The 70,000-nt window shown below is 41.6% G+C and overlaps 5 protein-coding genes across 9 annotated transcripts in view; 3 read left to right on the top strand and 2 right to left on the bottom strand.

The window, feature by feature from the left end:
• Window positions 1-11,302: 11,302 nt before the first annotated feature.
• Window positions 11,303-49,756, bottom strand: anapc2 (anaphase promoting complex subunit 2). 2 transcript variants are annotated; one of them, XR_009826521.1, is made up of 15 exons: window positions 49,504-49,756; window positions 49,135-49,381; window positions 48,751-49,066; window positions 48,550-48,682; window positions 45,826-45,991; window positions 45,645-45,764; window positions 44,043-44,160; window positions 43,785-43,966; window positions 43,573-43,714; window positions 43,436-43,511; window positions 33,794-33,994; window positions 33,597-33,729; window positions 33,288-33,529; window positions 32,922-33,218; window positions 11,303-11,742 (listed from the first exon to the last, which is right to left on the bottom strand). XR_009826521.1 is itself a non-coding variant. In XM_062050372.1 (14 exons), exons 1-14 carry the CDS (start codon window positions 49,576-49,578, stop codon window positions 33,009-33,011), a joined length of 2,361 nt encoding a protein of 786 aa, XP_061906356.1. In that variant the 5' UTR covers window positions 49,579-49,756; the 3' UTR covers window positions 31,155-33,008. The 2 variants fall into 2 exon arrangements, 1 of the variants encoding a protein (XP_061906356.1); XM_062050372.1 differs by lacking the exon at window positions 11,303-11,742 and having other exon boundaries at window positions 31,155-33,218.
• On the top strand, window positions 28,315-32,926 carry si:dkey-16l2.16 (ras-related protein Rab-35). Its single transcript, XM_062050374.1, has 7 exons — window positions 28,315-28,470; window positions 29,735-30,058; window positions 30,132-30,182; window positions 31,430-31,553; window positions 32,185-32,309; window positions 32,379-32,503; window positions 32,571-32,926. Exons 2-7 carry the CDS (start codon window positions 29,935-29,937, stop codon window positions 32,718-32,720), a joined length of 699 nt encoding a protein of 232 aa, XP_061906358.1. The 5' UTR covers window positions 28,315-28,470; window positions 29,735-29,934; the 3' UTR covers window positions 32,721-32,926.
• A 6,098-nt stretch (window positions 49,757-55,854) lies between the features above and the next one.
• Window positions 55,855-60,316, top strand: rnf25 (ring finger protein 25). 2 transcript variants are annotated; one of them, XM_062049450.1, is made up of 10 exons: window positions 55,855-55,963; window positions 56,216-56,284; window positions 56,362-56,458; window positions 56,529-56,596; window positions 56,668-56,737; window positions 56,812-56,883; window positions 59,213-59,353; window positions 59,430-59,519; window positions 59,580-59,717; window positions 59,778-60,315. In XM_062049450.1, exons 1-10 carry the CDS (start codon window positions 55,947-55,949, stop codon window positions 60,255-60,257), a joined length of 1,242 nt encoding a protein of 413 aa, XP_061905434.1. In that variant the 5' UTR covers window positions 55,855-55,946; the 3' UTR covers window positions 60,258-60,315. The 2 variants fall into 2 exon arrangements, with proteins under 2 accessions (XP_061905434.1, XP_061905433.1); XM_062049449.1 differs by lacking the exon at window positions 55,855-55,963 and having other exon boundaries at window positions 55,989-56,284; window positions 59,778-60,316.
• A 118-nt stretch (window positions 60,317-60,434) lies between these two features.
• Window positions 60,435-68,195, top strand: kat8 (K(lysine) acetyltransferase 8). Of its 2 annotated transcripts, XM_062050370.1 has the most exons (11): window positions 60,436-60,797; window positions 62,006-62,080; window positions 62,148-62,326; window positions 62,408-62,461; window positions 62,528-62,692; window positions 66,975-67,064; window positions 67,142-67,282; window positions 67,368-67,461; window positions 67,577-67,727; window positions 67,791-67,945; window positions 68,032-68,195. In XM_062050370.1, exons 1-11 carry the CDS (start codon window positions 60,551-60,553, stop codon window positions 68,094-68,096), a joined length of 1,416 nt encoding a protein of 471 aa, XP_061906354.1. In that variant the 5' UTR covers window positions 60,436-60,550; the 3' UTR covers window positions 68,097-68,195. The 2 variants fall into 2 exon arrangements, with proteins under 2 accessions (XP_061906355.1, XP_061906354.1); XM_062050371.1 differs by lacking the exon at window positions 68,032-68,195 and having other exon boundaries at window positions 60,435-60,797; window positions 67,795-67,939.
• The window catches only part of LOC133652044 (xylosyltransferase 1-like), a 34,355-nt gene continuing 32,543 nt past the window's right edge, over window positions 68,189-70,000 (bottom strand). For both annotated transcript variants that reach the window (XM_062050369.1, XM_062050368.1), the window contains exon 11: window positions 68,189-70,000. This exon is cut by the window's right edge and continues 483 nt beyond it. The gene's annotated coding sequence lies outside the window, so the exon portion shown is untranslated.

The following is a 70,000-nucleotide window of genomic DNA, read 5'->3' as shown; positions in this document are numbered from 1 at the left end:
ATATATATATATATATATATATATATATATATATATATATATATGTATGTACACACACAAATAGATAGCCCGGCCCCTGGCTAAATTCTTTTAACCCAATGCGGCCCTCAAGTCAAAAAGTTTCTGGGCCCCTGGCGTCAATGATTAAATGAGGAGTTTGTGTGTTCTACACACATAATGAGTTAAACTTTCTTGAAGGGACAAGACTTAATTGTGTGTTTCATGGACGCATCAACACTCTGATCAAGTACTTATTTAAAACCAACATGGCATATTTTTTAATACAGGAAGCCAGCGTTTTTTCAAATGACCTTGTATATAACGAACGTGAAATTTTTTTTATACGGGAAATGAGCAAATTTTAAACTACTTTATTTATAACAAACATGGTATTTTTATTACAGGAAGCTAGTGTTTGTGTTTTTTGTCACATGCTTTGTTTTACTGCTGCGAATGAAAGAAACGGTTAGACACGCTGTCTTGCCACTTGATGTTGCAGATCCTCCGCAGACAACGTTGGTGAAACTGCTCCAGCAGTTTGATGTGTCGGCGGTAGGTGGTCCATGTCTCACAAAAACGGAGTAGTGCGCTTTGTAAACGGCTTGGTGGAGAAACGGATGCCTTGGACTCACCAGAGTCTCTTTGTCATTCCGCCAAAGGCCGCACTTGCCTTTACGATGCGCTGCATTATCTCAGCGTCCAGGGATCCGCTGCTCGTAAAAATGCTACCCAGGTAGCAGAACTTTTCAACAGTCTTGATCTCTGTATTGTTAATGGTGAGATGTGGAGGTTGTGATGCATTGGCAGCCTGTAATGGTGAGGGCTGAACCATGGCTTCAGTCTTTCCAAGACTGATTGTCAGTCTGAATCGCTTGCAGGCACCTGCAAAACGATCCGTCAAGAACTGCATGTCTTCGTGGGAGTGTGCAACCAATGCACAGTCATCCGCGAAGAGAAGTTCTCGTAGTGTGGCCTCAAACCCTTTGGTTTTGGCCTGAAGTCTTTGCAGGTTGAAGAGACTCCCATCAGTGCAGAACTGAAGATACACACCTCTGTTACAGTCACTGAAGGCATCAAGCAACATCGCCAAAAACAGGAGAGAGAACAAGGTCGGGGAAAGCACCCAGCCCTGGTTCACTCCATTGCTCATCTGGAAGGGATCTAAGGCTTCACCCTTTTCTTGGACTCTGGCTTGCATGCCGTCATTGAAAGACGCAATCAGTGCTGTCAACTCCTGTGGATAGCCAAATTTCTGCAAAATCTTCCATAGACCGGTCCGGTTCATAAGATCAAAGGCCTTGGTGAGGTCTACAAATACCACATGTAGCTCCTGATTCTGCTCAAGGCATTTTCTCTTAGCTGGCGGACAGCAAAGACCATGTCACTGGTGCCCCTGCCTGCACGAAAACCGCACTGTGATTCAGGGACGATGATCTCAGCGATAAGTGTGATGAGTCTGTTGAGGATGACCCTGGCAAGAATCTTCCCAGCAATGCACAGGAGTGATATCCCACGATGGTTGTCACAGGATGTCTTGTCTCCTTTCCCCTTGTATATGTGCACTATGGATGCATCCTTGAAGTTTTGTGGGACTCCTCCAAATTCCCAGATGGACATGCACAGGGACTTCAGCTTTTCAAGGAGTATGCCACCTCCATGCTTAAGGATGTCAGCAGGAATTCCATCGGCACCAGATGCCTTTCCAGGACTTGTCTACTTTAAAGCCTCGGCAACCACGACACAAATAGGAGTGGCTGCCATCAATTCTTTCACTGGTAGTTGAGGCAGCAATGCAATTGCCTTTTCAGAAAAGGTTGACTCTCTGTATAGGACACTATGGAAATGTACTGCCCAGTGAGCAAGTATGTCTGCCTTCTCTGTTAGCAAGGTGGACTGGTCAGAAGATTTTACTGGGGTTTACCCAGATGCCTCACGGTACGAAGGCCATCATGAAGTGTCTTCATGTCATGGTTCTCGGCTGCTGCTTGTAGTTCCTCAGCCTTCTTTTCCCACCAGTCGTTCTTCATCTTCCGCAGTTTCTACTGGAGAAGTTGCCTTGCCTGATGGTAGTCCTGTTTCTTTTTGCTACTGATTTTGTCATCAAGGTGATCCTTACGGGCCTTGATTAGCCTCTGAATGTCATCTTAATTTTCATCAAACCAATCACGTTGTTTCCTCCCCACGAACCTAAGGATACCAGCTGCAGCGCTGTAGACGGCCTCTCGGAAGGACTTCCATTCCTCTTCCAAGCTACACTGCTCCCGTTGTTTGTTAGACAGGGATTTCTGGAGGCTCTGCTGCAATGCTTCTATGTTGGGGGTTAGCCGAGCGATATTGAGTTTCCTGTGGTGCTTGATCCCTTTTCCTTCTCCAGGCTAACTGTATGTTCATCTTGCTCCGGAGCAGGTGATGATCGGACCAGCGGTCTGCTGCTCTCATGCAGCGTGTGAAGTGAACATCACACCGATCTCTCTGGCGCACTATAGCATAGTCTAGCATGTGCCACTGCCTTGATCGAAGATGAAGCCACGTGTTCTTGTACTTGTCCGCTTAATGGAAAATCGTGTTAGTGATGGAAAGTTCATACTGAGCACAAAGTGATAGGAGCTTCAGTTTGTTAGATTTGCACTTGCCAGTCCAATGGCCCTAAGATTTTCCGCCAGGAGGTGTTGTCAGTTCCAACTCGTGCATTAAAATCTCCAAGGACGATAAGCTTGTCCTTGCTGTATCTTCTAAGAAAACACGGTTCAGGTCCTCATAGAACGTTTCTCTGATGTCGTCAGGGTTTGTTATGGTGTGAGCATAGGCGCTGATGACAGTGGCAAAGCAGTCCTTTGTGAGCCTGAGACGCAGGGTCATCAGTCGATCATTGATCCCTGCATGAGGTAGTCTGTCAAGCTGTTTTACAAGCTTGGTGCTAATAGCAAATCCAACGCCAGAGGTTCTCTTCAGGCTTCCTGATGCAGTAGAAGATGTAACCTCCACCAACTTCCTCAAGCAACGTTTCACTCACGGCTGCTGTGCCAATCTGGTCCTGGCCTAGCAACCTGGCAATAAGCGCAGTACGTCACTCTGGTCTATCTCCTCTATCTTGCAGAGTCCGAACATTCCATGGTCCAAGGGTTAGGGGCTTAATTTTGTTATTTCGACCGCTTGGTCGGACGTAGGTTTTTTTAGACATCTTTTTATCTCCCCTTCTCCGTATGGGGAAGTGCTATCAAGGGCTGCTCTGTCGCTGTGGGAGGATATGGGCACTGTAGCTACCCCTGTGTACAGTGGACGACCATCACCCCACAGCCACCTGCGTGCAGACCAGTGACGTGCGGTGAGGTTCATGGCTGGTGAGGCACTGACTTCATCACAGTCAGATTTACAAACATATGAACCCTAAAGAGTATCTTATTCACCATTTGATTGGCAGCAGTTAACGGGTTATGTATAAAAGCTCATACCAGCATTCTTCCCTGCTTGGCACTCAGCATCAAGGGTTGGAATTGGGGGTTAAATCACCAAAAATTATTCCCGGGCGTCGGCGCCGCTGCTGCCCACTGCTCCCCTCACCTCCCAGGGGGTGATCAAGGGATGGGTCAAATACAGAGGACAAATTTCACCACACCTAGTGTGTGTGTGACAATCATTGGTACTTTAACTTAACTTTAACTTTTCACATACAAACTGTAACACACAAAAAAGCACATTTAATAAAAAAAACGTTATTATGGTCTTACCTTTACTTATAAATTAAGTCCATGCGCCGCTGTTCTGCTGGATTAATGCACTCCCGTCGTAGAATGCACCCCCTGACGGGAGTGTTATATCAACTGACTTCATGCAGGGGGCGGGGCCATCGTGGTCCCTCAAGGTCAACATGTGGTGACATGTGACCTTAATGTCTCTAATGTCACACCTTAAGGACCCATCCACTCCAGGACCACTTTCAGTCATTTATTTAAATTTGTTCTTTCATTCATTCACTTGTTCAGTGCTCATTTATTTATTGACGTATTTGATTTATTAATTTACATATTCATTCATTCCCATCTGCATTCATGTATTCATTCATTTACTGTACACTTTGTTTAAACAAACACACACAATCATTTATTTACATATTAATCATTTATTCTATATATACTCATGTATTCATTCACACTCATTTATGCATTCACTTATTTATTACTCAGTTATTCATTTACTTATTAATTGATGTATTCATTCATATACATATGAGCTAATAGCAGCAATCAATTGTACCTCTAAATCACTTTAAAAATGCATTCAAAAACCGTCAACAATACTTAATTTACGTAACGTCCATCCATCCATTTTCTACCGCTTATTCCCTTCGGGGTCGCGGGGGGCGCTGGAGCCTATCTCAGCTACAATCGGGCGGAAGGCGGGGTACACCCTGGACAAGTCGCCACCTCATCGCAGGGCCAACACAGATAGACAGACAACATTCACACACTAGGGCCAACGTAACCTGTATAATAACCAAACTGTAGCAACATTGTTATTTTAAAGGCCTACTGAAACCCACTACTACCGACCACGCAGTCTGATAGTTTATATATCAATGATGAAATCTTAACATTATAACACATGCCAATACGGCCGGGTTAACTTATAAAGTGACATTTTAAATTTGCCGCTAAACTTCCGGTTCGAAACGCCTCTGAGGATGACGTATGCGTGTGACGTAGCCCGGCGAACACGGGTATGCCTTCCACATTGAAGCCGATACGAAAAAGCTCTGTTTTCATTTCATAATTCCACAGTATTCTGGACATCTGTGTTCGTGAATCTGTTTCAATCATGTTCATTGCATTATGGAGAAGGAAGCCAAGCAAGCAAAGAAGAAAGTTGTCGGTGCGAAATGGACGTATTTTTCGAACGTAGTCAGCCACAACAGTACACAGCCGGCGCTTCTTTGTTTACATTCCCGAAAGATGCAGTCAAGATGGAAGAACTCGGATAACAGAGACTCTAACCAGGAGGACTTTTGATTTGGATACACAGACGCCTGTAGAGAACTGGGACAACACAGACTCTTACCAGGATTACTTTGATTTGGATGACAAAGACGCAGACGTGCTACTGTGAGTATGCAGCTTTGGCTTTTTTTTGCGTATGTACGTAACTTTTTTAAAATATATAAGCTTTATGAACCTTGGGTTAGGTGAACGGTCTTTTGGGCTGAGTGATTGTGTGTGTTGATCATGTGTTTGAATTGTATTGGCGTGTTCTATGGAGCTAGGAGCTAGCAGAGGAGCTAGGAGCTAGCATAACACGTATCGTACCGTAAGTGCGCGTCACGTACGTAACTTTTAAAAAATATATAAGCTTTATGAACCTTGGGTTAGGTGAACGGTCTTTTGGGCTGAGTGATTGTGTGTGTTGATCAGGTGTTTGAATTGTATTGGCGTGTTCTATGGAGCTAGGAGCTAGCAGAGGAGCTAGGAGCTAGCATAACAAACACGCAGGTGTTATTATGCAGGATTAATTTGTGGCATATTAAATATAAGCCTGGTTGTGTTGTGGCTAATAGAGTATATATATGTCTTGTGTTTATTTACTGTTGTAGTCATTCCCAGCTGAATATCAGGTACCGTGAGTATGCAGCCTTGGCTGCTAAACATTCGATAACTTGACCGTATGTGCGCGTCACGTACGTAACTTTTTAAAAATATATAAGCTTTATGAACCTTGGGTTAGGTAAACGGTCTTTTGGGCTGAGTGATTGTGTGTGTTGATCAGGTGTTTGAATTGTATTGGCGTGTTCTATGGAGCTAGGAGCTAGCAGAGGAGCTAGGAGCTAGCATAACAAACACGCAGGTGTTTTTATGCAGGATTAATTTGTGGCATATTAAATATAAGCCTGGTTGTGTTGTGGCTAATAGAGTATATATATGTCTTGTGTTTATTTACTGTTGTAGTCATTCCCAGCTGAATATCAGGTCACCCCCGGCTCTCACAGCATCTTCCCTATCTGAATAGCTTCAACTCCCCACTAGTCCTTCACTTGCACTTTACTCATCCACAAATCTTTCATCCTCGCTCAAATTAATGGGGAAATTGTCGCTTTCTCGGTCCGAATCTCTCTCACTTCATGCGGCCATCATTGTAAACAATAGGGAACTTTGCGTATATGTTCAACTGACTACGTCACGCTACTTCCGGTAGGTGCAAGCCTTTTTTTTTATCAGATACCAAAAGTTGCAATCTTTATCGTCGTTGTTCTATACTAAATCCTTTCAGCAAAAATATGGCAATATCGCGAAATGATCAAGTATGACACATAGAATAGATCTGCTATCCCCGTTTAAATAAAAAAAATTCATTTCAGTAGGCCTTTAAGAGCGAACACTGAGGAACTCTCTTTTCTAAATTTTTCAAATACTGAGAAAAAGTGGAGACATTAAAGAAAGACACATAATAAATGAGGGGAGAAAAAATGTTTTTACAACAAGATTTTTTTTTCCTGGTCTCAAACTCAGACACCCCTTTACCTTTTTTTCCTATCTTTAGAATGGAACGTTGCCCTTCTAGCGACTCGTCAGTCTTCCTGTTCTGTCTACTGTGGTGCCTTCCACAAAATATTGTACAAGCTAAGTAAGAGATTTAGTGAGAATGTGGATAAAAGTGTGGCAGATAAACTGCTTGTACAAACAGCAAACAGCTTGGATTTTGTACCGGCTATTCAGATGTTATTGGTTTTGTTATTTTCAGAGAACAGGAAAGTCATACAGCTTTCCAACCATGACTGATTGAAGTTATTATCCAAGTTTTATTTCATAGTATTGTCCTTTGAGAATATATCCAGTAATACAAACTGACAGCGGAACCATGCACTTTACAATTTGCCGCAGCTAATTAATGGATTTTTACGGGTTTTCAAGCCTCACATGCCACATATAAACGACAATTTAAACCTCTGAAATTGCAAAACAGGTCACGGTGAACCAATGAAATAGTTCACATTATATTAAACTCAGACAATCATTCAGTTATTCATTTAGCGAGTTATGGACTCACCCTTGTCATAGAGAAAAAACAATGAAATGCACAAGATAAAGCCAATCTATATAAACTCAAGCTCCATTCCATTCATTCACTCCACGCCAAAACGAGCAGTCATAAGAGCAATTTCTTTCCCCAAGCTGTCTCTGATTAATGCTAAACAGTCACACAATGTCCCACTTGGGCTGTGAAATAACTTTGTCTCTGTCAATGTACTAACTCATGTTCACCTCGTCATCCTTTCGCCCTTTTCACCACTGTACTATCATCTTATTAGCCTTGCACATATTACTTACTGAAGTACTTACTTTGCATTTGAGTTCCTTGTTAATATTTCATGTTGATATTGTACCAAGAAGACAAAGTCTACTAAGTTGTGATGTGTAATACCACTGAATTTTTTCCCGATCTGATACAGAGTACATTTCAAGCTGGTATTTTTGGAAATACTATATATGTAAATGAGCGATTATCACAGTTATATATATATATATATATATATATATATATATATATATATATATATATATATATATATATATATATATATATATATATATATATATATATATATATATAACATTTTTTTAAAATAACAACAACAAAATATATACGGTATATATACTGTATATATTTTGTTGTTGTTATTTTTTCATTTTTAAAATCTTATTATTATAATACTTTTTTTTAATTTTCTTGTTGTTTTTAATGTTTTTTAATCACTTTTAAGGTGAAATTTTTATTATTATTGATACTGTTGTTGATATTATTATTTTTTTTTACTCTTTTGGATTTTTGATATCATGTTTTTGGAGCATTGCTGGGTTGTGATTGGTTTGGAATTGGAATTATATTATTATGTATTATTATATGTTATTTTGTTGGACGGATTTACTTGCTGTGTTATTTTTGTAAATAAAATAGTAGAAAACATTTTACATTTTTTGGAATAGAATCGATAAAAAAGAATCACAAATCATTTAAAAATCTATTTTTTCGACGCATCTACCTAATGTGTCTGCTAAAATTTCAAAAGTTGTCTATTTCAAATAATAAAATGTCTCATAGCATAAATAATATAAGATAGAGTTATTTATATATCTCAAACGCTGAAGTATATTGAGGTAGTGGTGTGAATAACAATATAGTCAACAGAAATAACAGGATAAAATCATACAAAGCACACGAAAATGGTGTTTCAAACCATAAAAAAATTAAATGAGTAAAATAATGAAGCAAATAGGATCAACACGTATTTGAGAACAACTTTGTCATTTTTTTGGTCCCATTTAAGTTTTTATGAAAGTGAATTACTCCTTCTTTTTATGGTGATTTTAATCTGCAACCTGTATTAATAATGTCGAAGCAGTGCGTATATTGTACATATTACATATTGTTATGAAGGTCTCTGTTACTACATTATATATGTACTTGCAGTATGTATATTGTACTTATTACATATTGATATGAAGGTGTCTGTCACTACATTATATATATATATATATATATATCCATATATATATATATATATATATATATATATATATATATATACATATATATATATATATATATATATATATATATATATATATATATATATATATATATATATATATATATATATATATATATATATATATATATATATGTCTGTTACTACATTATGTATAAACTTGCAGTGTGAATATAAAAAATATTACATGTTGTTATGAAGGTGTTTGTTACTTATTCATTTGTTCAGTCATTCACCTATTAATTTGTTTATTCATCCACTGTTCATTTCTTATTTACTTATTATTTGATTTATTCATTTATTTATTAATTTACTGTACACTTTGATCAGACACACACACACACACACACACACACACACACACACACACACACACACACACACACACACACACACACACACACACACACACACACACACACACACACACACACACACACACACACACCCACACACACAGGATCATTAATTTACACATTAATCATGTATTCACGCTCGGCCGTGTGATGGGGGACGAGCCAGCTTCCAATTAAACAAAATCAATCGCCTGGCCAGCAAGGTCGTAAAAGCAACAGCGCGTTTTAATGATACCGGGCATATGTTATCGGGGCATACGCCAAAAATGGCTGATAATGGGTTGGGGGGAAAGTTTTGACCGTATGCTTTCCCGATCGTGTCAAAAATATCCTCCCAAAAGGAACATAGTTTAGAGCAGGACCAGAACATATGGACATGGTCGGCCGGAGATTGTTTGCATCTATTGCAGGTATTGCTAACAGTGGGGTAGATTTTGGATAGTTTTGAGTTAGTGTAATGAATTTTATGGATTACTTTGCATTGGATGAGACTATGGCGGGCACATATTGAGGAGGAGTGAACCAGTTTCAGGGCAGAGTCCCAGTGTTGGTCGGATATGTTGGTATTAAGATCGCTCTCCCACGAGGCTCTTATCACTGATAGAGAGTTTGGAGCAACTGAACTTAAAGAGGTATATAACACAGAGATACATTTTTTATGATTAGGGCTCAAAGATAACAATGTATCTATAAGAGTTTCCGGAGGACGATTCGGAAAGTGTGGTAACTGTTTCTTTACGAAGTCCCTCGCCTGAAAAAAACGAAAAAGGTGGGAGTTCGGCAAATCGTATTTGGAAGAGAGTTCAGTGAAGGATGAGAACACTCCGTCTGCATAGAGGTCTTTCACAGTGGTGATGCCATGATCGTGCCAAGTCATGAATGCGGGGTCAGTACGGGAAGGTTTAAATAATTGGTTTTTAAGTAGCGGGGTCAATATAGATGGGCAGGATGCCACATCTTTTGATGGAAATAAAAGTTTTCAGCCTACAGAGGGCTCAGTATATAGACACCCCAAAAATCAAAGTGAAAAAAGGATGTGGCAGGCTCGTCCATTTTGCCTAAATTCAATTTCTGCAACTCAAAATTCTTTTCAATATCTTGTGTGGCCCCCACGTGCTTGTATGCATGCTTGACAACGTCGCGGCATGCTCCTAATGAGACCACGGATGGTGTCTTGTGGGATGTCCTACCAGATCTGTCTAAGGGCATCAGTGAGCTCCTGTAAAGTCTGAGGAGCAACCTGGCGGCGTCTGATGGACCGAAACATTATGTCCCAGAGGTGTTCTATCGGATTTAGATCAGGTGATGGTGAGGGCCATTCAATTGTGTCAATTCCTTCATCCTCCAGATACTGTCTGCATACTCTTGCCACATGAGGCCGGGCATTGTCGTTGACCAGGAGGAACCCAGGACCTACTGCACCAGCGTAGGGTCTGATTATGGGTGCAAGGATTTCATCCCGATACCTAATGGCAGTCAGACTGCCGTTCTCTAGCCTGTAGAGGTCTGTACGTCCCTCCATGGAAATGCCTCCCCAGACCATCACTGACCCACCACCGAACGGGTCATGCTGAATGATGTTGCAGGCAGCATAGCGCTCTCCTTGGCTTCTCCAGACCCTTTCACGTCTATCACAGGTGCTCAGGGTAAACCTGCTCTCATCTGTGAAAAGCACAGGGCGCCAGTGGCGGACTTGCCAATTCTGGTGTTCTATGGCAAATGCCAATCGAGCTCCACGGTTCTGAGCAGTGATCACAGGGCACACTACAAGACGTCATGCCCTGAGGCCACCCTCGTGAAGTCTGTTTCTGACTGTTTGGGCAGAGACATTCACACCAGTAGCCTGCTGGAGGTCATTTTTTAGGGCTCGGGCAGTGCTCAACCTGTTCCTCCTTGCACAAAGCAGCAGATATTGTTCCTGCTGATGGGATGAGGACCGTCTACGGCCCTGTCCAGCTCTCCTAGAGTAACTGCCTGTCTCCTGGAATCTCTTCCATGCTCTGGAGATTGTACTGGGAGACACATCAAATCTTCTTGCAACAGCACGCATGGATGTGCCATCCTGGAGGAGTAGGACAATCAGCGCAACTTCAGGAGGGTTAAGAAATCGCCTCATGCTCCCAGTCGTGATAATGACTCTAGCTAAAGCCAACACTTGTGGAAAAACAGTTAAAAAAGATCAAGAGGGAGGAACTTGAAATGGCCTCCACCTGCAAAACCAGTCCTGTTTTGGGTGCCATCTCGTTGTTGCCCCTCTAGTGCACCTGTTGTTAATTCCATCAACACCAATGCAGCTGAAACTGATTAACAACCCCCTCTGCCACGTACCTGACCAAAACCTTATCAGAAAAGTGCAATTAAATTCATGCCATACCCTGATAAAAAACTGTTCCTTTAATTTTTTTGAGCACTGTATTATTATGATTTACATTAATTCATTCATTCATTCATTTACTGCACATATTATACAAACACACACACATTCATCATACTTCTCCATCATACATCTATGTGTGTGTGTGTGTGCGTGTGTGTGTGTGAGGGTGGTGGGCGTGGTCTGTGCCGGTGAGTGAGTCAGGTAATGGGGGTGCGGCGAGGAAGGGGGCGGGGCAAGTGTACATCTATTTGTACTCTGGCGAGGCTGAGGAGTTGGTACTTGGCGATGGATGTGCACGGCCTCACGTGCACGCTGCTGGTGACGCTGGTGGCAGGTGAGCGAGGAAGTGAAGTCCATGTTGTTTCCAGCTGGGTGGAGGTGAAAGGTCACGTTTCAGCTTACAGAGGGGTGAGGGGTTTTCTTCTGCAGGGTTTTCTTATGATTGAACAAGTTACATTGTACATCCAACATGTCTGAAAAGGAGTAGGAAGAAGAAGATCTAAATTAATTTGACCGTGTCTTTTTACAAGCCCTAGCAAAAATGATGAGTCAGCAGACTTAGAGGATGTTCATGCAGGTGTTTTAATTGTGTCGAAAAACATCAGATAACAATATCAGTCAATTCTGAGGAGCAAATGATTAAAAAAGAACAAACAAAGACAGCAGGAGTACTTTGTTGCACCACCTCTGGCTTTTCTAAGAGTGTGCAGTGTGTGAGGCATGGACTTAATCAGTGACAACAAGTACTCTGTTTCATTAGTCTTGGATGGAACTTGATTGTCGTTGCACTTAATCCGAGTCGACTTAATAAAAAAAAAGCGACGAAAAGTAAGACATGTTTTTTTTTTAAAGTTTCAACACTTAAAATGATTCAACCATAGATATAAAGTTTGTATACATTACATGTTTTTTTGAAATGTTGTATGATATTTAAAAAAAACAAAAACTATTTTTACGACGGGAAAAACAAAAACATTATAATGCAAATTAGAATACTTTGGATGGGGTAATTACAGCGTTTAATAGGTCAATAATTTATAATAACACTGATTTTGATACCTTATCATTTTTGGAACAATGCCAGTTTTTTTTCCAAAAACTCGCACTATCTATCCCTCCTTAGCCGAAAAACAGATGTGCTCAAAAAAGTTTTAAAAATATTATCGTATTTAAAACTACTATTTTTTTTAACTGCTTTCTGCACGTTATTAAAAAAGTCCAAGTACCAAATTTTTTTTCTAAATTAAACCCATTTTAATCTGTTGCAATGCATGATGGAAAAAATGCAAAACACTCTCCACACTTATATTTGTCATATGTTATCATTTTTTAACAGCTTCAGACCTATTCTTCCCCGTCGAGCCGAACATTTTGGTCCTTGAAACGGCTTGAAAACTCTGGGCTTTGGAAAATAACAATAAATAAATTATTTTTTTAGTGTAGAACTGTCTACGTGTGAATGCACACAATCATTTAGCGTCTACACGTAGCACATTTGCAAGGTATGTGCTAACTGTCAAGGCGATAGACGCAATCACAGACTACAGTTTTGGGCTGCTAGATGCCTTCAGGGCTTAGTTGGAGGCAGATGTCATGAAAAAGAACATTCCATTGCTCCTATGGAAAAGCTCTTGCAACACGGCATTTTTGTTGTTGTATATTCGGTTTATTTCAGAACACCATGTTCTCCCACAATCAATCAATCAATCAATCAATGTTTATTTATATAGCCCTAAATCACAAGTGTCTCAAAGGGCTGTACAAGCCACAACGACATCCTCGGTACAGAGCCCACATACGGGCAAGGAAAAACTCACCCCAGTGGGACGTCGGTGAATGACTATGAGAAACCTTGGAGAGGACCGCATATGTGGGTAACCCCCCCCTCTAGGGGAGACCGAAAGCAACGGATGTCAAGTGGGTCTGACATAACATTGTGAAAGTCCAGTCCACAGTGGATCCAACACATCAGCGGGAGTCCAGTCCACAGCGGGGCCAACAGGAAACCATCCCGAGCGGAGACGGGTCAGCAGCGCAGAGATGTCCCCAACCGATGCACAGGCTAGTGGTCCACCCGGGGTCCCGGCTCTGGACAGCCAGCACTTCATCCATGGCCACCGGACCTATGCGACTCCCCCTCGCAAGGGACAGGGGAGAAGAGGAGAGAAGAAAAGAAACGGCAGATCAACTGGTCTAAAAAAGGGGGGGTCTATTTAAAGGCTAGATTATACAAATGAGTTTTAAGATGGGACTTAAATGCTTCTACAATGCACTTTGGGTGTGCTAAAAGTAGGCGTGGTTGTCAAGATCGCATTGAAGGAGCTTCTGGCACATTGTGCACCATCTTGGATCAGGGGTGTCAAACTCGTTTGAGCTCAGAGGCCGCATGGAGGAAAATCATGGCGTGATAACTTAAAAATAAAGACAACTTCAACATGGTTTTCTTTGGCTCACTTTGGCCGAAAGTAGAACAAGCACATTCCGAAAATGTACACATTATAAATAATCCTCCTGGCAAAACACTTTAAGTTAGTTGAAAATTTAGGAAAGAAATGGTGCCGTTTCAAAAACACCACGAAGAACACAATGAACTTAGACTTTGTCTCAGTGTACTTACAAAGCCATTCAACTTTAAGCACTTCCTGTTTAGCATTTCGCCATTAAAGACGTGTTTGGTAAAGCAACCGCCGCATTGGTGACATCCGCCACTGCCGCAACACATACATTTATCATCCTTAAAATATTGCACTTATATTACAAACACAACAATTATCAAAATGACACTATAGCCGAAGTCAAGGTAACATAACTTAACCAATGTCAACATAGTACAAACCCTGTTTCCATATGAGTTGGGAAATTGTGTTAGATGTAAATATAAACGGAATACAATGATTTGCAAATCATTTTCAACCCATATTCAGTTGAATATGCTACAAAGACAACATATTTGATGTTCAAACTGATAAACTTTTTTTTTTTTGCAAATAATCATTAACTTTAGAATTTGATGCCAGCAACACGTGACAAAGAAGTTGGGAAAGGTGGCAATAAATACGGATAAAGTTGAGGAATGCTCATCAAACACTTATTTGGAACATTCCACAGGTGAACAGGCAAATTGGGAACAGGTGGGTGCCATGATTGGGTATAAAAGTAGATTCCATGAAATGCTCAGTCATTCACAAACAAGGATGGGGCGAGGGTCACCACTTTGTCAACAAATGCGTGAGCAAATTGTTGAACAGTTTAAGAAAAACCTTTCTCAACCAGCTATTGCAAGGAATTTAGGGATTTCACCATCTACGGTCCGTAATATCATCAAAGGGTTCAGAGAATCTGGAGAAATCACTGCACGTAAGCAGCTAAGCCCGTGACCTTCGATCCCTCAGGCTGTACTGCATCAACAAGCGACATCAGTGTGTAAAGGATATCACCACATGGGCTCAGGAACACTTCAGAAACCCACTGTCAGTAACTACAGTTGGTCGCTACATCTGTAAGTGCAAGTTAAAACTCTCCTATGCAAGGCGAAAACCGTTTATCAACAACACCCAGAAACGCTGTCGGCTTCGCTGGGCCTGAGCTCATCTAAGATGGACTGATACAAAGTGGAAAAGTGTTCTGTGGTCTGACGAGTCCACATTTCAAATTGTTTTTGGAAACTGTGGACGTCGTGTCCTCCGGACCAAAGAGGAAAAGAACCATCTGGATTGTTATAGGCGCAAAGTTGAAAAGCCAGCATCTGTGATGGTATGGGGGTGTGTTAGTGCCCAAGACATGGCTAACTTACACATCTGTGAAGGCGCCATTAATGCTGAAAGGTACATACAGGTTGTGGAGCAACATATGTTGCCAACCAAGCAACGTTACCATGGACGCCCCTGCTTATTTCAGCAAGAAAATGCCAAGCCATGTGTTACATCAACGTGGCTTCATAGTAAAAGAGTGCGGGTACTAGACTGGCCTGCCTGTAGTCCAGACCTGTCTCCCATTGAAAATATGTGGCGCATTATGAAGCCTAAAATACCACAACGGAGACCCCCGGACTGTTGAACAACTTAAGCTGTACATCAAGCAAGAATGGGAAAGAATTCCACCTGAGCTTAAAGCTTAAAAAATGTGTCTCCTCAGTTCCCAAACGTTTACTGAGTGTTGTTAAAAGGAAAGGCCATGTAACACAGTGGTGAACATGCCCTTTCCCAACTACTTTGGCACGTGTTGCAGCCATGAAATCCTAAGTTAATTATTATTTGCAAAAAAAAAAAAAGTTTATGAGTTTGAACATCAAATATCTTGTCTTTGTAGTGCATTCAATTGAATATGGGTTGAAAAGGATTTGCAAATCATTGTATTCTGTTTATATTTACATCTAACACAATTTCCCAACTCATATGGAAACGGGGTTTGTACATATACACATACAGACTTTGAGTTCCAAGAAATAGCGATTGTCGAAGGACCGTAATTGACGCTGTGGCGTATTTGCTTACATGTTACGTAGATTGCGTAAGTTGTTTACGTAAGTGAGTTGAAAGATAAAGCTAATGTAGATCCACGCTGATGTCCGTGTCTCCTCTACTTAAGAACCATGAAAATAAAATAAAAATGTCAAATACTTTACACTATATAAATTCAATTCATATTTTATATTACTTTCATATATTTTCATCTAAAACAACACTCATTTTAAAGATGAGGCCGCTTTTATTTTGTAAAGTAGTAGTAATTAATTAGTAAGACTTCCTTGTTCATTTACAGAAAATGGTCAACGTCCTTTGTTGTCACTTTATTGAACTGCGCATGTAAGTGACGTCGGGCCCACATTGGGGCCACATTGGGGCCACATTGGGGCCTGTGCACGTTCCTACTGGAGTTTGATAAAAATCACATTTTACTTCATCTAAACCAGGGCTCCATCTAGTGGTACGTTAAAGAATCACTTGATTAAAGTACAGGGTTTTATTTTCCTATATTCAAACACAATGTTACTGTTAAAACTGTGTGTAATGTTACAGTGGCCAAAAATATTAAATGTACTTGTTAAATAAAACCTCTGCCTTGTTTTTAATGAATACTTAGGCCTACTACGCTACTGTACTATATTGTATGCAGTGTTGGGTTAGTTACTGAAAACCAGTAACTAGTTACAGTTACTAGTTACTTTATTTCAAAAGTAACTCAGTTACTAACTCAGTTACTTACACCAAAAAGTAATGCGTTACTGTGAAAAGTAACTATTTAGTTACTTCTTTTGTTCTTCTTTTTTTTAAGGCTCCCAATAATGCCCTTTTAGCCTTCATGTCAGTACTGTTATTGCACTGGAGAATAATACAATCTGTTGATCAACTTGACATGCATTTGCATCACTGAACTCTGCTAAGCAATGTGCTCTACACACAACACACAAAGACAAAGATATGTTACAAAGGCCAATTTGTTTCTGGCCAGAACAAATCGACAAAACTATTTTAAATAGCTGCAACATAACATACATAAGTAACAAACAGCATAATAACAACACAGCTGTAAAGCAAGAAAGGCACACACTACATACACAAAGCCTAACCATGCATTTTTTCCTCAAGGAATTCTGACACAAAATCATGTCTGAAGCCCAGAACACTCTACACATTTCCCCAGTTTTAGTATAGAGATAAGGAAAGATTGGCCTGGCCCACTAGAATCAGAATCAGCTTTATTGTCATTACGCAGGGTAACTAGGATCCCTCTTTATGTTTGTGAACTTTATAGTCTATACATTTAGAGTGATGTGATAATCAAACAGAGTATACAATTGAGTATACTCTGTCATCCATGTCTTTATGGACCTTGCTTTGTACACTGGTGCACAGTCATGTTGGAAGAGGACGGGGCCCGCTCCAAACTGTTCCCACAAGGTTGGGAGCATGGAATTGTCCAAAATGTTTTGGTATCCTGGAGCATTTAAAGTTCCTTTCACTGGAACTAAGGGGCCAAGCCCAACTCCTGAAAAACAACCCCACACCATAATTTCTCCACCAAATTTCACACTCGGCACAATGCAGTCCGAAATGTACCGTTCTCCTGGCAACCTCCAAGCCCAGACTCGTCCATCAGATTGCCAGATGGAAAAGCGTGATTCATCACTCCAAAGAATGCGTCTCCACTGCTCTAGAGTCCAGTGGCGACGTGCTTTACACCACTGCATCCCATGCTTTGCATTGGACTTGGTGATGTATGGCTTAAGGTCACATGAAGTTTGGAGCTCTGTAGAAACTGACTGTGCAGAAAGTCAGCGACCTCTTTGCACTATGTGCTTCAGCATCCGCTGACCCCTCTCTGTCAGTTTATGTGGCCTACCACTTCGTGGCTGAGTTGCTGTTGTTACTAAAACTCTTCCATTTTCTTATAGTAAAGCCGACAGTTGACTTTGGAATATTTAGGAGCGAGGAAATTTCATGACTGGATTTGTTGCACAGGTGGCATTCTATGACAGTTCCACGCTGGAAATCACTGAGAGCGGCCCATTCTTTCACAAATGTTTGTAGAAACAGTCTCCATGCCTAAGTGCTTGATTTTATACACCTGTGGCCGGGCCAAATGATTAGGACACCTGATTCTGATCATTTGGATGGGTGGCCAAATACGTTTGGCAATATAGTGTAAATACATATACATTTATGTAATATGTACAGTATATATATTTCTTAAGTCAGGGCGAAAAACACATGGCGTGTTTGTATATGTATATTTGTATGTATATATATATATATATATATATAATATATATATATATATAGATATATATATATATATATATGTATATATATACATATATACAGTATATACACATATATGTACAGATACATTAGAAAAAGTGAAGCGTTGTGAATACTTTCTGGATGCACTGTATATCATATATATATATATATATATATATATATATATATATATATATATATATATATATATATATATATATATATATATATATGATATACAGAATACTTTCTGGATGCACTGTAAATCATATATATATATATATATATATATATATATATATATATATATATATATATATATATATATATATATATATATATATATATGATATACAGTGCATCCAGAAAGTATTCACAGCTCTTCACTTTTTCCACATTTTGTTACGTTAGTCTTATTTAAAAATTTAATAAATTAATTTTCGTCCTCAAAATTCTACATACAATAGCCCGCAAAGACAATGTGATTTTTCTTTTTTTTTTCTTTTCGCTAATGTTTAAAAAAATACAAAAACATTTTAATCACATGTACATAAGTATTCACAGCCTTGGCTCAATACTTTGTTAATGCACCTTCGGCAGCAATTAAAGAATCTTTTTGAATACGACGCCACAAGCTTGGCACACTTCTCTTTGGGCAGTTTCGCCCGTTCCCCTTTGACAAAAAAAGCACAGACCTACCTACTTCCTGTTTCTTGTCTACAGCGCTAAGCCTTCTGGGTAATGTAGTTGAATAACAAGAGCGTTGAATATTAATAATAAAATAATAATATAGGACTTATTTTTGAACTTTATATGACTGAGACCATTTTGGGTCACAATTTGTCCCTGTCTGGGGTGAGTTTTCCTTGCCCGTATGTGGGCTCTGTACCGAGGATGTCGTTGTGGCTTGTACAGCCCTTTGAGACACTTGTGATTTAGGGCTATATAAATAAACATTGATTGATTGATTGATTAAAGTGCTAAGCCTTCTGGGTAATGTCATATATAAACATGTACTTCTTAGTTGACATGTAAGACGAGTAAGACAATTAAGAACATTTTATTTGCAATGCTGACCTAGCAAAGAGGCAGCATTTACATGTTAGAGATGTTGAAGTGTGATGATAATCTTTCATCGGCTCTCATTTAGCAACAAAATAGATCACTCCCAACCAGAAAATCTTAATGTGTCCTCTTCAGGTCCAACACGGCGTCTCAGTGGACCGTCATTCTGGGTGGCTTGAGGCAGAACGGCTCCAACAGCTTCCAGGCGGTTCTGAAGGTGGACAGCATCGCCAGTAGCATGCAGGCCGGTCACAATGTGGCAGTCCTGCACCTGGCGGAGCGGCCCAGACTGTCCGACTACATCCGGCCCGTCTGCCTGGACGACGGTCGGACGTTCTCTGCGGGCTCTTCGCGTTGGCTCACAGAGGAGGCGGTACGTCGCACGCCGCCGCTACTTATTCCCCGTTTGACTTCTCACCGTCTCGGCACCGTCTCGCTTTTTAGAGCAGCAGGTTCTGCAGGAGGTCCAGACCACGGTGCTGGACTGCCAGAACGGGTCGTCAGCTGACAACGTTTGTACGGAACCCGTGGCACTGGACCATATGACCTTTACATCTCGTCTGTCCTCCATCTTTGTTTCGTTTGTCCAACGTTTGGTTCCGTGTGCTCAGGGGGACGTCGGCGGTCCTCTGATGTGTAAGCTGGACGGCTTCTGGTACCAGGCTGCGGTGCTGGAGCCGGCAGACCAAATGGAGGTCTTCGATAAACTGAGCAGTTTTAACGACTTCCTGATGCAGGAGATCGGGCACTTCCTGTCGCCCGCCTCCAGCAGCAGCAGCGCCACCCCGCTGGCCCCGCCCCTACGGTTCCTAAGTGTCCTCGTGGTCGGCGTGGGCCTCCATCTTGTCCTGCTGGCATCGTGAAGCAGTTTTTGTCTTGACAGGAAGAAGAATCTGCATCTTTCCAGTTGATCATCTCAGCCTTAACGAGGACCTCATGTTTGCTATCAGTCCAGGGTGAAACTTGGAAATTTAAAGACAGAGAGTATTTTCTTCCAAGATGGCTGTCATATATGTTGTATATATATGTATGTGCTGCTGTTGCTTTAAGAACGTTGCAACAGCTGCCGTAAAGGAGGTGCGTTGCTAGCCTGGTTGCTATGTTTTCCGGTTAGTCGTAAAAGTGTTCGTCATGTGTTTGTACCCTGCTCAAATCTCTCAGTAAAGTTATTCATTGGATTATACCTTTCGTTTGAACTTTATTACATGGTGTCAGAAGTGACGGACAGTCACGTCGCTGCAAGAAACTGGCCAAGTTTAATCGTCCGGATAGTTTTGCGTTTGACCGACCAAATGAATGGGGAGATTGGAAACAACGTTTCCAACGGTATCACATAGCAACAAAACTGGCAAAGGAGGACGGCGAAGTACAGGTCAGTTGCCTGATATATGCTATGGGTCCAGAGGCTGAAAACATTTTCAAGTCGTTCAAGTTGTCAGAGGATGATCAGAAAAAGTTTGACGTTGTGTTAGGAAAATGTGACGAGTACTTTTATCCCAAATGGAACGTGATCCACGAGCGTGCATGTTTCTACAAGAGAGGACAGTGGCCCGGTGAGAAAGTCGAAATGTTTATCAGAGCTCTTTATGATTTATCCGAACACTGTGACTTTGGAGCAGCGAGGGACGACCACATTCGTGACCGCATAGTTGTGGGTATCTTGGACAAGGACCTGTCACGCAAACTGCAGCTGGAGGCTGGTTTGACGCTAACCCAAACTATACAGACTGTTCGCCAGCCCGAAGAGGTGAATGCACAAGTGCACCAGCAACAAGGAGAGGCGTGCACGGCAGTGCAGGCGATCGCCCACGAACGTGGGAAATTTGCATACAGAGGAAAACAACAGTGGAGCAATAAAAGGGAAAGTGGAGAGCAAGAAGCACCAAAAATGCCTAAATGTGGCAAATGTGGAAAAATACAGCACAAAGACCATGAAAGGTTCCCAGCCCTGAAATCGACATGCCACAAATGCAAAAAGGTGGGTCACTGGGAAATTAAATGTCATACAAAGGCGGTCAGAGAAGTGACAGAGACAGAGTCTGTCTCATAGACTCCATACTTTCTAGGCGCAGTCACCAATATAAACATAAATAATGACAAGTGATTGGAGTGACACCAGTTAAATTTAAAATTGATACTGGGCAGATCAGAATATCATGGAAGAAGAGACATTCAACATGTTATGCCCTAAGCAGCAACTGGTGCAGTCAAATATCCCACCAATGAGCAGTCCTGGGGGTCAGCTACATGACACTGCTACACAGCAACCTTTCCCTGTCATTACTACTGACACTGTTTCACCAACACTCAATGCCCGTCCACCACCTGCAAAAGATGGACTGTACACACGCTCGGGCAGACTGATAAAACCTGAGGACTGAATTTGAGAGACTCACCAAAAAAAAGAAGAAGAAGAATGTGAAACAGATACGTAAAATTTTGTGCTTTGATGCTGCTGTTGCATTGTTGTTCTGAGCAGATTGAATATTGCTTGATTATTGTATAGATTGATTACAGATGCGAGGTGATCTTGTTTTTGAAGACTTGAAAAGAAAAGCTGTTAATGCATATACAACATGATTTTGTTTTGTTTACAAGGAAAGAAAAACAAAATCCTGGTTGCTATTTTTTCCGGTTAGTCGTAAAAGTGTTCGTCATGTGCTTGTACCCTGCTCAAATCTCTCAGTAAAGTTATTCATTGGAATATAACTTTCGTTTGAACTTCATTACAATGGCGCCGCCCGCTGTAGTGGCAGCTGGTAGCAGGAGCTCCTGTTTTCATGTGTTTTTTGCTCTTTGGTTGGGGACCCTTCGGGACTGCGCACTTGCTTTTTGGTGCTTTTTTTGTGCCATGTTTGCACCGGAGAGCAGCCACTGGCTCTCTGCCATGCCCGAGTCCGCGCGGAGAGACCGGAGGAGATGGGGCTAGCGTGGCGCGTCGGGATGGACGAGCTTCACGGAGCTGAGTGAGCATGTGTCGGACACTTCGGTCTCGCCGGACAAATTCTTGATCATCCGCGCAGGCCGGACATTGGCCGAGGGCTAGTGGGCAGCCTAGGACAGAGTCTCTTGGTTGCTTTGTTGGGTCTGTTCCTATCTCTGGCCGTGCTGTCCCGCCAACTCAGCAGACAAAGGCGTGGAGCACTTCAGAGGCCACTGCGTTGTATGTTGGTGTTGAAATGGTGCTTTTATTTGATTTAGTTGTTTATATCTGCATGGTGCAGTTGATGTGTGCAATATGTTTTTTATTACCGTAATTTCCGGACTATAAGCCGCACCTGACTATAAGCCGCACCAGCTAAATTTAGGGGAACATACAGATTGCTCCATATATAAGCCGCACCCGACTATAAGCCGCAGGGTTTTGATGTGTAATTACCGTAGTATATAGGGGTTCCTGCTACCACGGAGGGGATTGTCGGGACAGAGATGACTGTTTGGGAACGCAAAGCGTCCCATTTATTAACAATAAATCTTTCAATCATTCAATCAAACTTTCACATCTTTGACATGGCGAACAGCATTCGTGCAGAGTACAAATAATACAACGGTGCAAAGTAATACAAAGTGCTCACCTGTACGTTATCAAAATAACCAGCCTACCGGTATATGAAAAGTCAGTCTTTAATCATTGTGTCATCGTCTTCCTCCTGCGTACTAAAACCACCGAAATCCTCTTCGTCGGTGTCGGAGAAGAACAGGCCGTAAATAAGCCGCACCCTTGTATAAGCCGCAGGGACCAGAACGAGGGGAAAAAGTAGCGGCTTATAGTCCGGAAATTACGGTACTCATTTTTTGGTTTTTGGTTGTGTTGAATGTTGTATGTAGAAATGGCCCCACTTTCATGGTGCAATCGTATGTGCGCAATATTTATTTATTGCTCTTCTTTTTTAAATTGTACTTTAGAAGCTGTATGTAGAAATGGCGCCTCTTTCAGGTGCAATCGAACAATCCTTTGTACGCTTTGTACTTTTTGTACTTTTACATTTACTTTTCATCTAGTTGTGCCCTTCTAAACATGCAGTTTAGAAGAGTTTTGTTCGTCCTACTGACGGTGGGGTGAAGAGCTCAGACGGACAACAGCAGTGGAGAGGCTCCTTTATTTACACCAGGGAACAGTTGTTAGCGATACCAGTTGTTAGTATCCAGCTAACGGACCCGGCGCTAACTAACCAGATCTCGGAGGAGCTAAAAAGGACTAATGGAGGTTCTCGTGGCTGTCGAGGGAAAGGGAGACGTTCGAGACAGAAGAGGGCTGAAGCGAGGAGGGTGAGAAGGAGATATAAACCATATCTTTCTTCCGTCTTCATGGGTAACGTGCGATCTCTGGCAAATAAAATGGATGAGTTGTCAGTGCTTGCCGGTAGTCAGAAAGAATATCGTGAGTGTAGCCTAATGTTTTTTACTGAGACGTGGCTGCCCGACGATGTTCCTGATAGTAACGTCTCTATAGACGAGTTTCAAACTGTGCGCTCTGACCGAGACCGAACCAGCGGCAAGCGGAAAGAAGGGGGGCTTGCTTTGTTTATTAACAAGAAATGGTGTCACCCCGGTCATATCACAATAAAAGAGCGACACTGTGACCCGAATATAGGGATGTTAGCTGTAGGACCCCGACTTAAACAAGTTGAAAAACTTATTCGGGTGTTACCATTTAGTGGTCAATTGTACGGAATATGTACTTCACTGTGCAACCTACTAATAAAAGTCTCAATCAATCAAAAAAAGGACTCAGCCCATATTATTTGCCCAGAGAGATTCCGCATGTTATCATGATGGCAGTATACATCCCACCCTCTGCTAACGCCGCAACTGCGAGTGACGTCATCCACAGCTCGATAGCCAGGCTCCAAACCAAGCACCCGAAAGCTCTCATCCTCATCTCGGTATTTTAACCATGTTACAATGGACAAATCACTACCCAACTTCACCCAGTATGTCAGCTGCCACACCAGAGGAAATAAGATCCTGGACCTGCTGTAAGCGAACATCAAGGATGCGTATAGCCCCATACCACTACCAGGGCTGGGCCGGTCAGACCACAACCTTGTTTACCTCAACCCCTGTTATGTGTCTCTGGTCAAAAGACAGCCTGCGACCAAAAAAACAGTGAGAAGGTGGTCAGAGGGGGTCCAAGAGACACTACAGGGCTGTTTTGAGGTAACTGACTGGCAGGTGCTCATGGAGCCTCATGGAGAAGATATTGACGGGCTTACAGAGTGCGTGACAGACTATATCAACTTCTGTGTTGACTCAAACATCCCATCAAGGACGGTCACCTGCTACCCTAACAACAAGCCGTGGGTGACCAAGGACATCAAAGCCCCACTGAATGAGAAGAGGGCATTCAATGCTGGAGACAGGGAGGAGGTGAAAAGAGTTTAGGAGCTGCTGAAGACCAAACTCAGGAAGGCCAAGGAGAACTACAGTAGGAAGCTGGGAGGGAAGATGAAGGACAACAACATGAAGAGGTATGCAGACCATCACCGTCCTCAAACCGTCAGGGTGTAGGGGGTGGACGGAGACAAAGAGAGGGCCAATGAGCTAAACCAGTTCTTTAACAGGTTTGACACAGTGGCTCCGACAAGCTCCTGCCCCTCGGGGCTTGCCAGCCGGCCCCCTGACAACTTCAGAGACCCAATCCACCCCTCCCCCTCCTCACAGCCCACCAACTCCTTAGACTACTTCCCCCCATTTAACACATCTCCCTCCCCCCACCCAGGAGCAGCTTGACGACCCCCCTTCCCCCAACCACCTGAGATCCCCCCCAGTGTGTCTGTCTGCAGACCAGGTGAATGCACAGCTAAAGAAGTTACACACAGGCAAGGCCGCGGGTCCTGACGGTGTGAGCCCCAGGGTGCTCAAAGCCTGCGCCCCACAGCTGTGTGGTGTGCTTCAGCACATCTTTAACATGAGCCTTAAGCTGCAGAAAGTCCCCACACTGTGGAAAACCTCATGCGTGGTCCCCATCCCCAAGTGCACATGACCCAGCACGTCGAAGGACTAAAGGCCGGTGGCTCTAACCTCCCATATCATGAAGACCATGGAGAGGTTGGTCCTGGAACAACTCCGCCCGGTGATCAAGCCCCACCTGGACCCACTCCAGTTCGCCTACCAGCCCCGACTGGGAGTGGAGGACGCGGTCATCTACCTGCTGAACTGAGCCCACACCCACCTAGACAAGCCTGCGAGCAGTGTGGGGGTCATGTTTTTTTTACTTCTCCAGTGCTTTCGATACCATATGGCTCGGGCTACTGGGTATGAAGTTAGAGACGATGCAGGTGGAGGCCCCCTTGGTGTCCTGGGTTGTTGATTACCTGACTGACAGACCAGAGTACGTGCGACTGCAGGACTGTGTGTCTGACAGACTGGTCAGCAACACCGGGGCCCCGCAGGGGACAGTTCTCTCTCCCTTCCTCTTCACCACCTACCCCACATCTACATTTCCACTGTCAGTCAGAGTCCTGCCACCTTCAGAAGTTTTCTGATGACTCTGCGATAGTGGGGTGTATTAAAGATGGTGATGAGGAGGAATACGGGGCACTGCTGGAGGACTTTGTCACATGGTGTGGAAAGAACCACCTCCAGCTCAATGTGACGAAGACCAAGGAGCTGGTTGTGGACCTGGGAAGGAGGGGGAGTACTCCGGCAACCCCTGTTTCCATCAGGGGGGTTGAAGTGGATATGGTTGAGGATTATAAATACCTCGGAGTACACATCGACAACAAGCTGAATGGGTCAAAACACGCTGAGGCACTCTACAAGAAGGATCAGGAGGCTAGGATCCTTCAACGTCTGTACAAAGATGTTGAAGATGTTCTACGAGTCAGTGGTGGCGGGCGCCTTCTTGTACGCCGTGGCCTGCTGGAGCAGCGGACTGAGAGTTGGAGACGTAAACAGGCTGGACAAGCTGGTAAGGAAGGCCAGTAACGTGGAGGGAGTGGAACTAGACTCTGTGGCGGTGGTGTCAGAGAGGAGAAGTCTAGCAAAGCTCCTAGCCATTATGGACAACACCTCCCACCCACTACACTCAGACCTGGCGGAGAGAATGAGCACGTTCAGTGGAAGGCTCAGACTCCCAAAATGCAACACAGAACGACACAGGAAGTCCTTCATACCGACAGCCATCAGACTGTATAATGCATATGTTCCTTTTTGACTGTACTTGAATGTATAATAGACTGTATTTATATTATTCACATCAATCAATCAATCAATCAATCAATCAATCAATGTTTATTTATATAGCCCTAAATCACAAGTGTCTCAAAGGGCTGTACAAGCCACAACGACATCCTCGGTACAGAGCCCACATACGGGCAAGGAAAACTCACCCCAGTGGGACGTCAATGTGAATGACTATGAGAAACCTTGGAGAGGACCGCATATGTGGGTAACCCCCCCCCCCCTCTAGGGGAGACCGAAAGCAATGGATGTCGAGTGGGTCTGACATAATATTGTGAAAGTCCAACACATCAGCGAGAGTCCAGTCCATAGTGGGGCCAGCAGGAACCATCCCGAGTGGAGACGGGTCAGCAGCGATGAGATGTCCCCATCTGATGAACAGGCTAGCGGTCCACCCCGGGTTTGGAGCAGAGTAGAAAAGAAAAGAAAAGAAACGGCAGATCAACTGGTCTAAACAGGGAGTCTATTTAAAGGCTAGAGTATACAAATGAGTTTTTAGATGAGACTTAAATGCTTCTACTGAGGTAGCATCTCTAACTTTTACCGGGAGGGCATTCCATAGTATTGGAGCCCGAATAGAAAACGCTCTATAGCCCGCAGACTTTTTTTGGGCTCTGGGAATCACTAATAAGCCGGAGTTCTTTGAACGCAGATTTCTTGCCGGGACATATGGTACAATACAATCGGCAAGATAGGCAGGAGCTTGACCGTGTAGTATTTTATACGTAAGTAGTAAAACATTAAAGTCGCATCTTAGGTGCACAGGAAGCCAGTGCAAGTGAGCCAGTATAGGCGTAATACGATCAAACTTTCTTGTTTTTGTCAAAAGTCTAGCAGCCGCATTTTGTACCATCTGTAATCTTTTAATGCTAGACATAGGGAGGCCCGAAAATAAAACGTTACAGTAATCGAGACGAGATGTAACGAACGCATGGATAATGATCTCAGCATCGCTTGTGGACAAAATGGGACGAATTTTACCGATATTACGGAGATGAAAGAAGGCCGTTTTAGTAACACTCTTAATGTGCGACTCAAACGAGTTGGGTGGAAGATAATACCCAGATAATACCCAATACATAATAATAATACCCATATAATACCCAATACATGTTCACATGTGAATAATGCTGTATAATAGACTGTATTTATAGTGTTCACATGTGAATAATGCTGTATAATAGACTGTATTTATGTTATTCACATATAAAAAATACCCAAGTGTTTATTGTTTATTGTGAGCGAACTGTGGTGCTGAATTTCCCCCAGGGATCAATAAAGTACTTTCTATTCTATTCTACTCTATGTGCGCAATATTTATTTATTGCTAATTTTGGGGTTATTTTCGGTTGTGTTGTACTTTTGTAGCTGTATGTAGAATGGCGCCACGTTTATGGTGCAATCGTATGTGCGCAATATTTATTTATTGCTCATTTTTGAGGGGTTTTGTTGTGTTGTACTTTTGTTTGCGCCTCTTTCATGGTGCAATCGTATGTGTGAAATATTTATTTATTGCTCATTTTTGGGGGGTTTTGTTTGTGTTGTACTTTTGTAGCTGTATGTAGAAATGTCACCACTTTCATGGTGCAATCGTATGCGCGCAATATTTATTATTGCTCATTTTTTGGGGGTTTATTGATTGTGTTGTACTTCTGTAGCTGTATGTAGAAGTGGTGGCTGGTTGCAATAGCTCTGTGCTCTTTAATGTATTTTGTGTTTTTTAATGTCTTCCTCTTGTTTGCATGTGTTTTTACCTTACTTTTGTGTACTTTTTGAATCTGCACTGCAACCACCTCAATCCCCTAAGTGGGATGAATAAAGTCTATCCTATCCTATCCTAAATAAAAATCTTACTCAATCACTGAGTCCAAAGTTGGGCGTTGGAACAAACAATGTCTTACTTTCATTTCCCCAAAACGCAACATAATTGCCCACTTCTACATGGAGAAATTATTTATGTATTATTTCTGCTAATATTCTTAGTTATACCAGTTTTGTTAATAGGAAGGGTTAAGAATCGCATTTGATTTTTTACATATTTTGTCGCTGAATTCTCACAGTGTGTGTTTGACACCGCTTTGTCCCACACACCGTGAAGGCAGCATGCTATGATAGCGGGTCATCAGGTGTGGTCGGTACCAGACGGCCGGACTCCACCGAGCAGAACCAGGCCTTCGCGGAACCTGCCGACCAGCTGTCACAACATGAGTGAGTTTAACACATTTGGGCAAGTTTATTTGAGGTCTTGTCAAGTTTCGTTGGCAAAGAGTCCGCGTCAGGTCCGGTTCTGGACTGATAACCGGACTACATGTTTGAAAGATGGCGTTATTTGCTGTCAAACAACACAATAGCCAACAATAACTCTTCATGATCTAAATCCCTTTTAGTGAGTCTCTTGGAAAGAATACGAACTGCGTTCAATTTTCCATTGTTTTCAGCGCTCAGAATCCACCAACATTGCGTGAGAAGTGGGCGCTGAAACTGTCAAAATGGAAGTTCTGGTGCTAAATGTGTTTGCCGAATTAAAGATCTTCTCTAAAACGGCTACTGTAGTTCTAAATGAGCAACAGCAAAGTGATATTTTATGTTGTTCATATTTATATGGGAAAGGCGAAAAGCTACAACGAAGTTTGGCTCAAAGCCGGACGGTGTTGTGTCGTGACGTCACTGCGTCGCTCTCGAGCTAGCCAAGCTTAGCATACAGCTGCACTTCATAGATATCAAAGCCGTTTGTGTAGCACATCATTAAAGTGATCTAAGCAGCTCATTTTAAAAGTTAGTGAAGTTTAAACACGGAATTATACGTAAGTCACGTGACTGATAGTTAGTGATGGTGCGTTCCAGTGCATTTTTTAAACACGGAAGTTCCACTTGCCTCTTTGAGACATTATTTATGTCTAATCTCTGTAGATAAGAAAATGACATTTTGTATATTAATTGTGGACTGATGGGTGAATAAATGTGGAGCTGTTCTTAGAACAAACATTCTTTAATGAACAAACCGTTTCATTGTCTCGCCAACTTTTTTTTTTGCTAAAAGATTATTTTCTTAACAATGCTTGTCATTATTAGCAATTACACGGACGCTATGCTGAGTATAAATAATGTAATACATGAGTCAAAGCTAAATATAAAGAGGCTCGTTTACGGGTTTTTTTTCGTTTGGAATGCGGGACATTCTCACTTCCGCTTTCAACGAAACGCAACATAACGTTCCGGCTTGTTTGTTTTTCATTTTAAGTTCTTGTCTAAGTTCATCACGTCTTTCATCTAATTTACTATCAGACACACATCCTTTAACTTGAACAAGTCATTCATTGGAAAAAAATATATTTTTAACATGACTCATATTTGGAAGTGTGTTAAAAAGTCCCTAGGTTCCTGTGATGGATGTGTTTACTAGTAATGTGGTCATGGAAACTAATCCTTCCTCGTTGTGAAACAAGAAGTCTCCCCTTTTGTCTTCATCCAGGCCTCCTCTTCTAAGGGAACGAGTGACCCTTCACCCTGTTGTCAAACATCAGACAAAGAGAGGAAGATGATTTTTGAATAGTTGTCCTCGAGGAGCGAGGCCAATCTTCATGTTTGCATGCAGAGCTGTGATTGGTGCAGCCATGAGTGAGTGGAGCAGAGAGCAGCTTAGATCTCCACTTTGGAGCTGATGGTCTCCTGATGCTTCCTGGTCTGAAGACTAAGGACAGGACCCAGACTCCCGTCAACGCCTTCTTCTTTGTTGTCATAATGGCGGGAAAAGACTACAATCATCTCTTTAAGCTACTCATCATCGGCGACTCTAGTAAGTTAAACGTTGTCTTCTCTCACTTCATATTTCATGTCTGATCACTCGCTTTGTCCTCCATGATCCCCAGATGTCGGGAAAAGCAGCCTCCTGCTCCGCTTTGCTGACAATTCCTTCTCTGGTCAGTTGGCGTCTACATTATTATTACTGATATCATATTTTTCACATGCACAACGCTGAGAGGCGATGTTCCCAAATGGTTGACCCATCACAGCGTACTATAGAAAGAAAGCCCCCTGGTGGCTTGGATTATTTTGACATCAGAACCTTCAGATTGTCACAAAAATATTCTCCACGAGGGGGCCCCTATGGCAGTACTGTATCATTGTAGCAAAACTATTTGCAATCTGTGAATCTGTAATCTCAGTCACATGTGCGTGTACTTTGTAATTTCTGTGTCTGTATCTCAATCAGTGTGGGTGTAATCATATCCATGGGTGCATGTTTTAGTTTGCGTCTGTACTGAATAATATAATATAATATTTGTGTAAAAAAAAAAGAAAAGTTATCAGTCGGCTTTTCGATCCGTGTAAAAAAAAAAGAAAAAAAAAAGTGTGTATTCAGATACATGTAAACAGGCACCCTGATTGGATGCCTGTTTACACGTGACTTTTGAGACACTTCTACCGCATAAGACTTGTGTCCGTGCAGTAATCTGAATGTGTAAAAAGACTTATCTGTCTGCAACTTCAACTTTTCTCTCCCTATACGCACCACTCGTCGGCGCCTTGCACCCACTCATGTTATCCCGTGTTGACATCAACATTAGACACTGACACACCTGCCGAAAAAACCCCAACTTGATGACCGATAACATTACTGAACTTATTTGAAGAAGACAAAAATACTTCTGACAACTAAGTTACTGCTAAAACATGGACTTTTACTGACAGAAAGTGATGGAAAGAGCCTTAATGTGGTGGCTTTACCACAGAATAACATGAGAGGGTGCAAGGTGCCCACTAGTGGTGAGTGTATGGAAAGAAAAGGAGAAATTGCAGACAGACAAGTCTTTTAAAATGTTCGTGTCTTTTAAAAATGTTCGGATCGCTGCACGGACACACAAATCGTACACGGCAGAAGTGTCGCAAAAGTCACATGTAAAAAGACAGCCCTTCAGGGTTCCTGCTTTAAACAAATCTGAATAAATGCTCACACACACAAATCGAAATCCGGACACACAAATTAAAACACGGGACACATAAATCGTATTACAGAGGCAAAGATTAAGATACGCATTTGCAAATAGTTTTCTTACAATAATAATTTCATAGGCTCCCTTAAAGTTTTGTTAAGTAGAAAAGGAGGATGGGCGCATTGGGGAGTTTTTAAGTATCTTCTGACCGGCGCCTCCTGGTGGTCTGACAGGAAGCTACATCACAACTATCGGCGTGGACTTCAAGATCCGAACGGTGGACATCGGCGGCGAGCGCATCAAGCTGCAGATTTGGGACACCGCGGGCCAGGAAAGATTCCGAACCATCACGTCAACGTAAGAAACGTTTAGTTTGGAGGACCGGCACCGCACTAGTCTCTGCACGAGCTAAAGACGCTGTGTGTGTAATATAAAAAAAATTATATTAAGAGTATGTGAAAGTTTGACTCCTACCTTGTTTACTTCCGTAACGACCTCCTTTAAAGTTTTGTAAACAATCAGAAATATCAAGCAGCTAAAATACGCCAAACAAGTGTGGAGAGAGTTTTGCATTTTCCCATCACGCATTGTAGTGAATTTAAATGGGTCTAATTTTGAATTATGTATAGTGCTTTGCCATTTGTTGTAATATCCACAAAGTTCAGTAAGCAGATTGTGTTGTGTGACCGTGTGTGTTGACTTTTTATGTGGGTTGCAGTTCGCACCATGAGTCGGAATGGTTGTTTGGATTAGGTCATAAAGAAATGCTGTGCTGTGTAAACTTCATGGTCGTTGACATGCTTTACTCACGTTGTCTACAAGATGGCAGCAAATGTGCAGTAATTAGAAAATTCAAAATTAATTTGTTGGCACCCAACGGGCTTTTATCAAACTTGTATCTCGCAGGCCAAACTGAAGTCGCCCACAGGCCGAGGTTTAAACACCCCTGACCTAAAGTGTGTGTGTGTGTGTGTGTGTGTTTGAGCAGGTACTACAGGAACACACACGGTGTCATCATCGTGTATGATGTCACCAATCCTGAGTCCTTTGTCAACGTCAAGCGGTGGTTAAATGAGATCTCTCAGAACTGTGACAACGTCTGCAAAGTTCTAGGTCAGTTTGTCCCCACGATGACAACGTTGATGTGCAAAAATCAGATGTTTTAATCTTGTTTCCATCCAGTGGGAAACAAGAATGATGACCCCTCAAGGAAGCAGGTGGATACACAGGATGCTTTGCAGTTTGGAGAGTCGGTGAGGGTGCCCGTGTTCGAGACCAGCGCCAAAGAGAACATCAACGTGGAGGAGGTGATTGGTCGATGTTTGTTTGCGTCGTGCTGCTGTTGTAAACGAACGTCTTTCTGTTTTGCTCCAGATGTTCATGGCCTTCACCCACATGGTGCTGCGGGCCAAGAAGCAGAGCCAGAGCCGAGCCGAGCGGGATCGAGAGCGCGACAAGGACACTGTGAACATCAATGCGCAGAGAGAGCGAGACCGCAGGAAGAGAGGAAAGAAATGCTGCTGAGGACAGGAAGTGACCTGTGGCCTCCTCTACTTGTCTTATTCTTACGCTTGAAAGGACTCGTCTAGGACTAGAGGAGCAGCAAGTTGAAGACAAACTTTTGCACTTTATTGTGCCACAATCCAACGTGACTGAAAGGGAACTAACTAGAAACTAACACATGTGACCAGGAGCTTTCATTTTTTAACTATAATAAAGTCTTACCTCCATCGTGTCTGCCACGCTTTGACGTCAGGAAGTAGAAAAAACAGGCGCAGAATGTCCCGTGGCACTTGAACGCGGTGTAAGGTGTCAGGTGGTCTTGGGAAGTCTGTAGACCCCAGCAGAGAACATCAGCTGATGCTCCCTGACCTTCCTATGCAAGAAGGCCTCCAGCTCGTTGACGTCCATCTCCGTGACAACGGGTCCCGTGGTGACGAACATCCTCAACATGGAGTGGATGCGTTCCAGGGTCATGGCGTCCAGGTTTGTCAGCATGGCCTGGATGTAGGCCCAGAAGAGCTGCAGGCACCAGAGAGCGTTCCTCCACACGTCTTGAAACAAGATGGGCGCAGGCGGCGTGCATTTTACCTGCAGCTTCTCTTCGCGCTGCTCCGACTGCGTGGTGGTGTTGGAGTCTCTCTCCTCGTCGCTGTCTATCAGCATGACTCCTCTCTCCATCTCCTCTGTGGAAGATCCTCTCTCCAGTACGCTGTAACGCCCGCCGCCCTCCTCCCGCAGCACGCCGTGCTGCTGCCACAGCGCCAGCTTCCTGTGCACCACCTCTTTAGGAACGCTCAGCTCCACGCTCAGCTCCTCCAGTGTCCACGAACCTAATGCACAACGACTTCATGAAGAAAGGAACACGGGAGTGGCGAAGCGACCGTTGGAATACTCCACTCTTGTCCTGGAAGTGCAGGATGATGGCGGCGTGGACTGGCGAGACGTTAAGGTTGCTCAGCGTGCGGTCTTCCAGCTCCACATCCAGAGTGACGGAGCCCAGGTGAGGCTTCCAGCTCAGCGTCCTCATGGCCTGAAAGCACGCCGACGTTAGGGAGCGCTCACCTGAGCAACATGCGTGTGGCAGCCGTGGTTACCTTCAGCTTCTCGTAGCGCCGCGTGTACGCCTCCATGGCGCTGCAGATAAGCGGCGGCAGCTCCAGCTTCTCCTCCTTCAATGTTGGCCAGAACTCAGACGACAGGATGATGGCCGAGAGCCACGAGGACGCAGGCTCCTCCCCCAACCTTGAGTCCTCCTCGCCGATGTTCGTGTTAATGCGACGAGAGTCGGCCATGTCCTACGCAGCAGACGTTACAATGGTTATTAATATTCTTCTATTATCTAATAAATACCGCACACCCTTTTTTACACGGATCATTCCATCAAGGTGATTTTGCAGCTCTTAAAATGTGGATTGGGACTTCATTTTTAATATTCCATATTTTTGGGGGGAATATAATGGACTGCATTAATCAACACTAATAATTCAACACTAATAATTTCAGCATGTGAACAACAAGACACTTGTCTGTGGAACAAATACACAAGTACCTCGGGATACAACTTTAATTGTTCCTGGTTTGCAGTTTGTACTTCAAAAACTAGAATTGCCAAATGATTTAAAATCAAATTCATTGGTTTTTGATTGATTGAGACTTTTATTAGTAGGTTGCACAGTGAAGTACATATTCCGTACAATTGACCACTAAATGGTAACACCCGAATAAGTTTTTCAACTTGTTTAAGTCGGGGTCCACTTAAATTGATTCATGATACAGATATATACTATCATATATACTATCATCATAATACAGTCATCACACAAGATAATCACATTGAATTATTTACATTATTTACAATCAGGGGTGGGGGGGGGGTATGGACATCAAGTAGTGGACATAGAGAGAGAGAGAGAGAGAGATCAGAAGGCATAAGAAAAAGAAAAAGTATCTGCATTTGATTGTTTACATTTGATTATTAGCAATCCGGGGAGGGTGTTAGTTTAGGGTTGTAGCTGCCGGGAGGTGAACTTTTATTGCGGTTTTGAAGGAGGATAGAGATGCCCTTTCTTTTATACCTGTTGGGAGCGCATTCCACATTGATGTGGCATAGAAAGAGAATGAGTTAAGACCTTTGTTAGTTCGGAATCTGGGTTTAACGTGGTTAGTGGAGCACCCCCTGGTGTTGTGGTTATGGCGGTCATTTACGTTAAGGAAGTAGTTTGACATGTACTTCGGTATCAGGGAGGTGTAGCGGATTTTATAGACTAGGCTCAGTGCAAGTTGTTTAACTCTGTCCTCCACCTTGAGCCAGCCCACTTTAGAGAAGTGGGTAGGAGTGAGGTGGGATCTGGGGTGGAGGTCTAGAAGTAACCTGACTAGCTTGTTCTGAGATGTTTGGAGTTTAGATTTGAGGGTTTTGGAGGTGCTAGGGTACCAGGAGGTGCATGCATAATCGAAAAAGGGTTGAACGAGAGTTCCCGCCAGAATCCTCAAGGTGCTTTTGTTGACCAGAGAGGAAATTCTGTAGAGAAATCTCGTTCGTTGGTTAACCTTTTTGATTACCTTGGTTGCCATTTTGTCACAGGAAAGGTTAGCCTCTAGAATGGAACCTAGGTAGGTGACCTCATCTTTCCTGGTGATGACACTGTCACCTACTTTTATGTTGAAGTCATTGACTCTCTTAAGTTTGATGTGGGACCCAAACAGGATGGATTCTGTTTTACCCAAGTGGATGGATAGCTTGTTGTCAGCGAGCCAGGTGCAAGTTCTACAGAGCTCAGCACTGAGGATTTTCTCCACCTGTGACTTGTCCTTGTCGGATACCAGCAAGGCAGAGTCATCCGCAAACAAAAACAATTCACAGTCGCATGCCGATGACGTGTCGTTTATGTATATTAGGAACAGTAAAGGTCCCAATATACTGCCTTGGGGGACTCCACAGCTCACTGAGAGGGGGGGACATGGTGCCGTTCACCTCTACCACCTGCTCCCTCCCCTCCAAGTAAGACTGCATCCAGCTCCAAGAGGTTTTGTTAAATCCGATTGCTCTGAGCTTATCCAACAGTATAGCGTGGTTAACGGTGTCAAAGGCCTTCTGAAGGTCCAGCATGACCATGCCGCAGTATTTGCCCGCGTCCACCTCATGTTTGATGTGGTCGGTCAGATAGAGAAGGCATGTGTCAGTGGAGTGGTTAGTTCTGAAGCCGTATTGGAATTTGTACATGAGTTTATTAGTGGCAAGGTAACTATCGACCTGTTCATAAACTATTTTCTCCATTACTTTCGAAATGGAGCTGAGAATAGAAACAGGTCGGTAGTTGCCAGGTTCCAATTTGCTTCCTTTTTTAAAGAGGGGAGTTACTCTTGCTATCTTAAAATCTTTTGGTACTTGGCCTTGTGTAATTGATAGGTTTATTATGTGCGTGATGATCGGGGCAATGATGGAGGCAGAGTCCCTGAGGAATCTGGAGGGAATATTATCAAGGCCGGTGGCCTTGTTAGGGTGGAGCGCGCTCAATTTTTTAAACACCTCATCAGCTGTGACCATTTCTAATTTGAAATCATTGTTGGATACTCCTAGCTTTCTGTAGAAGGCTTTAATGTGTTCTACACCAAAGCGACCAGAGTGGTGGGACAGCTTGTTGACAAGAGCTGGGCCCCCAAAACATCACCATTTTAACATTTATCATGCCTTTTAAAAAAACCATACTTTTAGAAAATAAGTATTATGTAAAACAATACAACGGAATGTAGTACAAACAAGTACAGTAGTTTTATGTAATAAAAATTTACAGTATTTACCTTGTACTGGACTTCTATGGTATCTATTTCTAGCTGCTTTTATGTCGAACACACCATCTACAGCTTCTCAATATTTTCATGGATAAATGTTTAGATATTTTAACATCCTTAGCTGGTGTAATGGAATAATCCTGCCTAATATGGTGCAAACTAGCAGTACTACGCTCCAACTGCTTTACCAAGTTAGCGAGCTGCACGCTCTGTCATCTTTTTGATGATTTCTTTATTTAATTCAATGAATATCATTCACTTCTTTTTCTCCGTACTGTCCTTCACACTCACTGTCTTCACAACCGTGCTTTGAAAAACAAAGTTATGTCCTTCTAGCTATAAGCTAATGCTAGCGAGTAAGACCGGATGTTTTGGTCGGATCTTACTGGGTTCACTGTGACATTCACTGCGCCAACAAGTGGTGGAGAGACACAAAACCTAAAGCCTACACAATTAGTCGACAGACAGCCTGTACTGAACAACTATCGGCCCATATCAAACCTGCCATTTTTGTCCAAGAAAAAGTTGTCAACCAACGGCTTAGTGACTTTATCCTGTTTAACAATGTGTTTGATACTTTCCAATCAGGCCCTGTGCCTCACCACAACACTGAAACCGATCTAATCAAGGTGACAAATAAAATCACAGGACATACTTTGCTGAAATTGGTAACTGTATCGTTGACCAAATGGCTATGACCTGTGGGGTTCCTTAGGGCTACATTCTTGGACCCCTACTCTTCATGCTATGGCTAGGCTATGGGGTGCCGAATGTAAAAGTTCAGTCACACTTTTCTAGCATATATTTCTTAGAATTAACTCACTGTTCTCAGATATAACTCACTTAACTCAGATTCAACATTTAGGTTCAGATTTAACATTAAGATTTAAATTTAACATTTAGGTTTAGATTTAACATTTGGGTTTAGCTTCATCATTTAGATTCAATGTTTAAGATTTAGATTGAACATTGAGGTTTAGATTGAACATTTGTATTTAAGATTTAGGTTTACACATAACATTTAGATTTAAATTTATATTTAGCATTTAGATATAATATTTAAAGTAAACATTGGAATTAAACTTAAATGTGATGGAAATGAGCTAAATGTGGGAAAAGTGAGTTAAATCTGAGAAATATATCTTCTAGGAAAGTATGACTGAACTTTTACATTCTACACCCGATACTAGGCCAATTAATACGCAGCTGCAATGTGTCCTACCACAACAACGAGAAGACACTCAGATCTATGTGTCCTTGACGGCAGGTGAACGTTTTTTTCCGCTGCAGATCAGTGTGTGGATGCAAAACAATTTTCTTCAGCTAAACTCAAATAAAACAGAAATCATTCTTTGGCCCAAAGGAGCAAAGAGAAACTATCATTCATCACCTTGAGACCCTCTCCTTGAAACCTAATAATCAGGTTAGAAATATAGAGGTAAAAATGGACTCAGACTTAAAATTTAACAGCCACATTAAGTCAATAACATCAGCAGCTTTTGAACAACATTGCTAAAATCAGTGGAAATCAGACTTAGAAAGAGTAATCCATTCCTTTGTCTCCAGAAGGTTAGACTACTGGCCTTTTCATTGGGCTCTCTAAACCAGCTGCAGTACATCCAGAATGCTGCAGCTCGAGTCCTGACTAGAACCAGGAAATACGACCATATTAGCCCAGAGCTTAAATCACTACACTGGCTTCCTATTGCTCAAATAATATACTTTAAAACAGCTTTACTTGTGTACAAGTCTTTTCGTGGTCTTGTACCAAAGTACATCTCTGACATGTTAGAACCATATGAACCATCTCAAGCTCTGAGAACCTCAGAGAGTGGTCTCCTGCGGGTGCTCAGAGTCAGGACCAAACATGGGCCTCGTTTACACTGCACATCAAATCAGATTTTATTTGCCCTGAAGTTACACAGATTTGATTTTTTTTGCGAGTCTTAACGCTCTAAAGTGCTTCAAATCTGATCTTTTGGCATCAGATTCAGGCCACGTCAGGAGGTAATCCTGAATCCGGTTGGAATCTGATCTTTTCAAATGTGACTCCAGTCTAAACGCAATGGGACCTGAATGCAACCCGTATGTGACTTTTTCGTCATCTTTGGGCGAGCTAAGTCATTCGTGTGCGCCAAGAAAGACGCAGTCGCCAGTCGAAGTGGATATTTTTTCACAACATCCAGTTTCGGTGAGCAAAGTCTCTTTTATATGCCCAAATTTTCAGTGCATCACTAGTCAATAGTGTGCAAATAATAGGCTATATGTAATATATATATGTATTAGGGATGTGGGAAAAAAACGATTCGAATTCTAATCGCGATTCTCGCGTTGTGCGATTCAGAATCGATTTTCATTTTAAAAAAATCTATTTTTTATTTAATTTATTTATTTTAATTTCTTATTTTTTTAATTAATCAATCCAACAAAACAATACACAGCATTACCATAACAATGCAATCCAATTCCAAAACCAAACCCGACCCAGCAACACTCAGAAATGCAATAAACAGAGCAATTGAGAGGAGACACAAACACGACACAGAACAAACCAAAAGTAGTGAAACAAAAATGAATATTATCAACAACAGTATCAATATTAGTTACAATTTCAACATAGCAGTGATTAAAAATCCCTCATTGACAATATCATTAGACATTTATAAAAAAAAAAATAAAAAAAAGAGTGTCACAGTGGCTTACACTTGCATCGCATCTCATAAGCTTGACAACACACTGTGTCCAATATTTTCACAAAGACAAAATAAGTCCTATTTTTGGTTCATTTAATAGTTAAAACAAATTTACATTATTGCAATCAGTTGATAAAACATTGTCCTTTACAATTATAAAAGCTTTTTACAAAATTCTACTACTCTGCTTGCATGTCAGCAGACTGGGGTAGATCCTGCTGAAATCTTATGTATTGAATGAATAGAAAATCGTTTTGAATCGGGAAAAAAATCTATTTTGAATCGAGAATCGTGTTGAATTGAAAAAAAAATCTATTTTGAATCGAATCGTGACCCCAAGAATCGATATTGAATCGAATCGTGGGACACCCAAAGACTCACAGCCCTAATTATATATATATATATATATATATATATATATATATATATATATATATATATATATATATATATATATATATATATATACACTACCGTTCAAAAGTTTGGAGTCACATTGAAATGTCCTTATTTTTGAAGGAAAAGCGCTGTACTTTTCAATGAAGAAAACTTTAAACTAGTCTTAACTTTAAAGAAATACACTCTATACATTGTTAATGTGGTAAATGACTATTCTAGCTGCAAATGTCTGTTTTTTGGTGCAATATCTACATAGGTGTATAGACGCCCATTTCCAGCAACTATCCCTCCAGTGTTCTAATGGTACAATGTGTTTGCTCATTGGCTCAGAAGGCTAATTGATGATTAGAAAACCCTTGTGCAATCATGTTCATACATCTGAAAACAGTTTAGCTCGTTACAGAAGCTACAAAACTGACCTTCCTTTGAGCAGATTGAGTTTCTGGAGCATCACATTTGTGGGGTCAATTAAACGCTCAAAATGGCCAGAAAATGAGGACTTTCATCTGAAACTCGACAGTCTATTCTTGTTCTTAGAAATGAAGGCTATTCCACAAAATTGTTTGGGTGACCCCAAACTTTTGAACGGTAGTGTGTGTGTGTATATATATATATATATATATATATATATATATATATATATATATATATATATATATATATATATATATATATATATATATATATATATATACACACAGTATTACCGTATTTTCTGGACTATAGAGCACTATAGAGTAAAAAGCTGCACCCACTAAAAAACATTTTTAAATATATTGCCGCACTGGACCATACGTCGCAGATATATACATTGTGAAATGAGTTATTTACACAGTAATATTGTGTAAATGTTTATTTACATACCTTAATTGTTTCCAAACGGTGTATGTAACCCTGACAGTAAAACGGCTGATCAAACAAAACAGAAGTCACCGTCATGTACCCACTAGCTGTGGAAGCCAGCTCTTTAATCAGCTAAATGGACTCAATAAATCCAAGGTGACATTTTGGTGAAGTTACTGAGGAATTTATGAAACTTAAACAATACAAAACAATGCCATTGTAAGTTAATAATACTAACACAGACGCTCGTAAAAGAGTTAGCATATTAGCTAATGGTAACAACGCTAGCTTCATTACATTACGTTAGCACGTACAAATATACCTGAAAACACTCCTACAGACATCACACATGGGACGGTTTAGTAAATATAAGCAGTTTTAGTTATATTGTAAAACTTACAAACTTTGCTTGGAGTGATGAATGAAAAATCTATACAAGAAGTACCGCTATGGATGGCTAGAAACTCTGAAATGCACTCCAGTTGGGAAAAAAAAGCACTTGATAAATGAAATGACACTGCATCACATGCAGTGAGCTAACTCGTCGAAAAGACGGCGATATAGCAAAAATACAATTATTTTATATTATGGCCATTAGCAAAGAAAAATCCATAAATTAGCTGCTTCGTTATATAAGCCGCAGTGTCAAAAGTGTAGGAAAAAAGTAGCGACTTACAGTCTGGAATTTACAATACATGCTTTTTTTCCGAAGAAATAGCGATTATTGAAGGACTAGAATTGACATTTTTGTCCCTATTGCCTCTACTTAACAGCCATAAAAATACTAAACCCTCCCAAATATATTACACTATATATATATCCACAATATTACTTTATTTTCATGTAAAACACACTCATTTTTAAGGTGTAGCTACTCCTATTTATTTTGTAGTTGTAGCAGCAACTTCCTTGTTCATTTACGGAATACGGTCAACCTCATTAGTTTTCACTTTATCGAACTGCGAATGCAAGTGACGTCGAGGCCACATTGGGGCCTATGCACGTTTATACTGGAGTCTAATAAAGATCACATTTTACTTGCAGTGTAAACAGTCAGTTGGAAAAAAATCAGATTTCGGAAAAATCCGCTTTGGGCCACTTTGGCCCGCAGTGTAAACGTAGTCTTGGTGTGGCTGCGTTGGTTTTATGCTTCTAAAATCTGGAATAATCTTCCAGAAGATGTGAGATGGGCCTAAACGTTGGCAAGAGGGCTGTGAATCTTTGGGCAACACACGATTCAATTTGATTGTGGGAGGTAGCGATTTGATTCAGAATCGATTCTCGATTCAAAATCAATACCTTTTTAATAACATCGGGTGCTAGTTCTATGATTAACTACATTCCTCCATAAAATAGATAAACAGCTGTGATACATTTCTGTATTACTTAAAGGAAACCTGGTTTTGTTTAATAAAATTCTACCCAAACATTTAATAAAGTCAAATACAAATAAGGCAACAAGAGAAGTAACACCTGTATTTTATAAAGTAAATCTGTACAGCAGAAATGATCATCTACATCAACAATATGATTTGCCTGAGTGGCTGGACAGGAAAGATTTTAAATAGATTTTTTTTTTTTTAATAATTAAGAATCGTTCCAAATAAGAATCCTAAAATACATTTTTTTTTACACCCCTAGTTGGCAATGTTCAAATCCAGGCTGAAAACCCTTTTATATAATTGTGCACATGACAACTGGGAATATTTGATGTACACTCCTTGATTTTAATTTGATTGTTTTTATGATGATTTTCGTGTACGGATTGTGCTCTCTCAATACACTTGCCTTGCATCCCGAGGTACAACTGCAATGATTTCATCAGCTTATGACAAACAAAACATAACATTTTGGGTTATTTGTTTTGATGTCATGACCTTATTAGCAACATTATTGTGTGAATGTCCAAGCGTTACACATATGCAATTCTACACCATAAAAATAATCTATTATTATTATTCCGCCGCAAAAGTTTGGCACATTCCACAGCCCACAGTTTTCATTCGATCGGAACCGTTCCATTATCAAAACCTTTGGCTCAACCAGGAATCGTGAGCTCCCTTCAAAAAATGTAAAAAATATCCCAGGTTACCCGATTTTCCGGGACAATTTTCCATGGAAAATAATGAGTCATTTTTCGAACTTGCACAATTCCCACATTTCTCAACCGAATCAAACCGTTCCACCATCCACACACTCACCTCACCTTGGACAATCAAACTACCATTTTCCAAGTTCAAAAAATTCCAGGAATTCCCAGAATACCTGGTTTTCCAAAGCCCTATTTTCACCTCTTCCTGGAAAGTTTTCACAGTCCACATTTTTCAACCGTTTTTGACCATTCTACCTTCAAAACATTCTTCTTAGTTGGGACAACAAAAGTTGTCATTTTTTTCTTCTTACAAATTCCCGGTTTTCCCGGAATTTGCAGGAATTTTCTCCCCGTTGATGATGAATGGGAAATATACTGCATATTACAACTGCATATTCCACATTTCTCATCCAATTTGAACTGTTCCACCATCCACACACTTCATCTGAATTTCCCTCAGGGATCAATAAAGTACTTTCTATTCTATTCTATTCTATTCTATCCACCCTTGAAATTCAAGCCAGCATGTTTCCCAGTTCCGAAAATTCCCTGATTACCCGGAATTTTCCCCCCCTGAAAATGAACGGGCAACAAACAAACCTCTCCATAGTCCACATTTCTCAATCCTTTCGAACTATTTCAACATCCACATACTGCACTCTCCCTGGACATTCAAGCATTGAAATTGCAAATTCTGGTTGTGAATGTGTTGGTTATTCTTATTATAAATATTGTGTGCATGGAAACAGTCCCTTCCTCCACTACAGTGCCGTGTGTAGTTCTTCACATAGTTTGAAACTGTGACCACCTTGGCCAAATGGAGGAGTAGGTAGCACACGGACAACATGAAGGCTGATCGAGCTGCACAGGTTTGTAGTGTGTCATGTGGAGGAGGAAGAAGACGAGAGCATTGTTACCTTCAGCATGACCTCGCAGAAATGCATGTGTGACTCTCCAAAGCGAAGCTTCAGCAGCTCCACATTGCGAATCTCCCTGACAACACACAAGACGAGCACTTGGGTCCAGAGGAAGAGCGGGGACCTGGGCGGCGTACCTGGCGGTGTTGTAGTTGAGCTGCTGCAGTAGCCGGTCGGCCAGCACGGTCCTGTACTCGTTGATGAAGATGTCCTTACTGCCGTAGATGCTGACCAGCAGGCTGATGATGTCGGAAGAGCGCCGCTTGGGGCCCGACTTGTCTGGCAGGCAAACACAACGTGAGCCACGCGCACATCTGAGCTAAAACCCTCCTGCGGTGCAATCACTGACCGGCAACGGCGTCGGTGGGGTCCGGAGTCCAGCTCTCCGGATCGCCGCCTTCCTCGTCGCTGTCCTGCATCTCCAGAGTGACCGGGTCGCCCCGGGACAGCTCCGAGGCCAGGTCGGTGCAGCCGGTCACTGCGTCACCGGTCAAGCCGTCCACAATCTGCCGCACCGTGTCCTCGCGCGTCCTGATGGCACAACAGTTTCTCAAACGCCTGTTTAACTGGCACTGTCGAGAGGGGGCGTGTCCCCATCGGGAATCACCTGAGGTATTTTCGGATTGGCTGACAGGCCACCTGCAGGATGACCATGGACGGGTCCAGCTCGCGAAGTGTCTTGATAGCCGAGATGTAAACGGTGAGGATGTCAGACGTGTGGACACCTGAGGAGAGACGACACTGTCTATTATTCTACGTATTGTCGCTTTAAGACACATGTGTCAAACTCAAGGCACCAGGGCCAGATGTGGCCCAAAATAATACAGTATACTTAATAAAGTACCTTATTTTTTATTAATAAATGTATTTGTAATTTTCATTTTGAAATATATGTACTGCATGAAATTGCATACCTTTTAATCTTATTCAATATTGGAACAATTATTATATCATACTTTCCAAACATTTTTGGTCAAAATAAATACTTAAGTATCTTATGATTTCAAAGCAAGTTATCCATCAAACTGTACACTGTAAAAATTACAAGAGATTTTATAGTGTTTTTTTTTGTTTTTTTTACAGTACTTTACTGTAAATTGAAAAAAACTAAACCACAGTTTTTTTAATGCCATTTTTTTTAACGTATAATCTACAGTTGTTGTTTTTACGGTCTATGGTTACGGTAAAAAAAAAAATGAAAAAAACTGCCACTGTTTTTCCATTAACAAAAACCTGTTGTAAAAATTCTGGCAATGAAGCTGCTTGTTTTTTTCTGTAAAAAGCAATGGTACTGTTTTTTCATTTACAGTAATAAACCGTAAAAACAACAATAGCAAATTTTATTGTAAAAACTTGGCAACTCAGTCACCAGAATATATAGTGTTTTTGGGTTGTTGTTTTTCTACAACATAGATGAAAAAACATTTGTTTTCTTTTTTGCAGTGAATATCTACAGTTGCTGTTTTTACGGTGTAGTACTCATAGCATTTACAGTAATATGTTGTAAAAACCACCCTAAATTTTGCAGTAAAACTCTGCCAACTAAGCTGCCAGTTTTTCGCCGTAACAAAACAGTTGTACTGTTTTTCCATGTACGCTAAATTGTTGTAAAACAAACATAGTTTACAGTAAAATTCTGGTGACTGAGTTGTCAGTTTTTTACAGTAAAATGTATGGCTGATGTTTCTACGGTGTACTGTAAATGGAAAACCAACAACATTGTTTTATTCTGGCTCAAATGCCAGGATAAAAAAAAAGCAAAAAACAGTGGTACTGTTTTTCTATTTACAATAATATGTTGTAAAAACCACCGTAAATTTTACAGTAAAATTCTGACGACTGAGCTGCCATTTTTTTATCTGTAAAACATACAGTTGTTGTTTTTACAGTGTATTACGGTAAATGGAAAAAACTGTACCACATTTGTATTTCAGTAAAAAACTGGCAGTTGCCAGAATTTAAAAAACAGTGCTTTTCAATATACAATAATACGTTGTAAAAAACACCATACATTTTACAGTAAAATTGTATTAAATGAGCTGCCAGTTTTTTTTGTAAAATCTATGGTTGTTGTTTACTGTAAATAAAAAAATGGTACCAAATTTTTTCGGGTAAAAAACTGGCAGCTAAGTTGGCAGAATTCTATAAAAAGCAGTGGTACATAACTGCAATGTGGCCCTCAAAGAAAAAGGAGACAATCCAAGCTCACCAGGGTGCAGCAGACGGCTCTCAAACGTGGATTTGAGCGAGGTGAGGAGCTGCTGGCGTTGGTTGGTTCTTTCTAAACAGAACTTGAGGTCTTCAATGGCGGCTTTGGATTCTGGGAAGTCTGAAAGAGGAAGACAATGAGCGCCTCTTGAAATGCAAACATGTCGGCGATCCTCGCTCACCTCGGATGATGCTGAAGAGCTCTTCGATCCTCATGTTGACGTAGATCCTGCAGAAGAACTGGTGCATGTGGCATCTCCACTGCTTCAGCACCGAGCTGGAAGACGCCGCACCCTGGATGTGGCTGGCGAAGACCCGGCCCAGCCAGCCCACCACCAGCTCCAGCCACTGCGCACGGAGAGTGGACGTGTGAAGAAGAGCTCCTGAAGGGCTTGCAAGATGCGAGCGCTACTTTATTTTGTTGACTAAAAATCTTTGTCTAAGGTATCGTCAACGACCTATTTTCCCCTGACTTAAGTAGAATAACTAATCAAAACAATTGCACGTTGACTAAAATAATAACCAAATTAACTGACTATTTAGTCAACGAATAAAACAAGACGAAAATGTTGCTCTTCGGGGAAGTTTATTGAAGCGTCTGACGCTTCAATAAACTCCCCTGAAGAGCAGAGAAACCTGTGAAACAGACTTGTAGGGATGAACATATACAGTATATACACACATACATACCGTACACATTTTATATATATATATATATATATATATATATATATATATACATTCTAGATTTATATGTTTGCTGTATTTAAACAGGCCAGTGGCCAAGACATCAATTGTGTCGTTGTACACAATATAGAATATAACTACTTTGTTTCTTCATATGACAATTTTAGTCACATGATATTCAACTATTAAAAACATGCTTAATTTCAGCTAAAATAATAACACACATTAAGGTTATTGTGAAATGTACTTTTTGATATGTTCATGGAGTGCACGTCTTGTTGTGAATTTAATAATCTAATTAATTTAATTAAAGTGGTTTTAAGACAGCTTCAAAGATGACTTGACTAAAACTAAATCATTTTAGTCAACTAAAAGTAGACTAAAACTAAATCAATATAGATGACTAAACTAGACTAAAACTAAATCAATTTAGTCGACCAAAAGTAAATAAAGCTAAATACATTTAGATTACTAAAACTAGACTAAAATTAAATACATTTTGTTGACTTAAACTAGGCTAAAACTAAATCAATTTAGACCAAACAAAAACTATGTGCTCTACTAAAAACAGACTAAAAGTAAATCAATTTAGATGACTATAACTAAATCAATGAAGTCAACTCAAACTAAATAGATTTCGTCAACTAAAACTAAATTAATGTAGTTGTACTATACTAAAACTAAATCAATTTAGATGACTAAAACTTAATAAATTTAGTCAAGTAAAAAGACTAAAACTAAATCAATTTAGTCAACTACAAGTAGACTAAAACTAAATGAATTTAGATGCCAAAACTACACTAAAACTAAATCAATTTAGTCAAATAAAAGTTAACTATAACTAAATAATTTTAGTCGGCTAAAACTAGACTAAAACTAAATCAATTTAGTCGACTATAAACTAGACCAAAACAAAGTCAATTTAGTCGACTAAAAGTAGACAAAATCTAAATCAATTTAGATAACTAAAACTCGACTAAAATTAAACCAATTTAGTTGACTGAAAGTGACTAAAACTAAATCAATTTAGATGACTAAAACTAAATCAGTTTAGATTACTAAAACTAGACTAAAACTAAATCAATTTAGATGACTGAAACTGAATCAATTTAGTCAAGTAAAACAAGACTAAAACTGAATAAATTCAGTCAACTAAAAGTAGACGAAAACTAAATGAATTTAGATGACTAAAACTAAACCAAAACAATCAATTCAGATGACTAAAACTAAACTAAAACTAAACCAATTTAGCCGACTACAAGTAGAATAATACTGAATCAATTTGGATGACTAAAACCAGACTAAAACTTAATCAATTTAGATGACTAAAACTTAATCAATTTAGATGACTAAAACTTAATAAATTTAGTCGACTAAAAGTAGACTAAAACAAAATCAATTTAGATGACTAAAACTAAACCAATTTAGTCGACTACAAGTAGAATAAAACTAAATCAATTTAGATGACTAAAACTAAATCAATTTGGATGACTAAAACTAAATCAATTTAGTCGACTATAAACTAGACCCAAACAATATCAATTTAGTCGACTAAAAGTAGTCTAAAACTAAATCAATTCAGATTACTAAAACTAAATCAATTCAGATTACTAAAACTAAATCAATTTGGATGACTAAAACAAGACTAAATCAATTTAGATGACTAAAACTGAATCAATTTAGTCAACTACAAGTAGACTAAAACTAAATGAATTTAGATGACTAAAACTACACCAAAATAAAATCAATTTAGCGGACTAAAAGTAGAACAAATCTAAATCAATTTAGATGACTAAAAGTAGACTAAAACTAAACCAATCTAGTCGACTACAAGTAGACTAAAACTAAATCAATTTAGATGACTAAAACTAAATCAATTTAGATGACTAAAATACACTAAAACTAAATAAATTTAGATGCCTAAAACTGAATCAATTTAGTCAGCTAAAACAAGACTAAAACTAAATCAATTTAATTATTAAAACCAGACTAAAACCAAATCAATTTAGTCGACTACAAGTAGACTAAAACTAAATCAATTTAGATGACTGAAACTAAATCAATTTGGATGACTAAAACTAGACTAAAACTAAATCAATTTAGATGACTACATCTAAATAGATTTTGTCGACTAAAAGTAAACAAAAATACAATTTGGCCAAAGCCTATGACTAAAACTAAATGAAAATCTGCTGTACAAATGAAGACCAGAGTCTTACCTCCTGAAAGTCGAGCAGGAAGGAGCGCTCGTACTCGCCCCTGCAGTGCTGCTCCATCCAGCGCTCGATGAGTCTATGCAGGATGGAGGTGACGGCGTCCGAGCTGACCCACTCCAGCAGCTCCATCTTGGACCTTCACGCACATTTGATGGATCACGTGGCGCACGTTCAAGAGGCACCAACAGCGACTGTTTAACTCACAGAATGTGGCTGAGCTCATGCAGGTGTTTGAGGGCCTCCTCGCACCAGCACTCCTCATTTGGGACCGCACAGCCGGGGCAGGAGCCCGCATCTGGAGCCTCGGAGCCCACGGCCCCGCCCTGCCCCTCCTGCTTCATATACACAGAGAAGGTCCTGCTGTAGAACTCCAGCACTCGATCCTGGAGAACCCGTGACGGGGGGAAGAGGAGGAGACCCCTGATGACGGTGTAGGCCCGCTCCCGGAGGGTCCCGGGTCCCGGTCCACACAGTCCGTCGCGGCCCTCATCCTGCCACGTTCCGAGCCTGTCCAAGCCAACTAGAAGAAGAAGTAGAAGAATTAACGTCAAATTTCCAACAAATTCACCATCTAATAGGATAACTTGCCCAAAAACGGCTGGAGACGGTCAAGGAGAGTCTGGAACGCGGTGAGGAGAACCCAGGCCCGACCTCTCTCCTCCAGCTCGTTCTCCACCTGCCTGAATCCAGACCAGAACTCCGGAACCACGGAAGACGACAGACGCATCTGCAGCGTCTCCAGTAACCAGCTGGCCAGCAGCTGACCCAGACCTTGCCCGGCCAACACAACTAGGGAGTCTGACAGGTTCTGGTCCACCTTCCTGCCAGGACACATCTGATCAAGACCAGAAGAGAGTCAGAATTAGGGTCTTCTTTTCCTCAAGTAAACAACACAAGTCATATTTATGTTTAAAGAGTTCAAGTGTTGATTTGAACAAGATTAGCTTCAATACTGACCAGTGCTGCTGTGACGTTGTCCCAAGCTTCGGCGACTCCAAACTGAGGTTCGCTTTCCATCACAATTTCATTCATTTTTCTTACGCGTTAGCAACAACACTAGAGAATATACTGGATATTCTTATAAATATTTATACACGAAAATATAAAGGGACACTAAAATGTTTTGCTGTAGCACTTTAGCGCTGCTCATTTTTGTTCTTCTTCTTCGTCTATTTTTTTCCTGACGTCGCAGTGATGGCGACACAGGGCTGCCACCCAGCGGCCATAAAGGTAACACTCGCAATACCCTCCACAAATGTTAAGGACTGTAGAAGATGGAGTTGTTGTTTGAGTTTCTTTTTAATAATTAGTGAATATGTTGTATTTCATACACGATTATCAATAAGTTCAGAATGTTTATCATGGTTCTTCTTTTTTGTACTTTGTAAACCCTTTGAGTTTGAACAGTTTCATAAATTAGATCATATTAGTACAATGTTCGATTTCTTTACTTAATCCATCCATCCATCCATCTTCTTCCGCTTATCCAAGGTCGGGTCGCGGGGGCAGCAGCCTAAGCAGGGAAGCCCAGACTTCCCTCTCCCCAGCCACTTCGTCCAGCTCTTCCTGGGGGATCCCGAAGCGTTCCCAGGCCAGCCGGGAGAGATAGTCTTCCCAACGTGTCCTGGGTCTTCCCCGTGGCCTCCTACCGGTCGGACGTGCCTGAAACACCTCCCTAGGGAGGCGTTCGGGTGGCATCCTGACCAGATGCCCGAACCACCTCATCTGGCTCCTCTCCATGTGGAGGAGCAGCAGCTTTACTTTGAGCTCCCCCTGGATGACAGAGCTTCTCACCCTATCTCTAAGGGAGAGCCCCGCCACCCGGCGGAGGAAGCTCATTTCGGCCGCTTGTACCCGTGATCTTGTCCTTTCGGTCATAACCCAAAGCTCATGACCATAGGTGAGGATGGGAACGTAGATCGACCGGTAAATTGAGAGCTTTGCCTTCCGGCTCAGCTCCTTCTTCACCACAACGGATCGATACAGTGTCCGCATTACTGAAGACGCCGCACCGATCTGCCTGTCTATCTCACGATCCACTCTTCCCTCACTCGTGAACAAGACTCCGAGGTACTTGAGGTACTTTTACTTAATCCATTCCATAATTAATGCTAAAGGTTTTAAGTGTTGTACGTGCATACAAATGTTTTAAGTTACATTTCTCTCCAAGGTTAAATTTATCCTTTTTAGTTGAGAATATTTGTTGTACATTCTTGGGTAACAGGTTATAGTTTGCTTTGTGCATAATTTTAGCTGTGTACATGACGAGCGCACCGCGGGCCACGCCCACATGCGCTCTCTCATCCTTGCGCCCTGCTTGTCTCACCTTGGGACACGCCCACGGCCGCGGCGCACTTCCGGGGACGCGCCGTGCGCGTCTCCGCTCTGCAGCAGCCACCAGCTGCAATCATTCACTGACAATCGGTGCACCTGTCGGTAATGAGGACGCTGCCTTCATAAGCCTGCTGAACCGGCCATCAGGCGCCGGAATATAGTCTACTGTACAGTAAGCGATCAGCGCCTGCTTTATATATCTTGCTCGCTCAGTGTTTTCCCTTCCGTGTTTCATTGTCGTGTCATCCTACCGCAGACCTCCGTTCCCGTGTTTTGACGTTGCTGTGTGTCTCGTCATTCCCCTGCTTCTCGGACTGCCCTCTTGGATCTCGACCTCCCGCTTGTACACGGATTCCCCTCTTACCCTGGACTTCCTCATCTCTCGTTCAACACATGGTAACACACACTTCAGCTAACTACACACATAGCCTAACACCACATACACTTTTGGATCTAGTTCACACTCCACTCTATTGTTTATTTGTATAGTTTGATTATTATATATATATATATATATATATATATATATATATATATATATATATATATATATATATATATAATAAATCATTGTTCACACTGCCATCTAGTGTCTGTCGCCGTCACCTCCCCTTAGTCCAACCATAACAGTATATTCCGGCCAATTGATTAGGGACCTGACGGCACAGTTCCTTTGCCCCGCCCCCAGTGACTTTAGTCCCGCCCCCTAGTGACATAAAAGAAGAAAAGAGAGAAAAAAGAGAAACTTTTTTCTCTTTTTTTCTTTTTTCCCCTCTCAGGATGTCTTTTTCTTTTACCTCCACCCTGGACAATTTTTCTAGCCCTCCTCAACACTCCTTCAAAGGACTGTTTAACTTCAACACGGGGAAGGAGGAATTTACCCGCCGCCTGGCCACCCACCTCCCACCCTTAGTGACTGTTCCCCAGTCAGCTGGTAGCGTCTGGCATCCGCGTTTGGAGGGGGGGAGAGTACTGGTGGATGTGCTGATGTGGTGGCGCAGCTGCACCCAGCCAGGCTACCCCCTGCCAGACAAATACCATCTATTTTTCATTTTAGCACTGGTGGCTGTGCTGATGTGGTAGCACAGCTGCACCCAGACAGGCTACCCCCTGCCAGAGAAATACCACCTGTCTTCTGTTTTTCCCAGCCACAGTCCCCAGCCAGACAGTCGGTCACCCAGCTAGCCTCCGAGCTAGCACCCGTCACCCAGCTAGCCTCCGAGCTAGCACCCGTCACCCAGCTAGCACCCGTCACCCAGCTAGCCTCCGAGCTAGCACCCGTCACCCAGCTAGCCTCCGAGCTAGCACCCGTCACCCAGCTAGCCTCCGAGCTAGCACCCGTCAGTCACCCAGCTAGCCTCCGAGCTAGCACCCGTCACCAAGCCAGCCCCCGTGTCTCCACCAGCTCCCATGCTGGCCCCCGTGTCTCCACCAGCTCCCAGCCCCCTTGTCTCCTGCATCGTCGCTATCGCGACCTCCGGCTGGCCGGCCGCAAGGGCAGCATACAGGCGCCCGCACACGGTGCCCTCTGTGGCCAGGGCAGGGACACTTTCTGCGCCAACAGCAACGCCCAAGACATGGATATATTTCCCGTAGGCTGCTGTGGTTCTGGCCCCACTCGCGTCCGCCCTCCCGACGTCCAAGAAGGTGGCTGTTCCTTGGTCGTCCACCTCGCAGGCTGCTGCGGCGGTCTACTCGCCGCCGCCACCAGACTTGTCCCCGGTGGATTCGGGGACACTTGGGCCGGCGACCCACCACCAGTTAGCCCCTCCACCCTCCCTTGACTTCTGTTCTTGTTTTTAGGGGGGTTCGACTTCTAGGACATCTGGAAGCTGTCCATAGGGGGGATACTGTCACGGCCAGGGCGCATCCCAATGCGTCCTCATCTGTGCCTCATGACGAGCGCACCGCGGGCCACGCCCACATGCGCTCTCTCATCCTTGCGCCCTGCTTGTCTCACCTTGGGACACGCCCATCTAGTAGTGTCTGTCGCCGTCACCTCCCCTTAGTCCAACCATAACAAGCTGTTTGCAAATTCACTATGCTGTGGATTTCAGTATTTTTGATTCAATAAATAAAGGGTTTGTATGTTCTCTATATCCAACATTATGTATTATTTTAACTGACTGAAGCGTACTCTTGTAGTTATTTCCCCATATTTCTGCACAATAACTCAGATACAGTAACACTAGCGAGCAGTAGAGAATATGTCTACAACCATGGGTAAAAAAAAAAGCAAACTACTGTATTGTTACAAATAGTAACAATATGGGCCAGTGTATGTTTTGGTGATGTATTATCTTTTCATTAATGGAAATAGAAAAACAAAAAAATGTATTAGAAATTAATTTTAAAAATTATTTTTTTCAGATAAACTCAAAAATCCAATTCATGTTTATGCAAAATGCGTGTTTATCTGTGTGATGACAAATTGAACCAGAAGCAGTATTTTGGCTTTTCCTTTGCGTTTAGCATGTTTTTAGCATAACGGTAACATCTTTGTTCAACAGGAGTCCTATTGTCGTTTTAAAAAAGTGTCATTAAATAGTTGTCCAACTTTTGTTTCAGAAATTAAAATAGAAAAAATTGCCCGAAATTTGTTTTTTATTTGCATTTAAGAATTGGAAATATAATGAACGGAAGGTACACGGACCAATATGGGTCAGTGTATGTTTTGGTGATTAATTTTCTTATCATGAATGGAAATAGAAAAACAAAAAAACAACTAATTTATTTGAAATTCATTAAAAACAAAAAAGCAAATTGGAAAAACAAAGCATTTTTATTTTTTGGTGTCGGACACCAATAACTAGGGATGATACTCGAAACCGGTTTTCCCTGTTTGATAAGAAAAGAACCGAGTCCTCTGACTCGAATCCCTTTTTGAGAACCGGTACCCGTTATCGAGACCACTATAGTAAAGGAAAAGAGTTGATTCTTTATTCGAATCCCGTCCCGACCAGAAATGCTCCGTGGGACATCACAAGAATTGACGTCATGTAGCTCAGTCATTAGGCGCAGATAGCGAAAGCAGGAAAACAATGGACGGGAAAAAGCGCTCCAAGGTGTAATAAAGTTCAAAACAAAAGCTATCGTCCATCGAATACATTTACTGAGAGATTTTAGCAGGGTAAAACACATGACGGACACTTTTACGACCAACCGGAAACATAGCAACCAGGCTAGCAACGCACCTCCTTTACGGCAGCTGTCGCAACGTTCTTAAAACAACCGCAGCACATACATATATACAACATATCTCCCTTTTTTAACTTTTGTTTTTCTTTCCTTGTAAACAAAACAAAATCACACTGTAGATGTGTTGTCTGTCTAATTATAAATAATGCAGACGAGGCGTGTTGGCTGAGTTCTTGACGTTTACTTTCACAGCGTGGCAACATGCAACACTTTTCGGGGCTACCGCGCATGCTCGTAACTCCCGTTGCATGCTGGGTAGTGTAGTTGTTATATTCTCTCGCTCATAACATTTTTCCTCCTATAAAGAAATAATGTTAACTCAATAAAGTGTATTTCTTTTTTTAGCTTTAACTTTTCATTTTTTTAGCATTGTAACCACATTTGCTAAGAACTTTTCTCTTCATAGAATTTTCTTTCAATAAAGAAATAAAGTGCAAAAATGTCAAAGCATCATAACAAACAGTTATGTCAAATAGCAGCAGAAGTGCACTTTTTGGAGAGCTGTATTATTTTCAGTTTTGTGCCCAAGGGACTGATTTTATTTAACACTATATTATTATTTATACACCTGTAGTGATCTCAGAGACAGGTTGTTTTTGTGTTACTGTATATATTTGTTTCTCTGAAAAATCCCATTTAATATACTTTGGGTAACAACAGTCAATATTTATTTTTTTATTTTTTATTTTTTTAGGTGGGTAACAGTCAATATTTATTTATTTATTAGATTTTATTTTTTTTATTATATAATAAAAGTGAGCTTTTGTTAAACCAAATATTGTTTTTTTTCCCATGTACAACAACCTATCTGGACTCGATAAGAGAATCGATAAGGAATCGGTTCGATAAGAGGATTCGATAATAGGCTCGAACTCGATAATTCCTTATCAAACATCATCCCTACCTATAACTACAGTACGTTCCCCCAAAAAACGGTTTGATTTTCATTTCACGTGTCATACAACAAAAGTTAAATTCCATAGTAAACACAAATGCAAATACAGACAAAACCAGATGTTTGTTCATATTCTGACACCGGAAGTATTTTTATGTCCCCATTTACGATATAAAATATTACATTTGGTATATTTATAAAGCATAAAAACTGAGAAATGCTTGTTAATATTATGTTGCAAGAGAGTCGATTTCTGAAAGTAAAACCCAAACTTTCACATTGGTTTAATAATTTCTAATTATTAGTAAAATCTTGGAAAATTGTTACAAGTAGAAAAGCCCTTAGATTAATATCTTAATTGGATGTTGTTTTTTTTTTTTAGATAAAAACATATATGTTTTAATTTTTTTCAACTTTATTTTATTAACATTTTTGTTTATATAAAGATGGTAATTGCTCAACCCTGTGTTTAAAAAATTATAATACATTTAAGTGCCTCAATTTATCTGTATATTTTCAATATGTACAATTTGTGTGTTGTAATTGTTGAATAATAAAAAAAATCTTTAAAACTTCCAGTGTCTACAAATAAAAAACTAAACATTTTGGTCTGTTTTCCCGTTTCTGTTTACTAGGGTTTGTTTTATTTTTTGATACATAAAAACATTAAATGAAGATCAAAGCGTATTTTAGAAGGCTTTGTTTTCTAATTGTATTTTTTGCATTTCGAAATGAAATTGAAATAAACCAACTGTTTTTCGTTTTTCAATTTCCATTCATGAAAAGAAAATTCAAATACCAAATCATACACTGACCAAAATGAATATGGTATTTTGTCGTGGGTTTTGTTGCTTGATTACTTCCAGTAATGTGTCACTCTCCGTCCTATACACTAGAGGGCGGTGCCGCCAAAATGACGTAATTGAAGCGCAGAAGAAGAACTAGCACTAGCGGCGTTCTGTGGACAACAATCATGGCAATGGACAGCGAGTAAGTTAGTAGACAACTTGTCTCAATGGTCTCCTTTAAAATTGCTGCCATTCAGCGGCAGTCAAACACCGTATCGTACCATTGTGTCAAACCCGCTCCCGGCGGTGCTAAGTAGCTACGTTTAGCTAACATGAGCTAAAGTTAGCCTCGACGGTCTGACAGCTCGAAACATACAAAATATTATCTCTCACAGGTGTAGCCATTAATGAGCTGGAAGTGTAAAGTATGAATGATGTTGACTTCCTCCTCCAGTGTGCAGTGTGAGATAGAAGTTCTGCAGTCCATCTACTTGGAGGACCTGCAGGTCACCAGGACACATGGGTGATGACGTCATAATGTCACGTGTTTATTTGACGTGTTTACAAATATGCCTTAACACACGTGCGTTGGGATTGCAGGGGCTGGGAGGTCAGCCTGGTTCTGTATCCGTCCACAGGCGAGGATTCCGGCTCCCAGTTTGTCCGACTCACCCTGAAGTTGACCCTGGACCAGCAGGTAACGCCTGGTAGCACCTGAGCTCCAGCAGTCCGGATGTCGCACGTTAACTTCCTGTGTTGTGCCCCAGTATCCGTGCTCGTCTCCGCACATTTCCATCCACAACCCGCGTGGTCTGTCGGACAACAAGCTGAGCAGGTGAGCCTTCCAGAGATCTACTTCTTCCGCCGCAGTCGACTGACGCCATGTTTTTTGTTTTCTTCTTTCAGTGTACACAAATGTCTGCAGATGGAAGCCGAGTCGTGTGTCGGCTCGCCCGTCTTATATCAGCTGATCGAGGTCACGGCCTTCACTCGTTTCCACCTCAAACAGGATGTGAAGTCGTGTTTCATTTCCTACGATTTGTTCCTCAGAAAGCCAAAGAAATCCTGACTGAAAGCAACATTCCTTACGGAAACTGCGTCATCTGCCTCTACGGCTTCAAGGTAATCGTGCAGTGCTCGTAGTAGACCTGGGCCGATGTTCGATAAGTCAATTGATCAATGAATGAAAATGAACTCTTGCAAGCGAGCTTAAAAGCTTACATGAAAACAAGAGGCATTAACGTCTTTCTCCATCAAAAAAACGTCAGATTCCTAACTAAACTTGTGTAAACATTACTGTCTAAACTACTAAGATACAGTATTCACATTAAACATAAGCAAATGTGCAGTCTTTGCACAAAGTGATCGATATAAACGCCACAGTGTCAAGTTGAAACTGACGAACGTATCGTCAACAGGAAGTGAACTCGCGTGACGTCACGTAAACATGAAGTGAAACCAACTGATAACCCAAAAGAGCATTATCAATAAAAAACCTTCTAAAAAAGTTTACAAATTAAAATGAGAGAAGATATTTGAACAGACAAATAAAAGTGAAATGCTCTTATGAAGCCTGAACAATATTTAATGTTTCCACTACCAAGAAAGTATATTGTTAGAGATGTCCGATAATGGCTTTTTTGCCGATATCCGATATTGTCCAACTCTTAATTACCAATTCCGATATCAACTGCTACCGATATATACAGTCGGGGAATTAACACATTATTATGCCTAATTTTGTTGTGATGCCCCGCTGGATGCATTAAACAATGTAACAAGGTTTTCCAAAATAAATGAGCTCAAGTTATGGAAAAAAATGCCAACATGGCACCGCCATATTTATTATTGAAGTCACAAAGTGCATTACTTTTTTTAACAGGCCTCAAAACAGCAGCTTGGAATTTGGGACATGTCCCTGAGAGAGCATGAGGAGGTTGAGGTGGGCGGGGTTGAGGTGGAGGGGGCAGCGGGGGTGTATATTGTAGTGTCCCGGAAGAGTTAGTGCTGCAAGGGGTTCCGGGTATTTGTTCTGTTGTGTTTATGTTGTGTTACGGTGCGGATGTTCTCCCGAAATGTGTTTGTCATTCTTGTTTGGTGTGGGTTCACAGTGTGGCGCATATTTGTAACAGTGTTAAAGTTGTTATACGGCCACCCTCAGTGTGACATGTATGGCTGTTGATCAAGTATGCCTTACATTCACTTGTGTGTGTGAAAAGCCGTAGATATCATGTGATTGGGCCGGCACGCAAAGGCAGTGCCTTTAAGGTTTATTGGCGCTCTGTACTTCTTCCTACGTCCGTGAACCACTCCGTACAGCGGCGTTTTAAAAAGTCATACTTTTTTTTTGATACCGATAATTTCCGATAATACATTTTAAAGCATTTGGACATCTCTATATATTGTTTCAATTTATTTAATCATGGTCATAATATTTTAGTGTGTGCATAAGTAAATTTTGAGCACATTCAATATTAACCGCGATCATTTTTGTCACAATAACTTTATTTAAAGATTTTATTTATTGTTTGGGTTGCGTTTATTTGAGGGTCCCCCACACCCTCCTCAACAAAAAGTGAACCTATTATATTGCTTCTGCTATGATTTTTTTTAAGTGCAAAATTTTGCTGACGGAGTATATTTTATTTGTATTATTTGTTTGTTTTGGATATCTAAAAGTTTAAATTCCAATTACAATGTTAAAATGTTCGAGAAATACAAGTTTATTGCATTTGAAAGGGTATGCATGCATTATTATTTCATCAATGGTTAATTTGGTCTCAAAATAATGCTGACAATAATATTGTTTACTTTAAAAATTTTATTTTCGTTAGACAATATTTTTGGTGTACTAGATTGAATTTTGCCTAAAAAAAAAAAAAAAAAAAATAGTATTTTACATTTTGATTAATTATATTTTTAGGTATATAGAATACCGAAAATATTTTATAATAAAAATCTTTCTAATAAATATTTAATTTTTACTATAATTTTTTGTCCAAAAATGCAACTAGTATACCAAAAATCCTGTCTGACTAAAAAGAAATTAAAAAAGTATATGAATGAGAAGACATAATGAACCTTTTTGAGAAAAAACTTCTCTCCAAGTATCAACATATAAATACGGTAGCATAGTAGGCCAAAGTATTCATTAAAAACAAGGCAGAGGTTTTATTTACCAAGTATATTTAATATTTTCGGCCACTGTAACATTACAGACAGTGTGAACAGTAACACTGTTTGAATAAAATAAAATAAAACACTACTTTAATTAAGTGATTCTTTGGCGTACCACTAGATAGAGCCAGTATCACAATTTAAGAATCACTGAATTACCGCCGGAATGCAGCTGAGATAGGCTCCAGCACCCCCGCAATCCTAAAAGGGACACGCGATAGTAAGTGGATGGATGGATGCATGAATTAGAACAAACCATTCCGAATGTGTCCAGGAGGGGGAGACATTCACCAAAACCTGCTGCTACCACTACTTCCACTCGCACTGCCTGGGCCGCTACGCCAGCCACTCGGAGAAGGAGATCCGCCTCCGAGAGAAGGAACTGGCGGAGGACAAGACGGCAACACGCCATCAGGTCACACATTGCCGGCTGCGCTCCGTCGCAGGAGTCCAGCCGGGCGTTCTAACGAGCCATGTGATGTGTCCGCTAGGAGCTGACGGTGGTGTGTCCCGTTTGCCGCGAGCCTTTGGCCTACGACCTGGATCACCTGCTGGCAAGCGCCGCCCCCCTGCTGCCCGAGGTAAGGCACACGTGTGCAAGCGGGAGGCGGTCAGCTTGACCGCGCCTTCTTGTCCTCCAGTTGGACGGCGCCGGCCTCGAGTCCAGTTTTCAACAGAAGTGGCGAGAACTTCAAAAGGTTCTGGAGAGACAACGAAGGAGAGGCGGGGTCATCGATCCCGAGATGGAATCCAACCGTTTCCTCATCCACACTAACGAGGTGAGTGCATCATGTGACCCTCAAAACGACGTCAGCTGGGATGTTTGTCGTGTTACGCAGGCGCCACCTGTTGATGAAGACGCCATCCAGGACCCGGCGCCAGCCTGCGCCTCGCAGGAGGGTCCTCTGCCATCGCGACACTTCATTCCCGCGCCGACGCACTGCAGAGGCGCTCACGCCCACAGGCGCCACATCCGCGGCAGGGGTCCGAGGCGAGGCGGCGGGCCCAAGCCGCATCACGCCAGAGGCGCGCCTCTCGCAGAACACATGGACGGACTCAGCCTGTCCTCGCACGCCTCCGAGGGGTCACCGGGCGCCAACACCGAGGGACGCACGGAGTTCCGAGAGACGCGCGAACCAAAACTGACCCACTTCGTGTATCGTCAGGCAGGAAGTCGCGGCCTGAAATGTTCTGCAGGTGGGGGGGCCCAGCGTGGCAGGAGGAGGGGTCCCCCGCAACACCACCACTGGGACCCCAGAGCATCGAGAGGAGGCGCTCCCTGCCAGCAGAGGGTGGGGGACAGGGAGGAGGGGCTATGACCAAAGGCCACAGCAGGTTCAGAGAATGAGCACACAAAAACACATTCATTTATTAAAATCTCTGGAAAAATAATTTGGTTTTAATCTGTCTCATTGATACTTTTTATAGTTATTTTGATTTAAAGGTAAGCGCGGTCCCTCGAGGGGCGGGTCCGTACGTGATGACGTAACCAAGCGTCCTGTCAGCCATATTGGCGCTTTGTTGTGAGGCGGGCGTGCGCGTTTGTTTTGAAGCGTAGTGCGCGGGCGGCTGGCGGGAACGTAACCCGGCAAAGACGGGTTCAGAACCGGCCATGGACGCGGATCTGGACCCGACTCAGGCGGACAACGATGGCGGAGATGTGGACGTTCGCATTCCGACTGCGTGCTCGTCGAACGGCAGCGGCGGAGAGGACGACGAGGCGGAGGCTCACGTTCGAGAAGCGGGAGGCACCATTAGTCAGCTCACGCCGGACCGAACCGGGCTACTCGGCAGGGAACAAGAAGTGTCGGTGGAAATCGGAGGCACTTATTTGTGTCAACGCGCCGACAAAACATGGCGTAAGTTGTTCCCTGCTAGCATGGTAGCATGCGGCGGTAACCGTTTCTGACGTGTGCTTATATTCACAGACATATTTACGTAGACGCCATATTGGATGTGGCAATGGAGAAGAAGCAACAACCAACCAGTTTATAGTCCTAATACCTATGTGTCTGTGGCAAAAGTTGCATAGGTTGTTTTTCATGCTCATTTGTGTAAAAAAATATTTAAAGGCGGCCCATTTACTAACGTTTGTTTACGTACTAGAGAGGGGGGGTTACCCACATATGCGGTCCTCTCCAAGGTTTCTCATAGTCATTCACATTGACGTCCCACTGGGGTGAGTTTTCCTTGCCCGTATGTGGGCTCTGTACCGAGGATGTCGTTGTGGCTTGTACAGCCCTTTGAGACACTTGTGATTTAGGGCTATATAAATAAACATTGATTGATTGATTGATTGATACTAGATTTGCCTCATCCAATATGGCGGGCACGCTGACATATTGCAGTGTATTTATGTTTACGCCATCCCGGAAAACCAAATTGGTCCACGCATGCGCGAGTAATTTCTGCGACGTCACGTATTTTGTATAAAACGGATAGTTTACGTAGTAGTGAAAGAGGACAATATGAAGATGAAAATGGGGTAGATTAAAAAAAAAAACAGGTTGTATTATCGCCACCATTTAAATCACTTTCACTCGTCTGTCATTGCAATAAATGACGCACGGGGGTGCCACTCATTGCGTAATTTCTTTATTAAATGTACTTTTTTTAAAAACAAGTCACTTAACATAAATATCTGCTGCCTGACAAAAATTGTGAATTGAAGTATTTGATTTAAATAAAGAAGTAAAGTGTATTCTTAAATTACGTTTTTTTGTATGTATTATTTTATATTACATTGTTTTTTAAATGAATAAAAAAGAAGAGCATGGTAACGGTGACAGCGTACATAAACATAACTGCCGTAAAACAAGTTGACAAGAAGTGACGCAATCTTAATGCGTGGACTAACCACGTAGTGACACGCCGGTCACATGATCACTGTCAGCTAATTCCAACTGGTTCCAAAAACCAGACAAGATCAAGCAATGACATCATGGCGTCGTCAGAAGATCATAGCACTTCCGGTTTGATCGAGTCAACCGCCGTGGCACATGTTTGCGTGTTTGCTGACATTGTTATGATCTGCTGGGATGTTATTGAAGTCATGTTTTCGTGGCAGATGCGGCCGAAGTCATTCAGTCTCGACTCAATGAGCAGGAAGGAAGAGAGGAGTTCTACGTGCACTACGTGGGATGTAAGTCTCACACATACGCGCGCACGCACACACACACCTCGGCGTGGTGATCATGTGTTGGCTTCAGTCAACAGACGTCTGGACGAGTGGGTAGGCAAGGCTCGCCTGGCGCTCACCAAGACGGTGAAGGACGCTGTGAGGAAGAGCGTGGAGATCGGCGGCGTGGGCGACCTCGGAGAACAACCCGAGCGCAAGATCACGCGCAACCAAAAACGCAAACATGACGAGATCAACCACGTGCAGAAGGTGCGTGGGGGGAGGCTGGCTGACCCGTGGGGGCTCGCCCGGCTTGGCGGCAGCATCTGAACCCACATTTTGTCCACGCAGACGTACGCCGAGATGGATCCGACCACGGCCGCACTGGAGAAGGAACACGAGGCTGTAAGCGCCGGCGTGGTGTGCTTTGATGTCACGTGACTCCTCGTCACGCCCCCGTGTCTTTCGCAGATCACCAAAGTCAAATACGTGGACAAGATCCAGATCGGAAACTTTGAAATCGACGCTTGGTACTTCTCGCCGTTCCCCGAAGACTACGGCAAGCAGCCCAAACTTTGGATCTGCGAGTACTGCCTGAAGTACATGAAGTACGAGAAGACCTTCAGACACCACCTGGTCAGTAGTGCATACACACTGCACACCTTGTACACATAAAATGTAGTAGTACACCTAGGATGTGGTAGTATACCTAGAATGTGGTAGTATAGCGGTACCTAGAATGTGGGAGTACACCTAGAATGTAGTTGTACACATTCAATGTAGACCTTGTACACATACAATGTAGTAGTACACCTAGAATGGGGTAGTACACCTAGAATGTAGTAGTACACGTACAATGCAGTAGGACATCTAGAATGTAGTTGTACATGTACAATGTAGTAGGACAACTTGAATGGGGTAGTACACCTAGAATGTAGTAGAACACCTAAAATGGGGTAGTACACACACAATGTAGACGTTGTACTTGTAGAATGTAGTAGTACACCTAGAATGTGGTAGTACACCTACAATATAGTAGTACACCTAGAATGGGGTAGTACACCTAGAATGTAGTAGTACACCTAGAATGGGGTAGTACACATACAATGTAGACATTGTACACGTACAATGTAGTAGTACACCTAGAATGTGGGAGTACACCTACAATGTAGACGTTGTACATGTACAATGTAGTAGTACACCTAGAATGTAGTAGTACACCTAGAATATGGTAGTACATCTAGAATGTGTTAGTACACCTAGAATGTAGTAGTACACATACAATATAGTAGGACATCTAGAATCTAGTTGTACATGTACATTGTAGTAGGACAACTAGAATGTAATAGTACACCTAGAATGGGGTAGTACACCTACAATGTAGTAGTACACCTAGAATGGGTTAGTACCCATACAATGTAGACGTTGTACACGTACAATGTAGTAGTACATCTAGAATGTAGTAGTACACGTACAATGTTGTAGTACATCTAGAATGTAGTAGTACATGTACAATGTAGACGTTTTACACATAGAATGTAGTAGTACATGTACAATGTAGACGTGCATGTACAAACCCCGTTTCCATATGAGTTGGAAAATTGTGTTAGATGTAAATATAAACAGAATACAATGATTTGCAAATCCTTTTCAACCCATATTCAATTGAATGCACTACAAAGACAAGATATTTGATGTTCAAACTCATAAACTTAATTTTTTTTTGCAAATAATAATTAACTTAGAATTTCATGTCTGCAACACATGCCAAAGTAGTTGGGAAAGGGCATGTTCACCACTGTGTTACATGGCCTTTCCTTTTAACAACACTCAGTAAACGTTTGGGAACTGAGGAGACACATTTTTTAAGCTTCTCAGGTGGAATTCTTTCCCATTCTTGCTTGATGTACAGCTTAAGTTGTTCAACAATCCGGGGGTCTCCGTTGTGGTATTTTAGGCTTCATAATGCGCCTCACATTTTCAACGGGAGACAGGTCTAGACTACAGGCAGGCCAGTCTAGTACCCGCACTCTTTTACTATGAAGCCACGTTGATGTAACACGTGGCTTGGCATTGTCTTGCTGAAATAAGCAGGGGCGTCCATGGTAGCGTTGCTTGGATGGCAACATATGTTGCTCCAAAACCTGTATGTACCTTTCAGCATTAATGGCACCTTCACAGATGTGTATGTTACCCATGTCTTGGGCACTAATACACCCCCATACCATCACAGATGCTGGCTTTTCAACTTTGCGCCTTTAACAATCCGGATGGTTCTTTTCCTCTTTGGTCCGGAGGACACGACGTCCACAGTTTCCAAAAACAATTTGAAATGTGGACTCGTCAGACCACAGAACACTTTTCCACTTTGTATCAGTCCATCTTAGATGAGCTCAGGCCCAGCGAAGCCGACAGCGTTTCTGGGTGTTGTTGATAAACGGTTTTCGCCTGGCATAGGAGAGTTTTAACTTGCACTTACAGATGTAGCGACCAACTGTAGTTACTGACAGTGGGTTTCTGAAGTGTTCCTGAGCCCATGTGGTGATATCCTTTACACACTGATGTCGCTAGTTGATGCAGTACAGCCTGAGGGATCGAAGGTCACGGGCTTAGCTGCTTACGTGCAGTGATTTCTCCAGATTCTCTGAACCCTTTGATGATATTACGGACCGTAGATGGTGAAATCCCTAAATTCCTTGCAATAGCTGGTTGAGAAAGGTTTTTCTTAAACTGTTCAACAATTTGCTCACGCATTTGTTGACAAAGTGGTGACCTTCGCCCCATCCTTGTTTGTGAATGACTGAGCATTTCATGGAATCTACTTTTATACCCAATCATGGCACCCACCTGTTCCCAATTTGCCTGTTCACATGTGGGATGTTCCAAATAAGTGTTTGATGAGCATTCCTCAACTTTATCAGTATTTATTGCCACCTTTCCCAACTTCTTTGTCACGTGTTGCTGGCATCAAATTCTAAAGTTAATGATTATTTGCAAAAAAAAAAAATGTTTATCAGTTTGAACATCGAATATGTTGTCTTTGTAGCATATTCAATTGAATATGGGTTGAAAATGATTTGCAAATCGTTGTATTCCGTTTATATTTACATCTAACACAATTTCCCAACTCATATGGAAACGGGGTTTGTACATTATAGACATTGTACATGTACAATGTAGACGTACATGCAGAATGTAGTAGTACACATAGAATGTAGACGTTGTACACATACAATGTAGTTGTACACATAGAATATAACTGTTGTACACACAGAATGTAAATGTTGTACACATAGAATGTAGACGTTTTACACGTAGAATGTAGTTGTACACATAAATTGTAGATGTTGTACACGTAAAATGTAGTTGTACACATAGAATGTAGACGTGTAGACGTTGTACACGTAAAATGTAGTTGTACATAGGGCTGGGCGATATGGCCTTTTATTAATATCTCGATATTTTTAGGCCATGTCACGGTACACGATATACATCTCGATATTTTTCCTTAGTCTTGAAAGAACACTTGATGCATATAATCACAGCAGTATTGATGATTCTATGTGTCTACATTAAAACATTATTGTTCATACTGCATTAATATATGCTCATTTTAAACTATCATGCAGAGAGGGAAATCACAACTAAGTCAATTTAAGCAGTGGCACAAACATTCATGTAAATTCCAAAACAGAAAGTGCAAGATTGTCAGAGACATTTTAAAAGAAGCTATTAGTGTATTAGCATATCAAAACAACACTAAATTAAAGTGCACTTTTTGTATAGAACGCCACTACAATTGTTTAAAACAAATAAAGTGCACTTTTGTGCATGATGTCACAAATATATTTCAATAACTGTCAAATAAAAATTAGCTGCATAATAGGAAATCAAATAGTGTATGTCCTTCGCTATGTGGTAGGTTCCTGCGGACGTTATCTCCTTCTGTTGTTGACTATTTTTTTCATACGGTGTTGATGTGGAAATGGTCGCTTGGGCATTTTGTGGGTGTGGAACCGGCAGAGATGTTGACATGCAGAGTTTCAAGCACTCTTCATTCTCTAGCGGGTGACTTTTCAAATGATGGTACACATTAGCAGTGGTGATACTTTTTGTAGCAACGCTTTTGCCGCATACTTGTAAAATATCTTCCCACTTGAAGCCAAACCACCGCCAGACGATGGACCCTGTGCTGTTTTTCTTGGGAATTCTTCCTTCATTTGTTACCAGATTCGCACCTTCTCTCTCTCGTATTACCACTCGCACCTGCCACTGCTAACGTTACCCATGTCGATACCTCTCTGCTCGGCGAGGTCGTGTGATGTTGCACGCGCGTCAGTATGTGACGTGCACTTGTTTTACGTCTCTGTGAGAAGCAGAGACAAGAAAGAGGGAGAAGAGCCTGTAGTGTAATGCCCGCAGCTAAAAGCAACTGCGTGAGGACGTATACTCGAATATCACGATATAGTCATTTTCTATATCGCACAGAGACAAACCCGCGATATATCAAGTATATTCGATATATCGCCCAGCCCTAGTTGTACATGTAGAATGTAGACGTAGAATGTGTACATGTAGAATATAATATTACACGTAGAATGTAATAGTACAGTACACATAGAATGGATAAGTTGTACACGTAGAATGTAGTTGTACACGTAGAATGTAGACACAGCAAGTAGAATGTAGACATGCAAGTAGAATGTAGTTGTACACGTAGAATGTAGACATGCAAGTAAAATGTAGTTGTACGTGTAGAATACACACGTAGAATGTAGAGGTACAAATAGAATGTAGTTGTACTTGTAGAATATACATGTAGAATGTAGTTGTACGTGTAGAATATACATGTAGAATGCTGACACTTGTAGAATGTAGTATTTCTGGTCATTCACCCTTGACCTCTGTGTGCGTGTAGTCCCACTGCCAGTGGAAGCAGCCTCCAGGCAAAGAGATCTACAGGAGAAGCAACATCTCCGTGTACGAGGTGGATGGACGTGACCACAAGGTGAGGTCATCCCACTGATGAATGGATCAATAATAGATCAATGAGTGTGATCACTGTGCTGTGTCGTCACCGAGCAGATCTACTGTCAGAACTTGTGTCTGCTGGCCAAGCTCTTCCTGGACCACAAGACTCTGTACTTTGACGTGGAGCCCTTCATCTTCTACATCCTCACCGAGGTTAACAAACAAGGAGCGCACATCGTTGGCTACTTCTCCAAAGTAAGATGTCCATCATGGAGGACGTGTGTGTGTGTGGGAGGGAGGTGTCCGGGCGGGAAGTAAAATACAGCTGGTCGTGTTGCAGGAGAAAGAGTCTCCGGACGGGAACAACGTGGCGTGTATTCTCACGCTGCCGCCTTACCAACGCCGAGGCTACGGGAAGTTCCTCATCGCTTTCAGTGAGCGTGACGCCTGTTAGCTTACATCGCCACGTCACACTGATTGTCACACTGTGCGTGCGTGCGTGCGTGCGTGCGCGTGTGTGTGTGTGTGTGTGTGTGTGTGTGAGAGTAGGCTACGAGCTGTCCAAGCTTGAGAGTGCGGTGGGTTCCCCCGAGAAGCCCCTGTCAGATCTGGGCAAGCTGAGTTACAGAAGCTACTGGTCCTGGGTTCTTCTGGAGATCCTACGAGATTTCCGAGGAACGCTTTCCATCAAAGACCTCAGGTACGCACGCACGCACGCACACTCGTGCACTTGACGCGCTTGACATGGGCCCCTACCCCCCAGCCAGATGACCAGCATCACGCAGAGCGACATCATCAGCACGCTGCAGTCGCTCAACATGGTCAAGTACTGGAAAGGTCAGCACGTCATCTGCGTCACGCCCAAACTGGTGGAGGAGCACCTCAAGAGCGCCCAGTACAAGAAACCGCCCATCACAGGTGAGTGGGCGTGGCTTGCTGTGCCACACACACACACCCCTCCCCCCACTGGTCTCACGCCGCTTGTCGTCTCCTCTGGTCCGCAGTGGAAACTATGAGCTTGAAGTGGGCACCTCCCAAGAACAAACAGGCCAAGTTGTCCAAGAAGTGAGGGGGGCGGAGCCACGTACATGACATCACTTCCTGCCGCATGTAAATAAGTTGTTATTTTCTTAAATAAATACATTTTCTTTAAAACAAGGTGTGAAATATTCTTTATTCCAAAACGTTGTCGTTCAAAGGCACCATTAGAACCATAGAATAACCTTTTACAGGAAAACACGTTAAAATATGTATCATAAATATGTCTTCATGGTGACAAAAGTTGCACTATGAGAAGAACATTCTGGACCTCTGGAGAACAAACATTCAATTCATTGAAATAAACACTTCTCGAAATGAATCGGTCTCGATTTGTGGTAACTAACAATTCAGATCCATTTTAAATAAATGGATAAAATATGCAAGTTAATTTGTGTCTTATTTACAAAGTTTTTTTAATAACAGAAATTTTTGCATTTCTTTTTTTTTTTTTTTACATCAAATTATGCTGACAACTTCATTGAGTAAAAATTCATGAGTAAAATGTATTTAAATATACTTCAAAATTAATACATTTTTTACCACTATGTATGTATTTTGTATTAAACAACATACATATACAATGTACAAACACATTAAGGCACTTCCAATACAATACAAACAATTTTCAATAATTTATAACAGGTTGAGCAATTTACATAATAAATCTGATTAAATAAAATACTTACACAAACAATATATATTAAAGAAAGTAAAAGTAAATATAAGAGACACTACAAATTAGATTAAAATATATTTACATGTAAAAAAAAGAAAACTACTCCAGAACAACTTAAATTCCTCCAATAAAGATAATATTTTAAGGGCTTTTCTACATGCAACCATTTTCCAAGATTTTAGTAATAATTTGAGTTTTAGTGAGCACAATTGGACTTTAATGTATGAACAATTTAGCTGGCAACCTAACATTAACACAGCTGTTTAAAAATTAAGTGCGGAAATATTCGTTGCGTCACAACTTCCGGTAAATTAAGCACCAGCCAATGGGGCCAAGTGTGCAGTCACGTGATGCATTTTTTTTATACCAGAAGTTTTGCAGCAACGAATATTTCTGCACCAAATTTTCATATACTGAGATTTAAAACACCGTACTTTAACAAACGGAATTTTTTAAACACACCCATTTTACTCGCAATTTTCCATTTAATGCAATTGTCAACATAATTTGATGTAAAAAACAAACAAAACACTGTCGAAAAAAAACGTTGGTAATAAGGACAAACTGACCTCCACACTAAAACAAGAAGACATTCGCCATATTTTTTGAATATAATTAATGTGAAAGATTTGTTCCATCAATCACGATAAACACATTCTTGACACTGGTGTAGTTGAAAAGTGTAAAACATTTTTTTGTGTGTATTTTTACTATTGTGGCAAATTCGTCATACTTTCCATAACAATTTTAATGCTAATAGCTTGTTTTCTATGGAAATATAGTAAGAACAATGTCATTTTAATAAGTGACACACTATTCAAGTATAACAATTAATGAATTGAATACAAAAGAGCGAGCTTACATGAAGCTTGGAGAGTCACGTGACAAATGTGAAATAAAGTTAAATCAAGCACAAAACTTAATAAAACACATTTTAAAATCTTCCTATGAGTTAAATATCACAGTGTTGATCTTTCATTCACATGTACTTTTACGTGACCTTCATTATGCTAATGAGCTACACGTCAAGGCAGTATCGTTAGTCGAATCGGACAATAAATACTTCATCAATACCTAAAAAGTCAACGCAATGGGATCAATAAATAGGTTGATTGAGAACTTATCAGTCTGTGTCAAGTATAATGAGGCAAACAGATGGCGTGAGTTCGAATCCCGGCCAGCGCCTCAATTGGAAAAGAAGAGCAGGAGCAATTCTGGCATCTCGCCACTAAGCGGCGCCATTTGACTTTTACTTT

Source organism: Entelurus aequoreus, linkage group LG06, assembly GCF_033978785.1.
Source record: "Entelurus aequoreus isolate RoL-2023_Sb linkage group LG06, RoL_Eaeq_v1.1, whole genome shotgun sequence".
In the NCBI taxonomy this organism is placed as follows: domain Eukaryota; kingdom Metazoa; phylum Chordata; class Actinopteri; order Syngnathiformes; family Syngnathidae; genus Entelurus; species Entelurus aequoreus.
The sequence above is the reverse complement of the archived record's forward strand: the minus strand, read 5'-3'. Positions and strand labels throughout refer to the sequence as shown.

What these genes read in the sequence shown, in the direction of transcription:
- si:dkey-16l2.16 (XM_062050374.1), top strand. Translation starts at nt 29,935, where the DNA reads ATGCTTCCTGGTCTGAAGACTAAGGACAGGACCCAGACTCCCGTCAAC. An exon ending in ACTCATCATCGGCGACTCTA is followed by an intron (nt 30,059 to 30,131) that starts GTAAGTTAAACG and finishes CATGATCCCCAG; the next exon opens with ATGTCGGGAAAAGCAGCCTC. An exon ending in TGCTGACAATTCCTTCTCTG is followed by an intron (nt 30,183 to 31,429) that starts GTCAGTTGGCGT and finishes GTGGTCTGACAG; the next exon opens with GAAGCTACATCACAACTATC.
- anapc2 (XM_062050372.1), bottom strand. Translation starts at nt 49,578, where the DNA reads ATGAATGAAATTGTGATGGAAAGCGAACCTCAGTTTGGAGTCGCCGAA. An exon ending in GCTCTTCAGCATCATCCGAG is followed by an intron (nt 45,765 to 45,825) that starts GTGAGCGAGGAT and finishes TTCCTCTTTCAG; the next exon opens with ACTTCCCAGAATCCAAAGCC. An exon ending in CCCCACCGACGCCGTTGCCG is followed by an intron (nt 43,715 to 43,784) that starts GTCAGTGATTGC and finishes TTTGCCTGCCAG; the next exon opens with ACAAGTCGGGCCCCAAGCGG.
- rnf25 (XM_062049449.1), top strand. Translation starts at nt 56,193, where the DNA reads ATGATGTTGACTTCCTCCTCCAGTGTGCAGTGTGAGATAGAAGTTCTG. An exon ending in TCTGCCTCTACGGCTTCAAG is followed by an intron (nt 56,884 to 59,212) that starts GTAATCGTGCAG and finishes GAATGTGTCCAG; the next exon opens with GAGGGGGAGACATTCACCAA. An exon ending in CCGCCCCCCTGCTGCCCGAG is followed by an intron (nt 59,520 to 59,579) that starts GTAAGGCACACG and finishes CTTGTCCTCCAG; the next exon opens with TTGGACGGCGCCGGCCTCGA.
- kat8 (XM_062050370.1), top strand. Translation starts at nt 60,551, where the DNA reads ATGGACGCGGATCTGGACCCGACTCAGGCGGACAACGATGGCGGAGAT. An exon ending in TGGAGAAGGAACACGAGGCT is followed by an intron (nt 62,462 to 62,527) that starts GTAAGCGCCGGC and finishes TGTCTTTCGCAG; the next exon opens with ATCACCAAAGTCAAATACGT. An exon ending in AGACCTTCAGACACCACCTG is followed by an intron (nt 62,693 to 66,974) that starts GTCAGTAGTGCA and finishes GTGTGCGTGTAG; the next exon opens with TCCCACTGCCAGTGGAAGCA.